This window comes from Dermacentor variabilis, chromosome 3 (genome assembly GCF_050947875.1).
Source record: "Dermacentor variabilis isolate Ectoservices chromosome 3, ASM5094787v1, whole genome shotgun sequence".
Lineage (NCBI taxonomy): Eukaryota > Metazoa > Arthropoda > Arachnida > Ixodida > Ixodidae > Dermacentor > Dermacentor variabilis.
Genome location: NC_134570.1, coordinates 222,276,559 through 222,348,647, shown reverse-complemented (window position 1 = coordinate 222,348,647; position 72,089 = coordinate 222,276,559). Strand labels below are relative to the sequence as shown.

The window sequence follows — 72,089 nt, the reverse complement described above, 5'->3', positions numbered from 1 at the left end:
CCGTGCCATAAACTTAGGCACTTAGTCCAGCTGACAACACTTCCAGTTGAGGCGCAAAAAGAAACAACCTCTTTCATAGTGTTATTCACGCTTTCTATATCACGGCAGAAAATTGCCACGTCATCTGCATAAGCCACAACTCTAGTCTCATTTCCTGCGTAGATAAACCCACGAATAGATTGGCTTTTAATTATTTTCAAACAAGAAGACTCTAAATACAAGGCGCATAAAGGAGGCGACAAACAGCATCATTCCACTTTTATATTGGCGCCAAATTTCCTATTAATTACTATCTTTGCAGTGCAATCTTTGTACACCATTCTTACTCCATCTGTTATCACTGCGCCAGCTTTAACATGTTCTAAGAGCAAAAATATGACATCATGGACGACTCTGTCAAATGCCTCTTCAAGATCAATTTGTGTCACAGCGACTCCGTCCTCTCTTTCATCGCAACATTCCAGTATGGCCCTTGCAGCATGTATATTCGAAAAGATCGATCTGCCTTTGATACCGCATGTCTGATGGGGGCTCACGAGTTCTTTTATAACTGTCTGTTATTGTCGCACCAGTAGTTTAGTGTACACTTTACAGTCCGTATTCGTCAAGCTTATTGGTCTGTAGGATTCAACCGTCAAATGTCGCGCACGATCTTTCATTTTAGGAATTAAAATACCGTGCGATGGGGGTCCGAAAAGAAGGAGGTGCTTCCTTATTCTCGTACATCTCCCTGATCACGCAGTGTAATGCTACAGCTATTCCACTTTTAAAGCTCTTATAGAAAGCCCCTCCGAGACCACCAGGCCCCGCGACTTGCCGGGACTAAGTTCGTCAATCGCATCCTCAACTTCTGAAAGGCTCATTGGTCTGTCCAGCTCCTCACAGACCTCGTCTGATGATGTTGCCATTAATGGCAAGAAGTCATTTCTAAACCTTTCAATATCACATGTCCTTTTCCCCATCAAACTTTCATAATAAGATTCAAATGCGTGCTCAACCATTTCAACATTACAAGTGACTTCCCCTTGATAACTTATTTCTGTTATTTCTATGGAAACCGTGTGTTTCTTCTCGTCACTTATTGCTGGCTTGGTAGGTGTCTCTCCCATCCATAAACTCTCCACCCTTGCCCTTAATACCGCACCCCTGTACTTTTCTTCATCCATGACTTCAAGCTCAGACTTAACTTCTTTGATTTCTTTCGAAGATACGCCAGGCGAAGAGCATTCTGCGCTGAGCATATATTTTAACCTAAGGTGTCATTCCTACTCCCGCTCTTTTTCTTTGTGATTGACTACGCATGCTCTTTCAATCGCGGTGAGTTTAACGTTTCTTTTGAATAGTTTGCATTCTGCAATGAAGAACGTCGACGCAGTTTTGCTGAGCAAATTTTGGAGCTTTTCTTGAACTGCCTTTTGAAAAACGTCGTCCTGCAAAAGCTGATCATTTAGCTTCCGTAAGTCCCAGCTGAATTTCGATGGTTTTTGTTTCTTTCCTATGGTTGACGTAACGAGGCAACGATCTCTAAAACTAACATGTAACACATGATAACTTGAAAATAAAGAAACAGAGTTGAATGGAGCATAAACTTTGTCTAGCCTGCTATGACACTGACCTTGGTAGTGCGTATATATGGTATGGCTTTCGCTTGACAGCGCATAACCAATGTCTTCAAGCTCTTGTTGCCTTACAATCGAACTTAAAAGCAACGCACTTTTATCACAAACACTAGTCAACTTAGATTTATCTTCTGGAAAGCAAACACAATAAAAATCACCGAGTATATATGACATACCTTTCACAATTCAAGTACTGCTGAACATCACCAAAAAGGACTTTGCGCTCCCGTGCTACGTTCGGAGCATAAACACATATGACCCTCCAAGGCATCTCTGAAAAAGTAAAACCGCAGAAGATAATTCTACCGTCCTCGGGTGATGTGACGGCTTCAACTGCAGCAATCCTGCTACGCAAAAGAATAAGACAGTCCCCAGACCTACCCGCCGCGTGACGTACACTTACGATATATATGGGACGGAAAACGTTACCCACTTGTCCAGTGCATTCATCAATGTCAATTTTTGTTTCTTGAATGACCAGTAAGTCGATATTATTTTCTATAAGAATACGATTAACTTGGCATTGCCTTCTACGCCCGCTAAGTCCACGTACGTTCAACGTCGCGACACAAAGACCAGTCGAAAAATTAGCTGCCTTTTAACGATAGGAGAATCTAAACCAATTACCGCACATCGTCTGTCTCACATCTGCTACGATGAATCGACGGTCTAGGGAGGCCGACCATGGTTTTCTGGACTTCAAAGCACAATGACGACGGCCGACACACATCCTGCCCACAAACCCCAGTCACCAGACGCCAACAACAATTTTGCTATCCCAGGAACGCCTCCGGTAATGCGGAGGCGTCTGGGTTGTAGAACGGCGTATAGCTGCAACGCCGGGCTTGGGCTTGAACGCTGGTCGGCGTCCCGGGGTAGGTTTCAGTGGGGGCTCGTCACTCCCAGTCTCTTGATACTATTCTTCTTGCTCATGCACCTCTTCGTGAAGCCTCTTAGCAGGTGCACTACTTGACGTTGGCATCACGGTGTCGTCAGTGTCGTGCTGTTCCACGGTCTTCCCGTCTGCTGATATGCAAGTTTCTTTGGACTCTTTTACCTCGACGTCTATCGAGTTAGTTCGTTCTACCGTGGCATCGCATGGGTCATTCCAGTCATCCGATGACTTTTCTTCATTAACAGTCGTTGCCTTCTTCAGGGGCGTTAACACCGAGGGCTGGTTTTCTTTCCCTTCGCCTGCGGCTTCCACAGCGTCGACCACGTCCATCAAGTTATCTGTGACAACTTCCTTCAATGCCGGGCCTGTCACTGTGACATAGGTTCGGACGCACTGGGTCTCATCGTGGCCGAAACGACGACAAAGCCCACAGTGGTGGTACACGGCATTCGCGTCGTATGTGCCCGATGCCGCGGCATCGGAGGCAGAGGGGAGCTCTGCCAGGGACGTGAACGAGCGCAACATCTTCCGCCACTCACAGCTGGTGGGGCAAGTCTTCAGCGGTGACATCCACTTTCAGTTTAACAGTGACAGAACGGGTGGTTGACCCTTTGTCAACGCATCCTTGTACCCGCCACCTGTCCCTGGTGATCTCAGTCACCTTTCCAAAAGGCGACAAAGCAGTGCGAACGTCGTCGTCAGGTACACCGTGAAGAAGCAAGTAGAGCTTAATACGGACGCCTCGGTCACACGGGTCGACGACCACACAGCGGTGGTCCTTGGCATCAAAAGCTTCTGCAGCGATAATCCTCTTTTTCCCTTCTTCGTCCTTGAAAGTCACCGCCCACAGATGGTTCATATGATATGCATCCAGCGCAACCACTTCCGGCATGAGAGACAGCCATGTAAGAGCGTCTCGAAAATGTTCCCCTCTGTAAGGCCTCGCCGTAAGAGAAAGCTTTAGCTCGGGCACAACTGCGACGCGCCGTATTCAAATAGATGTAAAACGCAAAAGCGTTTTTCTGAGATAACTCATTGACCGATTTTAATCAAATTTGTTGCACTTGAGAGAGAAAGTTAAGTTCTAGTGACTGTCGGGAGCAGAATTTCGATTTAGGTCTTGGATTTTGTCAAAATAATTTTCAAATATTCTGATGTTCGAAAAAAATAGAACGAAGTTTAGAAATTCACAACACTGCAGCAAAAACAGATATCGCAGTTCTGTAAACGGCATCCATTAGACCATTGAAAGCGGACAAATTTGAATTGTCATTATATATCTTACGTGAATTTATTACGTTGTTTACAAAGGTTCTGCAAAAGCTTTATTTACATATTACTAAATTTTTTTGAGATTCATGTATAGCATATCAATTTTGTCCGCTTTAGATGTACTATTATATGCAATTCACAGAATTGTATTATCGTTTTTTGTTTCTGAGTTACAGAGTTGTAAACTTGATAATTCCTTTTTTGAAAATTTGCGATTTTTGCTAATTTTTAATAAAAAATTAAAGACCTAAGTCAAAAATTGGAAACCAACAGTCACTAGATTTTACGTTTTTCTTTTAAAGGCAACAAACCTCGTCAAATTTCGTGCAGTGATTCCCGAGAAAAACGAATTCTCCTTTTACATGTATTTAGGAGCACCCGAGCTAAAGCTTCCTCTTATCATCACAATATAAAAAAACCGTATGCAGAGCGGACGCACCTGTTCGCAGCGTTGGTAAAATCATTTGGTAGTCCTGGCCGGGTCTTTCGGTTGACCTGATTCCGCGGCCCAAAATGGTCGCTGAACCCTCTCGTGAAGAGCCCGACATTCCGCGTCCGCTCACCACGGTGGCTAAAGAGGAAGTTCTGGCCACGCGGACAAGTGTACCTCGGTGGTGCAGAAATGTTTAATACGTGTTCTTCAAGGTGTAAAAAATTTATTCAGAGAACGTCCGCGACAGGACTCGAACCTGCATTCTTCTGATCCGAAGTCAGACGCCTTATTCATTAAGCCCCGTGGACAAGTGCGCGTCGGTGATGCACAAATGTTTAATACGTATTCTTCAAGGTGTAAATAAAAACTATCCTGAGAACGTCCGCGACAGGACTCGAAGCTCCAATCTTCGGATCCGAAGTCAGACGCCTTACTCATTAGGTCACGTGAACAAGTGTGCCTCGGTGGTGCACAAATGTTTAATACGTATTCTTCAAGGTGTAAATAAACGATATTCAGAGAACTTCCGCGACAGTACTCGAACCTGCAATCTTCTGATCCGAAATCAGACGCCTTATCCATTGGGCCACGCGGACTTTTTTTTCTTTATTGCCATTCTTTGACAACAGAAACGGACATACAGATGGCGTAAGGATGGTATGCACAGTGGTCTGGTGATAGAACCACCTACCGTAAATTAGCAGGTGTACATTGTTAAAAACGCTTTAGACTGACGCGTTCATCTAACAAGGTTGCACATTCAGGGTTATCTAGTCGTGCATTGCAAGCCTCGCACCAAGAAAAAAAATACTTTCAGTGAAATGCTGTCCAGCTGGGCGAATAACCAGTCTTTCATGCCTGACATCCATGCGGGTTTTCCACAGACTGTGTAGAATCAGCGCCAGAAACATGTCATAAACAACACCATCTTCACTGGAAATTGTAAGGAAACAGATTAAAAGTTAAATTACGGGGTTTTACTTGCCAAAACGCCTTTCTGATTATGAGGCACACCGTAGGGGGGGACTCTGGAAATTTTGACCACCTGGGGTTCTTTAACGTGCACCTAAATCTATGTACACGGGTGTTTTCGAATTTCGCCCGGATCGAAATGGGGCCGCCATGGCCGAAGGAAACGGATGCCGTACGGTGTGATAGGTAACTCCTTTTTCAGTGTACGTTCCAGAATGTCCCAGAAGAAAAGTGCGTCCGAACAATCCAAAAATATGTGTTCAATCGTCTCAGGTTTTCTACACCTGCTGCAGTTGATCGACCATAGACAAAGAGGCCTTTTTCTTGTAACCAAGGTTTGACGGGAAGAGTTCCAGTATGCAATTGCAAGAAAAAAGTTTTAACCCCAGATCGTACTGGCATCCGTTTCACTCGCTTCAATACATCTGCTCCTGTGTTCGGCGAGTACATAGATCGGTACAAAGGAACAGGCATACAAACGCCGACTAGGTCCTTATACAGTTTTTTCCTGCCAACAATAGCAAGATAAACAAACGAAAAGCGAGCATGCAAGAATTCTACGGACCAAGCTGCCTCCCGTAGAAAGCCGCGCAGACCATTTGCCGTTCATGAGGATGCGATAAATTGAGGTAACCCATTTCGTAAACAAAGCTGGCACACTGTTCGCAAAAAGGGATTCTTTTGATCTCGCAAGAAAGGAAATCATGAGACAACTTGCCTCAAAAACAAATGCGCCGAACCAAGGCCTCCTGACTTCACCGACCGGAAAAAATTATTGCGGCTCGTTCTCACGCATGTGGATCCCCATATAAAAACAGCGCATGCTCTGTGTATATTTCGAATGGTCATTCTTGACCATTGCAGTGCCATTCTTGACCATTCTTGACCATTGCAATCTGGTACGTGCTTGCAGCAGTAGAAGACTTTCGCAACAGAAGAAAAGATTGCATACGGTTGATCGCGTGAAAATCCATAAATTTCTACCTCCGAACTTTGTTGTTTTAACTTTAACTTGCTCTAATTCCTCTTCTCAATAGTTTTTTATATCATGATAATATAGCAGGGGTACCCCAAGTTACAGCGCTGGGGTCCTGGTCCACTGCATATTTTCAAAAATTTCTGTTTTATCATTCGAATTACCATGCCAGATACCCAATGACTTGCTCCAGCTTATCGCACTTCCGGTTAACTTGCAGAATCTGTTCGCCACTTCTACTGCATTAGAGATCCTTTGCTTGTCTCGACAGAATATGGCGATATCGTCCGCGTACGCCAAAATTTTAACTTCTCTGGAGTCCATTGCAAATCCCCTTATGTTATTACTACTAAAAAACCTTTAAGTAAAATGGTTCAGTGTACAATGCGAAAAGTGGAGACGATAAGGCACATCCTTGGCGGACTGCTGACTTAATTTCTATCATAGCTGTAGGCTGTTTGTTAACTATTAGTTCCGTAGATACGCCAGCGTAGCACATTTTAACACCTTGCAAAAGAACAGAACCTATCTTGGCATGTTTTAAATCAAGAAAGTGGATTTCATGTGAAACTCTGTCAAACGCTTTTTCAAGGTCAAGTTGCAGCAGTGCTACCTTTTCCGAAAAGGCGTCACAACTTTCCAATATTGTTCTCGCTACATTTATATCGGCGACAATAGATCTTCCTCTTATGCCACATGTCTGGTGTCACCCTACTAACTGTTGTATCACATTTTGGAGTCTCGGTGCAAGAACCTTCGTGTATATTTTATAATCTGTGTTTGTGAGTCTTATCGGGCGGTACGCCCCTATCGACAGTAGTACATGAGGGTCTTCGAACTACGGTATCAGCACTGTGTGACTCTGACCAAAGGAAGGGGGCAGCACATAGTTCTCTTACGCTTCCGCAATTACTTGATGAAAGGCAGTGGCTATGTCTTGCTTAAGAGCGTGGTAGAAAGCGGCGCTGACACCGTCGGGCCCTGGCGTTTTCCCGGAACTTAGTGCGTCGATCGCCCATTTTATTTCTTCTAAAGTGATCGCTTCTTCGAGCCTTTCTGTTACTTCACTTTCAAGGCATGGAAATGGCGACAGGAATTCAGTATCGAATCCTTCATCGCGAATGCGTTCTTGCCCTAGTAGTTCGCAGTAATGCTCATAAAAAGCCTGCCTTATTGTTTCTTTATCTCGTACAACCACACTGCCGTATGTTACGGCTCTTATCTCGTTCCGTGAGGCATAAGCTCGCTCGTCCTCGAGTGAGCGCTTCGTCGGCTGTTCGCCGCACCATAACTGTCCTGCGCGTGCGCGTACGACCGCCCCTTTGTATCTTTCAGCTTCGACTTGTTCTAACTGGGATTTAATTTCTTTTTTTCCTTCGTATACTTTCCGGGGCTGACATTCTCAACACTTAAATAAACATTTAAATTATTCTGCATTTCTTATTCTTTTTTTTTCCTCTCGGCGTAAGGTACCAGACCTCTCTATGGCTAACATTTTAACATCTTGTTTGAAGTGCTCCCACGCTTCTGCATAACTATTGAATTCTGTCTCGAACCATCCGTGAAGGCTATCGTTAACACCCATAAAACATAATTCATCTTCTCAGTGCTTAACATTAAATATCCACGACTCCCAGTTAAAACCGGTCGGCTTTTTCGGACCAACTACAATGTAGACTAAGCTGTGATCGGTAAAGGAAACATGATTCACTTCATATAGAAAACACAATGCTATTAGATCCGCTGAAACGTAGGCGCGATCCAACCTGGCACGACTATTTCGCTGATAGTGGGTGAATGGTGGCGTCTCTGCATTCGACATCACATCCCCAACATCCGCTAAATTGTATTTTTCTATCGCTACGTTCAAAGACTGGACACTTGCATCATGAATAGGTCGGCTTCCAATTCTGCCTGTCTTTTACATTACAGACGCAATTGAAATCACCCATCATCACAACAATTCGATCACACTGCAAATGGTTTTCAACACTTTCAAAGAAAATCTTTCTGTCGTTCACTTTGTTAGGCGCATACAAGCAAAGGACGCGCCACTTAAAATCACAGAAACATAAATCTCAAGCAATAAGCCCACCACTATCGTCTGTGTACGCAGTTTCTACTGAGAGGCCTAAAGCGCTTCACAGTAAAAGCGCACAACCACCTGAAGTTCCGCGTGCGTGCGAAACACATACGTAAGAAGGTGACCTAAATGAATGCAACATTTGATCCGTCCCTTCTTCACTATCGACTTTTGTTTCTTGTACACCGATTACGCCAAGGTTATTTTTCCTGAACAGGCGACAAAGTTGATATTGCTTGCGCCTTCCTGGAAGGCTTCGAACATTAATTGTACGAAATCGTAAGGCTGTGTCTAGATGTATTTTCATGGTAATGTGAGCAGGCGCGTCATACTAAAGTCTTTCTTAAACAGACTACCAGGCCAGAACTGACACTCACTTCGTCCGCATGCGACGTCAGACTTTACGTCCTCCTTCCTCGTATCCAACACTTCTTTGTCCGCATCGGTCAAAAATAATTTTACAGTCCCCTCCCCCCTCCCCCATCGCAGTACTCACACATACTGCTCGGGGCTCACGTCGGTCCCGACGCTGGCCCTTTCCTGCCCGTGGGGATATTAGGCGTCGGCTTGAAGCTCGACCGGCGGCCACTCAGTGTTTTCGCAAGAGGTTCCTCGTGGATCGCTCCACTTGGTCCTTCGTCCCTTTTCTCGGTAGCTTCGAGTGGACGTTTTACCGGACCCGCTCCTTTAAGCGGCTCCGTCGTGTCCATGGGACTTGCAGAGTGTCCGAGCGATTCCGCAGGCTCGTTGCTTGTCTTGTTTTGGTCATTCTTTTCCGCTTGGTGCTCTTTTTCTTCAGCTCGAGCGGGCTTCTTCTCTAATTCTTTGGTGTCCACTCTCTTCGCTCGTTCACGGGTGCCTTTCTTTGGATCAGGACGTTGCACCACGCCACATTTTCCATCCCTCTCTTCAGCATCGAATGCGTCCATTGTGTGCTCCTGGATGACTTCATCACTTTTGGATGGTCCCGCCACACTCACGTACGTTCGTAGGCACGAGCTTTCGTCGTGCCCGAAGCGTCGACACAAAGCACAGCGCGGTAAGCGACACTCTCACCTGATGTGACCTGTGCGGTTACATCTCAGGGAAAGCGGGGCACGCTCAGGCGCAACCAGCAGTGTCATGATTCCGGCGAACCGAAGTTGATGCGGCAGGTCGTCTATGTTAATTCCAGGTTTCAGCTTCATCAACACGATGCGGGTTGACGAACCTTTATCGGTGATGCCTCGCACCCGCCAGCGTTCCTTGAACACCTCCGTAACCTTCCCGAAGGGCGTGAGCGCTGCGCGGACGTCGTCATCTTGCACGTTGTGAAGGAGTTAGTAGAGCTTGAGCCGCACATCCTGGCTGGCTGGGTTAACCACCAGGCAGCGACGCTCCTTAACCGTAATGTATCCGAGGGCCAGCATTTTCTTCGTGGCATCTGGGCTTCCGAAAGTAACTGCCCACACGTGGTTCATAGGGAAAGCCCCCAAGACGTCAACCTCGGGAAGCAGACCCAGACGAACCAGCGTGTCTCGAAAATCTTCAACTCGGTAGGGCCTTGCCTTCACGCCTCCGTGAAGAAAGAGCGTGTTGGCCACGCATGGTCCTGTAGGCAGAGGCGGCAAAATAACTTGGTAGTCCTGGCAATCCATAGTAGCATTCCTGTTACCGCGGCTCGTCTTAGCCGGGAACACCGCTCCAACGGAGCAAGTCATTCTGCGACCGCAGCGAACGGTGGCCGGAAGTTGAATGATTAGGCCACGCGGACAAGTACGCCTCGGTGGTGCAGAAATGTTTAATACGTATTCTTCAATATATAAATAAAAAGTATTCAGAGAACGTCCGCGACAGGACTCGAACCTGCAATCTTCTGATCCGAAGTCAGACGCCTTATCCATTAGGCCACGCGGACAAGTGCTCCTGGGTGGTGCACAAATGTTTAATACGTATTATTAAATATGTAAATAATAAAAATATAAAAAAACAAAAAAGGCCACGTGGACTTTTTTAATATTTATTGCCGGTCTTCGACATTGTACAGAGCACATAATACAGAACAAAATTACAATACACAATTAACAACTACAAAACATTCTGAAAGGACATACATAATTAATATTTGGGGTTTTACGTGCCAAAACCACTTTCTGATTATGAGGCACGCCGTAGTGGAGGACTCCGGAAATTTTGACCACCTGGGGTTCTTTAACGTGCACCTAAATCTAAGCACACGGGTGTTTTCGCATTTCGCCCCCATCGGAATGCGGCCGCCGTGGCCGGGATTCGATCCCGCGACCTCGTGCTCAGCAGCCCAACACCATAGCCACTGAGCAACCACGGCGGGTGAAAGGACATACATGCCATCAGTCCTATAAGGATTGGCGTTGTCTAATTATTATTTTTTTTTTTCAAACCTGTCAGAGGTTCTATCCTCGACATCCATTCGGGTACGCATTCTTGTATTTTCTTTATTTCAATGAAACTAGACATGCTTTCACGGAAATAAGTACGCGCAGGCCTAGTGTCTGGGTCGCAGTAGTACCCTGACATCCTTGCACGCCATAAACTATGAAGGCCTTTGAGCATTATTAGGTCGAAGGGAACCCCGTCGTCATTCCCTACCGCTAAGTACCTGATGCCATGCGGATTTTACGGTAACTCCTTCTTCATTGTTCTCTGTAGAACATCCCAGGAGAACACCCCGGCCCAGCAATGCAAAAAGACATGGTCTATTGTTTCAGGTTGCTTGAAAATCAAGCAGTGCGAGCCCCAGGGTACAAGGAAGCCACGTTCTTCCATGAATGTCTTCACTGAGAGTGTTCTTGTGTGCACTTTAAAGAGTGCCTTTACCCCAGTAGGCAGCTCCATATTTTTCACTCTCTTAAGGACATCCTGTCCTGATCTTCAGCTGTATAGCGGTCTGTACAATGGCTATGGAAATACAATGTCGCGAACATCTTTATACAAGGTTTTCCTTTTAACGTCGCATAAATACTCAAAAGAAAAACGCACAGGAAGAAAGCGCACACTATGTCCAACTTCCTTAATATAGCCACGAGGCGTTCCGAGCATACTATCGGTAATAACAATAAGTGCCGGCAAAGCGCCTATCAACCTGAGCTGGCATACAGTACGCAGAAATGGATTACGCACATCCCGAAATAACAAGAAATCTGTTGACAAGCTGTCGTACAAAAAGATGCGCCAAGCCGAGCCCCCTTTCCTACACGTGCCTGAACAGATTGGTTTGGCTACACCTTTCCCAGGTAGAGCCCCAGATAAACACCACGAACACTCTGTGAAACCTTTGCACGTTTACCCTTGAACAGTACAACGTTTGCATGACGTACCACAACTTCCTAATAAAAAACATGTTACACACAGTTGGTTTTCGCAAAAATGGACAGGTTGAATCCTTTCTACCTGTCTGCTTTTTCTCTTGTTTCTTTTGCTTGGTTCGTCCAGTATTCGTCGCTATTTTTGTAACTGTCCATGGGGACATCTAGATAGTTGGTCGGGGTTTTCGTCCAGCTCATATTTGCAAAATTGTCCGGGGCCGAAGACCACTGTCCATGCAACAAACCGAGGGACTCTCCCCAGTTCACTCTACTGTCCGTCACATCACAAAAATTTTTCACTACCCGTATTGTTTCGCTCACACTTTCAATGCTTGTACAACACACCACGATGTCATCTGCATATGCCAAGAGCTTGATTTGTGTGGCTGCCAAGCTGTACCCGCGTATTTGCTCATTCACAGTTATTGCCAAAAACATAGTTTCTATGTAAATGCCAAACAAAAGAGGACTGAGAGAGCAGCCCTGACGCACAGAACGCATGACATTAATGGGGGCCCCCAATGATTTATTCACAATTAAGCGTGTTGTGCAATTCTGGTACGCCAACGCCACTCCCTTAGTGATGATGGAACCAACATTAACGTAATCCAAAAGGGCAAACAAAATATCATGAGAGACAATCAAACGCTTTCTCGAGGTCGAGCTGGAGCACCGCGACTCCGCCCGAGGTGACGTCACAGCACTTCAGCACGCACCGCATCGTGTGAATGTTAAAAAAACATGGACCTTCCTTTGATACCACACGTTTGGTGATCTGCGACTATGTCCTTTATGACGCTTTGAAGTCTGGCAGCCAAAACTTTCATAAAAATCTTATAATCAACATTGGTTAAAGATATTGGCCTGTAAGATGTTACTAGTATAAGTTTCTGCGCTTGGTCACTCTTAGGGATGAGCATGGTATGAGCTCTTCCAAAAGAAGGCGGCAAAGTTTTGTTAGCATACGCATCATTAAGCAACTCTGTTAGCAACGGCGAAAGTTCTTTCCTGAAAACTTTATATAAACACGCGCCCAGACCGTCAGGTCCAGGTGATTTGCCTTGGTTCAAATCATCAATCGCTGTTTCAACTTCGCGTTCTGTTATTTTCCCTTCCAATCGTTCTTTCGTATCGTCACTCAGTCGCGGCATGCGACATAGAAAGGCTTTTCTGAACTCGTCTATATTCACTTCTTGAAATGCAAAGATCGACTGGTAATACTCTAGAAATGCTCGGACTATGCTCTTACTATCGCCGGAAACTGTGCCGTTCCATAAAATCATGTCGAAATGATTCCGTCGTCCTTGAGCTTTTTCAAGTCCCAGCGCCCGTTTACTAGGCGTCTCCCCCGCACTAATGCATTTGCTCTTGCTCGCACAATCGCGCCATGATACCGTTCCTTCTCAAGCTGCTTGATTTTTCTTTAGTGGCTCCTACACCTTGCTTATACGCCCAGGCTCTTCGCACTCAATCGCTATCAGCTGCTTAAGTGTCTTTCGTAAGCCCCTCTCTTTCATTTCATTCTCAAATCGTAAGCAGCTCGATCTTTCTAAAGCTTTCATTTTTACGTTTCGTTTGAAGCATTCCCATTTCTCTGCTATTGTTTCACTATTTTCCTCACTTTCCTGACGGCCTCATGTACTGCCTCTACAAATGGCTCGTCCTTTAGTAGTAAGGCGTTCATTTTCCATAGGTCCCAATTAAAATCTTCTTTCTTCCTCTCCGTGCCTATATGACATTTCAACAAGCAGTGATCAGAAAACGGTACTGGTGTCACAGAATAACTATGGTACTTTGGAATCCTGTCATGCGATACGTATATGCGATCTAAACGCGCATGACTACTTCCTTGAAACCACGTGTACATGACTTCCCACTCCCCCTCCAGGCACTCAGAGACATCGTCCAGTTCATTACCATTAATTAGCTTAGTCAACACACTACTGCTTTTATCGCGAGTGCCAGCATTATTGACTCTATCCCGAGCCCTCAAAACACAATTGAAATTCCCCAACAAAACTATGCACTTATCAGTGCTAACATACTGAAAAATGTTCGCAAAAAATGAGGCACGCTCTTCCACAGCATTCGGCGCATATTGCTCATGACTCTGAATTCGAGTTCAAGAAAAACAAAATCACAAAAGAACGATCCTTCCGGATTGACATGAAAATATATTTTTAACAAGGCCAGGCAACTTCTGAACAAACAGAACACAACCGGCGGACGTCCCTACCGCGTGGTTCACAGTCGCATAATATCTAGTCATGAAACGCCGCACCATGCTCCCGGTCTCCTCCTCTCCGTCAACCTTTGTCTCCTGGACAGCTAGAACGTCTAGGTCGTGGTCAGTGGCCAATCGTAGGACTTGACTTTGCCTACGCCTAGCCGCCAACCCTCTTACGTTTAGTGTGGCAATAGTGAGTGACGGATTAGGCGCCATGGTGAACTAAAGTATAAGGTTGGCCCTGAGCATGGTGCTTACCCTTTACGACCAGCCCTCGGCTAGCCGCCTCCGGGACCACCTGTCTTCCCGGTGGTGTTCGTCTGCTGCACTTTGTCACCAGGCCTTCCCTCGAGCGGAACATTTGGCTTAGGCTTGAAGACCGACCACCTCCTTAGAAGCGTCTTCGCCGGCAGCCCGTCACTAGTGCAGGATGTCGCGTTGTTCATGCCTCCGGCCTCGTCACGGGGGCGCTTGAATGTGGCACCGAGACATCGGTAGCGGCCACGCCCAGTTGCATCACGGACTCGTCGTCATCCCGTTCAGCTTCACGAGCGCCTACCTTCGCAGGATCTTTGCCCCTTCCGTCTCTTGCAGGCCCAGTAATCTGCTCAGCGACTTAGACGACCTTGGCGTAAGCGACCTCCGGAACCCTCATGGTACTTGTCATCGGTGAGGGAACTTATTCTCCGGCTCCCTTAGCAGCTTCTTCGGTCTCGACTGCATTTATTACGTGTACTGCTGCCTCTTCACTCGCCATTTGGGCCAGGCGCAGTAGCGTAAGTCTTGACGCACTGGGCGTCGACTTGCCCGAAGCGTCTGCAACGCGAGGAGCGCGGCGCCTTAAAGTGCCGCCTGACGTGCCCCGTGCCTTCGCAGCGTAGGCATTGCATCGGACGACCGGGCACTACCACCAAGGCCAACTTCCCTGCAACGCGTATCTGGTAAGGAATATCTACCACCTTCAATCCGCCCTTCAGCTTAAGAAGGCCGCTGGCTTAAAGCCGCCAACGCAGTCCGCACGTCTTCTTCTTCCACGCCGTGCAGCAACCAGTGAAGCCGGAGCTTCACCTGCTTTTCCTGAGGGTCGACGATAACACATCGCCGCCCCTTAACCTGAAGCTCTTTCAAGGCCAGCAGCCGCTTTGTTGCAGCCGCATCACCGAGGGTCACTGCCCAGACATGATTCACTTGGTACGCCTCAAGGCACACAACTTCTGGCAGCAGGCCCGTGGCCTTAAGAGTATCCCTAAAGTCCTCGACCTTATACGGCCTCGCTCGTACATCCCTGTGTAGAAACACGGTGCTATTAACAATTCGACATTTTGGCAGCTGAGGCAAAATCAACTGGTAGTCCGTTTCTTCGTCGTTGCTGAACCTGTTTCCGCGGCCAAAAGTAGCCGCTGTCACTGCTCCACTGGAGCCCATGATTCTGTGACCGCTGAGCTCGGCTGCCGGAAGCAGAATGTGGCCACGCGGACAGGTGTGCGTCGGTGGTGGAGAAATGCTCAATGCGTATTCTTCAAGGTGTAAACAAAAGATATTCAGAGAACGCCTGCGATAGGACTCAAACCTGCAATCTTCTGATCCGAAGTCAGACGCCTTATCTGAAAAGGTATGAAAAGGTAGAAGCCTATTAGAAAAGGCTGTGATGTGTGGTGCGCGACGTGGTGCGGGGCTCGGGACGGTCGAGAGCAGACGACGCGGAGTGCACGCGCGCCGAGCTGGAAGGAGGAAAAACGACGACGCCGAAGAGCGCCCGGCACATGAACGCGCGGCGCAGGAAAAACAACAAAAGAAAAAGCTACCAATGAGAAAAAACCACGGGGCGTCGGGCAGCCAATTAGTAAATGCCAAATCGGCCAGACCACGACAAAAAGCGTGGTGCGCTGGCAGAACGGGGGCGACACGCAAGAGGACACGCAGGGAGACGCCGGGGAGACGCCAGGATCGTCCCAGGAAACGACGGCAGGAGGAGGTCAACCACCGGAGCGGGCGTTGAAGACGGGCCGTCGGGTTCCGGTCCCGAGCCCACCAGGACTTCACCCGCCCGGGGCCTCCTGCCAACCTGTTCCTGTGCGTCGCCCGTCTAACTGAGCGTGCCGCCAGCTCCTCAAGGCCGGTGAGCTTCTGCGCCAGTGGGCAAGACGAGAACAGTCGGGCTTCGGGCCCGAGTTCTACGCCAGCTGCCCGGCCAGAACGCCACCCCCGTCTGCCGTGCCGCCTGCTGCTCGAGGCCGGCGTTCGAGCTTCCGTGCCCGTGGGCGAGAGGGGAGCAGTCGGGCTACGGGCCCGAGCTCTCTGCCCGGCCAGAACGCCGCCGCCGTCCAATCCTGCCACAAAGCCGCCAGCGTTACCTCGCCTCGCCAGAGCTGGCGCGCTCCCGGTACCCGGTCGGTCAACCTACGCCGCAACCTTTGGTGAGACCGGCGCCACCCCTTCTGCCAGCTTGTCGCCGCGTTGCCGTGTCGAGACTGCGACGCGTCCCCGCCCTCGTGGCAAGCCCGAACTCGCACCCTCGTTAACCTCGTGCAAGCCCTATAAGAGCGTTCCTTACCGCAATGTTTTTTGAGTGTGTATTTCAAGCATGTTTTCTGTTTCTTTTTATTTGCTTTATGCTTCTTTTGTGTGTTATTAAAAGTCTTTGTGTGTGTGTCCAAACCAACGGCTTCGTCCTCAATTGGGTTCTCGGAGGCTCCGCCTAAGAGAACCGCTAAAACATTGAGAACACGAACCTTTGCCCATAAGTGGGTCATCACAAATTGGCGTCCGCGACAGGACAAAGCCGTTCGTTTGGATCCTTCTTCTAGCGGCTAGGAACTATGGCTAGCGCACGAGACTTGTTAGCCTTAGCCGAGCGCATGGGGCTAGAAGGTGCGGAGTTGAGGGAATGGATAAACGAGCAGGAAGCGCGTGCGCGAGAAGAGCAGGCAGAGGAGCGCAAGGCTAAACAGCAGCAACTTGCGCTTGAGGAAAAAAATTTACAATTACGGCTTAAAGTCGCAGAGGCAGAGAGATCAATGTCTGGAGCGTTATGGTCACGGACCGGCCAGTGCACTCTGACCAAAAAGATATACGTCTAGTCCGCCTCATGTGGGAAAGGGTCACCTGAAGGAGCCGATGCTTCGCTTATGGCTCTTCACGGACTTTTGACCTCGGACTTGGTGACTTCAGCTTGAGGGTTTATAGAGTGTTTTGTGATAGCCTTTGATGCTACACTTTTTATTCTATAGAGTTTGTTGTGGTGTTTTTCAATTACTGTCTGTCTTTGATCTGTATGCTCAGTGAACTGTACTGTGAGTTCTTGTGAACGGACCATGACTGTGACTGTAGTGTTGTGAACTATGTCGCGCACTGAGCGGCAGTTTTTCTTCTGAAAAACTTGTTAAAAAAGGGGCTTATGTGATGTGTGGTGCGCGACGTGGTGCGGGGCTCGGGACGGTCGAGAGCAGACGACGCGGAGTGCACGCGCGCCGAGCTGGAAGGAGGAAAAACGACGACGCCGAAGAGCGCCCGGCACATGAACGCGCGGCGCAGGAAAAACAACAAAAGAAAAAGCTACCAATGAGAAAAAACCACGGGGCGTCGGGCAGCCAATTAGTAAATGCCAAATCGGCCAGACCACGACAAAAAGCGTGGTGCGCTGGCAGAACGGGGGCGACACGCAAGAGGACACGCAGGGAGACGCCGGGGAGACGCCAGGATCGTCCCAGGAAACGACGGCAGGAGGAGGTCAACCACCGGAGCGGGCGTTGAAGACGGGCCGTCGGGTTCCGGACCCGAGCCCACCAGGACTTCACCCGCCCGGGGCCTCCTGCCAACCTGTTCCTGTGCGTCGCCCGTCTACCTGAGCGTGCCGTCGGCTCCTCAAGGCCGGTGAGCTTTTGCGCCAGTGGGCAGGACGGGAACAGTCGGGCTTCGGGCCCGAGTTCTACGCCAGCTGCCCGGCCAGAACGCCACCCCCGTCTGCCGTGCCGCCTGCTGCCCGAGGCCGGCGTTCGAGCTTCCGTGCCCGTGGGCGAGAGGGGAGCAGTCGGGCTACGGGCCCGAGCTCTCTGCCCGGCCAGAACGCCGCCGCCGTCCACTCCTGCCACCCAGCCGCCAGCGTTACCTCGCCTCGCCAGAGCTGGCGCGCTCCCGGCGCCCGGTCGGTCAACATACGCCACGACCTTTGGTGAGGCCGGCGCCACTCCTTCTGCCAGCTTGTCGCCGCGTTGCCGTGTCGAGACTGCGACGCGTCCCCGCCCTCGTGGCAAGCCCGAACTAGCACCCTCGTTAACCTCGTGCAAGCCCTATAAGAGCGTTCCTTACCGCAGTGTTTTTTTTTTAGTGTGTATTTCAAGCATGTTTTCTGTTTCTTTTTATTTGCTTTATGCTTCTTTTGTGTGTGATTAAAAGTCTTTGTGTGTGTGTCCAAACCAACGGCTTCGTCCTCAATTGGGTTCTCGGAGGCTCCGCCTAAGAGAACCGCTAAAACATTAAGAACACGAACCTTTGCCCATAAGTGGGTCATCACAAAGGCATGTACATGCAAAAAACCCACCTTGGTCTGCTTGACCAAGGTGGTTGATTAAAAATTCTTCACTTTTACCGATTCATCAAGCGCCAAAATTCAATCTGGTGGCTTGGTTACACTACGATATACCTAGCGCATGTAGCTTATGCTCTCTATAAAGATTTCTCTGGCTGACTTTGCTTTGGGGTCCGCATGCCTCATTGCCATTCTTGTGATCGAAAGGCTATGTAGCCCCCGTATCATGATCATGCCATAGGGGAAGTTGTTTCGATTGTGTACTGAGAGATATGGAATTCCGGTGGTGTTATCGGTCACTCTTTCTTCAAGGTTCGTTGGAAAACATCCAAAAAAGAACACTGGATCCAAACAATCAAAAAACGTGTGTTCGATTGTCTCTGGTTTCTTGCACAATAGGCAGTTTGTTAGGCCACGCGGACAAGTGCGCCTCGGCGGTGCACAAATGTTCATACGTATTCTTGAAGGTGTAAATAAATATATTCAAAGAACGTCCGCGACAGGACTCGAACCAGCAATCTTCTGATCCTAAGTCAGATGCCTTATCTATTAGGCCACATGGACTTTTTTTTTTGCCAGACCTCGACATATCACAACAACACACATTCGTTAGATATATACAACAAAAAATATACAAGGAGACCAAACAAAAAGGGAATCAATACAAAAACCGAACAATAAACAGCACTATACACATGCGTTGCCGTCCGCTACCGTAGCATGACATGGTCTCATTAAAATTCCTTGAGAGCTGTCAGAGGTTCAACCCTGTGCAGCCATTCAGGAACAGGCTGTTGCAACTTCTGTACTTCCACATACCGCTGCATGCATTCCCGGAAGTAAACACGTGCCGGTCGGGCATCCGGATCACAATGGTAGCCCGCCATTCTTGCGCGCCACAAACAGTGGAGGCCCGTAAGCATGATGACGTCGTACGGTAAACCTTCCTCGTCATTTACTGGTAGAAACCTGATTCCGTGGGGATCTATCGTTAACTCCTTTTTAAGAGTTCTTTGCAACACATCCAAGAAAAAAAAGACCTTCCCAACAATGGATGAAGACATGATCTAAAGTTTCCAGTTTTTTACAAATAAGGCAATGCGTTCCATGGCATGTAGAACCGACGTTGTTCCAGGAAGATTGTAACAGGTAAAGTGCCGATATGTAATCAAAAAAATAATTTCGTGGCTGGTTCAACTGACATCATCTTCACTCTTTTCAGCACGTCTAGGCCTGGGCATCCACAGTACACGGCTCTGTACATGGGTACAAGCAAGGCATTGTTACACAAATCCCGATAGAGCGTTTTCCGTTTTGCACTCCACAAATATGCATTCGAAAAGAGAACGCGGAAAAAGGAAACACTCTAAACTATTTCCCGAAAGAAACCACGGACTGCTCCTGGCATTATTTCGGTACCTACAATGAATTCGGGAAGTGATCTTGACAGCCTCATTTGGATCACGGTGCGCAGAAATGGGTCGTTTGTGTCTCGAAAAAAGAACAACCTGTTCACCAGTTGACACACGAAGAGGTGCGCCAAACCCAGACCGTCATCCTTCACACGCCGGAAGAGATTATCTCTGCTGCATCGCTCCCAGCTCGATTCCCACACGAATACAGCGAACACGCGGTGCAGTTTCTGCACATTATTCCGTGAGCACTGTAGGACCTGCATAACGTACCAGATCTTTGTCACGAGAAACATGTTGCACGCTGTAGCTCTTGCGAACATTGACAAGTGACCGGCGTTCTATCGGTCGGCTTTTTCTTTTACTTCTTTTGTTTGCTCCTTCCAGTATTCGCTACTGTCCTTGTAGGCATCAAGGGGTGCGCCAAGGTACTTAACTGGCGTGGTGACCCAGTTTACGTTCGAAAATTTGTCTGGTGTAGACGGGCATCTTCCATGCCAGAACCCCAAACATTTCTGCCAGTTAACGTAGCTGTTAGTGATGTTACCAAATTTTCTGACGATACTAACAGTATTCAATACACTTTCCTTATCTTTACAGCACACAGCATCATCGTCAGCATATGCCAATAGCTTCACCTCTGCTGACTGAAGACAAAACCCCTTAATACATTCATTTTAGATGATGGCCTGACAGCGTTTCTTTGTAGACACAAAACACGGGTGGACTGAGTGGACAACCCTGGCGAACGGAGCGCTTCACGTTAATGGGGGCCCCCAACCTCTGATTAGTTATAAGTCTGGTATAGCAGCTCCGGTACGCCATTGTCACCCCCTCAGTGATTATGTGGCCAAAATTAACGCGTTCGAGAATGGTGAGCAATATCTTGTGAGAAACGCAATCAAACGCTTTCTCCAAGTCAAGCTGGAGGATCGCTACTGCATCACACATGGCGTCACAACACTCCAGCACACACTTCATCTTATGAATGTTAGTAAAAATGGTTCTGCCGCGAATGCTACACATCTGGTGTAGGCCGACTACTTCCGTAATAACTGATTGCACATGCCGTGCCAGCACCTTCAACAATAATGTGTAGTCGCACTTAGTAAGCGCTATGGGTCTGTAGGAGGAAAGTTGTTTGAGCTTTTCGGTCTCTTAGTACTTAGTCTTAGTAGTCTTAGTACTCCGATTAGTACTGTATGCGACTGGCCAAAGGATGGCGGAAATATTTTCAGTTCGCAGGCTTCATTGAAAACTGCGGCGGTTAAGATAGGCGCATGGTGGCCTTTAAACGATTTGTACCAAGCGGCACAAAGACCGTCTGGACCTGGTTACTTGCCAGGGTTCAGGTCTTCGATGGCCTTCATGACTTCATGTTCTGTTATTGGTCGTTCTAACGTTTCTTTATCTTCGCTCGACAGCTGTGGCATTCGCTGCAAAAATAGATGCTTAAAACATGCATGTTGACGTGCCTGAATGCAAAAAGCTTTTGGTAATGTTCAAAGATCGCACGCCCTATGTGATTGCTATCGGTTAATACAAGCCCTTCATATTCTATGGTCTCATTCTGCTTACGTCTGGAATGTTCTTTTTTCTAGTCCCAGTGCTCTTTTCTTTGACGTTTCCCCGCATGTTAGTCTTACCGCTCTCGCGCGAACGAGCGCGCCTCGATAGCGCTCTTCGTCGAACACTTCAAATTTTTTCCAGCAATGTTTTTGAATCCTTTGCTCTGGCCTTTTCTTCATAAGGCAGTTCGCTAGTTCTTTCAGTTGCTTACATTTTAATGGTTTGCTTCAACAACTCCCATTCCACGCCAAACTTTATAGAAATGTCTTCTGCAAATGAATTCAGAGCAGCCACTACTTTTTCGTTAAAAAATTTATACCGTAGCAGCTCAGCATTCATTTTCCACAGGTCCCTGACGAATTTATTTCGTTCTTTCTTGCTGCCTACCCTGCAGTTTACCAGGCAGTGGTCCAAAGATGATATGGCAGTAACTGCATAGCACTGGCATTTTTCAACTAAATCATATGAAAGATAGATACGGTCTAAGCGTGCGTGACTTGTGCCCTGAAAGCGAGTGTACATCACGTCTCCTTGAGCCCGAAAACAATTTCTTTTTTAAACACTTTCTTTTAAATCTTTTAATTCGAATTCATGTGTAATCTGCGCCAGGATATCACTACTTTTGTCGCAAACCACGCGACGCGTAGACTTATCCTCAGCGTTCAATACGCAGTTGAAGTCGCCTAAACAGGCTATCATTTTGTGCACATGGAAATGAAGCTTTACACTCAAAAAGAAATTACCCCTCTCCTGCACACTATTAGGCGCATAAATGCGATACACGCGCTATTGACCATTAGAATAGCTCTAGTCACAAAAGACAAGTCGACCAGAAGTGCACGAGAAGTAACCCTCTATGACAAGACCAGGGAGCTTCCTCACGAACAGCACACACCCTGCCGAGGTCCCTAAGGCGTGGCTCACTAGCGTATTGCAGTTATACGTGAACACTTGCACCATGCTTCCGGTCTCCTCCTCGCCGTCTACCTTTGTTTCTTGCACGGCTAAAACGTCGAGGTCGTGGTGCACTAGTAGTCTGTAAACCTGACTCTGTCTCCTATTGGCGGCCAAACCTCGAACGTTATTGTGCCGAGGCTAAGCGACGGGTAGCCATTACTGATGTAAACCGGAGGGCAGAAGGCTCGGAGCATGGTGCTCTCCTTAACGGCTAGCTGTCCCCTAGACGCCTCCGTGGCCAGCCGGTGGCCATCATCCGAGTTCACCTTTGGTCGACTTCGCGGTGACCCTACGGTCAGCCTCTAGGTTCGGCTTAGGCTTGAGGGTGGAACGCCTTCCGGGAAACTTCTTAGCGGGCGGTGCCTCGGAGCTACCACAGGCCTTTCCGTCGATTTTCTCCTCCGGCTGCAGGGACCTCTTGACCGGTGCCGATACGCCTTGGACGCGGGCGCCAACTGGGGTCTCATTCCCTTCCTCTGCCTGCGTAGCATCTGTAGCAGGCTGGCGGCTCTCATTTTCTGGCTGGGCCGTCCTCACACTCTCCAATGTAACTGCTGGCTCGTTTGGGGGAGGGCCGTCGTTGCGTCCTCCTTCAGTCGCCACCGTCACCCCGCTCGTTTCTCGCGCCACGTTGCTGTTTCCAGCTCCCTTGGCCGCTTCCTTGGCCTCGGTCACGTCCATATTGTGGTCTGATGTCAATGGTTCGCTCTCCGCCGACCCCGCGGCTACTGCGTATGAACGTACACAGTCCGCGTCATTGTGTCCGAAAAGCCTGCACCTAGAGCAACGGGGAACCTTATATTCTCGACGAACATGAGCAGAGCCCCGGCAGCGCAGGCACTGCATGGGGTGACCTGGGGCTACCACAAGCGCAAGCTCGCCGGCTACGCGGATCTGGTGGGGCAGATCGTCAACTTTCAGCCCAGTCTTCAGCTGCAACAGCGCTGCTCGAGTTGTCGAGCCCTTGTCGGAAACGCCATTCGCTCGCCAGCGCTCGCGGCTCACCTCCGTCACTTTGCCAAAGGAGGCCAGCGCGGCCTTCACGTCTTCGTCATCCACCCCATGCAGAAGACAGTGGATACGAAGCTTCACTTGTTCCTTGGAGTCGGTGACCAAGCAGCGACGCCCCTTCACCTGCAGCTCCTTTAGTGCCGCCAGCTTTTGAGCAGCCTCGGGTGCCTTCATCGTTACGGCCCATACATGGTTGAAATGTTATGCTCCAAGGGCGACGATGCCAGAAAGCATACCAAGAGCTTGAAGCGCATCCCGAAAATCCTCGACGCGAAAAGGACGAACACGAGCGTCGCTGTGCTCGCCCTATCGCATAAGAGCGCGCATATCTTCTTGATAGAGGCCCGGTTGCATGCATTCGAGCTTCGCAAATTTTTCCAATGATGTTCTTAAACCCTTTTCTGTGGCCTTTTCTTCATATCTGAGTACGCTACTTCTTTCTATTGCCTTCATTTTGATGGTCTGTTTCACCAACTCCCATTCCTCACCAAGCTTCATAGAACTGTCTGTTCCAAAAGAACTCAGAGCAGCCACTGCTTTTTCGTTAAAGGTTTCATCCCGTAGCAGTTCTGCATTCAATTTGCAGAGTTCCCAGACGCACTTGTTTCGTTCTTTATTGCAGCCCACCCTGCATTTTACTAGGCAGTGGTCAGAATATGATTTGGCGGTAACAGTATAGCACTGGCGTTTTTCTACTAAATCATATGAAAGACAAATACGGTCTAATCGTGCGTGACTTGTGCCCTGAAAGTGAGTATACATCACATCACGGTCAGCCCTAAAACAGTCAGCCATATCTTCTAATTCGAATTCGTGCATTATCTTCGCCAGGATGTCACTGCTTTTGTCATAAACTACGCGTCACGTAGACCTATCCTTGGCGTTCAATACGCAATAGAAATCGCCAACACATGCTATCGTTTTTTGTACAGAGAAGTGATGTTTAGGTTCAAAAAGAAAGTTGCCCTCTCTTGCACCGTATTAGCTGCATAAATGTACAACACGCGCCATTGGCCATGACAATAGCTGAAGTCACAAAAGACAATTCGACCGGAAGTGCAGGAATAATAATAATATTTGGGGTTTTACGTGCCAAAACCACTTTCTGATTATGAGGCACGCCGTAGTGGAGGACTCCGGAAATTTTGACCACCTGGGGTTCTTTAACGTGCACCTAAATCTAAGCACACGGGTGTTTTCGCATCTCGCCCCCATCGAAATGCGGCCGCCGTGGCCGGGATTCGATCCCGCGACCTCGTGCTCAGCAGCCCAACACTATAGCCACTGAGCAACCACGGCGGGTCGAAGTGCAGGAAAAGTAACCCTCTTTGACAAGACCAGGGAGCTTCCTCACGAACAGCACACACCCCGCTGAAGTCGCTAAGGAGTGGCTCACAACAACATAGTAGTGAGCCACGCTACAGACCAGGAGCATAGTCTGCACCATGCTCCTGGTCTCCTCCTCGCCGTCTACCTTGGTTTCTTGCACTGCTAAAACGTCGAGGTCCTGGTCCACTAGTAGTCTATACACCTGAATCTATTTCCTTTTGGCAGCCAGACCTCGAACGCTTAGCGTGCTTAGGCTAAGCGACGGGCTGGTAGCCATTACTGATTTAAAGAGGAGGGGAGAAGGCCCGGAGCATGGTGCTCACCTTAACGCCTAGCTGACTGCTAGACGCCTCGATGGCCATCCGGTGGCCGTGACCCGAGTTCGTCTCTGTTCGGCTTCGCTGCAAGCCTACAGTCGGCCTCCAGGTTCGGCTTAGGCTTGAGGGTGGAGCGCCTTCCTGGAAGCGTCTTAGCGGGCGGCCTTAGCGGCCTTTCCGTCGACTTTCTCCTCCTGCTGCAGGAACCTCTTCACCGGTGCCGAGACGCTTTCGACGCGGGCGCTAGCAGGGGTCGCGTTGTCCTTTTCTGCTGCCTCCGTAGTATCAGTAGCCGGCTGGTGGCTCTCATTTTCTTTCTGGGCAGCCTTCACAGTGTATAGTTTGGTTTCTGGCTCGTCGGGAAGAGGGAAATGATTCGGTCCGGCTTTAGTCGGCGTCGTCGTGACGCTCGGTTCTGCCGCCGCATTGTCGTTTCCAGCTCCTTTGGCCGCTTCCTCGGCCTCAGTCACGTCCGTCATGTGGTCTGATGTCAACGGCTCGCTCTCCGCCGACCGCGCGGCTACTGCGTGTGAACGTACACAGTCTGCGTCGTTGTGTCCAAAAAGCCTGCACCGGGAGCAACGGGGAACCTTACTTTCTCGACGAACGTGACCAGAGCCCCGGCAGTTCAGGCACTGCACCGGGTGACCTGGGGCTACCACCAGCGCTTGCTCGCCGGCGACGCGGATCTGGTGGGGCTGGTCGTCAACTGCATTCCAGCCTTCAGCTGCAGCAGCACTACTCGGGTCGTAGAGCCCTTGTCGTAAACGCCATCCACTCGCCAGCGCTCCCGGGTTACTTCCGTCACTTCGCAAAAGGAAGCCAGCGCAGTCTTTACGTCTTCGTCATCCACCTCATGAAGAAGCCAGTGCAGACGAACCTTCACGTGCTGTTCTTTAGGGTCGATGACCAGGCAGCGACGCCCCTTGACCTGAAGCTCCTTCAGTGCAGCCAGCTATTGGGCCGCCTCGGCTGTCTTCATCGTTACCACCCATACGTGGATGGTACGCTCCTAGGGCGACGACACCAGAGAGCATACCAAGAGCTTGAAGCGCGTCCCGAAAATCCTCTACGCGAAACGGGCGAAAACGAGTGTCGCCGTACACAAAAACTGTGCTTAACACGATGCGTCCTGTTGGTAGCCGAGGCAAAATAATCTGGAAATCCTTATCTTCCTCCGTCGAAAGCCTGTTGCCGTGGCTAACAGCTGCATATGCCGCTCCATTGGAGCCCATGATCCTACCATCCGTTTAGCTCGGGAGCCGGAAGTAGAAAGAGGCCAAGCGGACAAGTGCGCCTCGGTGCTGAACAACAGTTTAATACGTATTCTACAAGATTTAAATAAAGAAATATTCAGAGAACGTCCGCGACAGGACTCAAACCTCCAATCTTCTGATCCAAAGTCATACGGCTTATCCAATAGGCCACGAGGATTTTTCTTTTTATTGCCGGTTTCATAACAAGTACACGATTGACAGCGATTCTCCGCTGCGATTGCAGAACAAAAAAGACAATTCAATGTGCGGGTGTACCTTGTCGGTTAATTTTAGTTTAAAACTGCTTAATGTTTGCAAGTTGTTCAAATGTTGGTAGCCACTGTGGTGGTTCGCTGAGCGCTTTATACACTTGGCGAATGTACAATACATTTTCTCTGGCCGGTTTTGCGTCAACATCCTCATTACGCACCGCCATTCGTGTTTTCCACACGCTGTGCAAGCACAGTAACATCATCATATCGCATGGCACGCTTTATGTCTCCATCAATAGCTAAAAACCGGATTCTAAAAGGTGTCAATGCAAATTCTTTCTTTATAGTGGTTTGTAGGATGTACCAAAGGAAGACTGAGTCCCTGCACTCCAGAAATATGTGCTCCATTGACTCGGGTTTCTTCCAGATGTGGCAATTAACACTCCAGGGTACAAAGATCCCCTTTTCCTGCAGCCATGGCTTGACAGGAAGAGTGCCAGTGTGCAGCATGAAAGAAAACAATTTTGTTGTTGCTCTTACGGGCATTTTTTAACTCGCTTTAACACATTCTGTTCACGCCCCAGTGCATATATTACACGGTATATTGGTGCTGGACACATGATATCGACTCAATCTCGGTATAATCGCTTTCTTGCGACAGTATTCAGGTATTCCAAAGAAAGGTGTGCGTTTACGAAACGGAAAGAACGTATTACTTCAAACAAAAAACCTCGGACAACTACTTGAGGTATGCCATATGAGGTCACTACATATTCTGGCAGTGCGTCACCTAATGGCGTCTCTACTACGCGCCGCAAAAAAAAAAACAATCGCTTACGTCCCGCAAGAACATGAAACGCGACACTACCTGTTTCAAAAATAAATGCGACAAGCCCAACCCTCCTTTCTGCACAGCATGAAACAGATTTAGACGACTCGTGCGCTCCCATCCTGATCGCCACACGAACATAGCAAAAACCCTGTGCAACTTCTGTACACACACTCGGGATATACATAAAACTTGCAGCGTATAAAACACTTTGGCGAGAAGAAACAAATTGCAGGCGTTGGCGCTCGCGAGTATTGAGTGATTCTTGCCTCCCCACTTCGTTGTTTGTGCTTTAGCCCGCTCAGTTCGTTCGGTCCATTGCATCGTGGCATCACGATAGTATTCCAAAGGAACAGCACGATAACTATTTGGAGTATCTGTGAACGGTACTGTTTCGAACACTGCAGGCCGGCTGTCCCGTTCACTGTGCCAGAAGCCTAAGCTTTCTTGTCAGCTTACGGCACTCGCAGTGAGACTGCAAAACATTCTTGCATCCTTGACTGCCTCCCGAATGCTCTCTTGGTCAATGCAAATAAGTGCGATGTCATCTGCGTAAGCTAGTATTTTTACTTCCTGAGGTAAAAGACGGTAACCGCGAATGTTTTCGTTTTCTCGTACCATCAAAGAGAAAGGTTCAACAAAAATCGCGAAAACTAAGGGCGACAAAGGGCACGCCTGGCGCACACTGCGTAATACTAGTATATATTCACTGAGTTTTTTGTTGATTATAAGGGGAGCAGAACAGTTCTCATAAGCCATGGTAACTCCCTCCTAATCACTTTACCTACTATTATGTGTTTTAACAAGACAAGAAGTATGCTGTGAGCAACCTTTTCAAAAGCTTTTTCTAGGTCTAACTGAACCACTGCTACACATTCGAGGTTCACGTCACAGCAATCCAATATGCTTCTAGCGACGCGAATATTCGAAAATATTGGTCTCTTTCTTATACCGCATGTTTGGTGGGGGCATAGTATGGACTTAATAACTGACTGCAGCCTTTTTCCGAGCACCTTCATGTAGATTTTATAATCCACATTCGTGAGACTTATGGGCCTGTATGCAGTGACAGGTTACAGCTTTACCGTATCGGTAGATTTCGGTATAAGCACGACATGACTTTTCCTGAATGATGGCGGCAAGAGCTTAGTTTCATGAGCTTCTGATATTACACAGTGCAATACCTCGCTTATTTCTGCCTTGAAAGTTTTGTATAAAGGTGCTCCTAGGACGTCTGGTCTAGGCGCCTTTCCTTTACCCAAGTCTTCGATGGCTTCTTTAATTTCGTTGGCAGAGATTGATCTCTCGAGTCCCTCTTTTATTTCATCTTGTAATTTCGGCAGAAGCAACAGAAAGGTGTTTACAAACTCGTCTGTTACAGACACCTGGCTATCCAGCAACGCTCGGTAGCGTTCAACGAAAGCTTCTTCAATTACTTCTTGGTCTTTGGACATTGTGTTGTTAAAACAACTTGGTTTATTTATTTTCTTGCAGGCATAAACCTTTTCGTTACTGAGCGCCTGTTTAGTTGACGCCTCTCCCAGCCACATTCACTGGGCTCGTGCTCTTATCGCAGCTCATTCATAACTTTCAGCATCCACCCTTTCAAGTTCGCGTTTAGTTTTTCTAATTTGTTTCGAAAACAATCCCGGTATTGTGCACTCCACGTTTAGAAAATAATCGAGCTCTCTTTGTTAAGCTTGATGACGTGTCACACAAACCCTCTCGGTCGCATTTATTTTCACTTCAATTTTAAACTGCTCCCATAGCTCAGCCCAATTTGATGTCGCATCTATTTGCATTCCGTCAATTTTTTTCCTTTTAAAGTTTTTACAAACCACTCATCGTTTAAGATCATTTCATTTATTTTTCACAGCTCCCAGTTCCCACTCAGATCCTCTATGCTTCATGCCCAATGTACACGTTACCAGGCTGTGGTCACTGCAGCTCACGTGCTTTACTGCGTAGCTAGTGACCGTTCGCGCTAGGTTTTCTGATACGTACAAACGATCAAGTCGAGCGTGACTCTACCCTTGAAATTGAGTAAAGAGAACACTGTTGACGCTTAAAATGCTTCCAACGTCTTCTAAATCATAGTCTGGCCCGATTACACAGAGTTGATGCGCACTTGTATCACGTATTATTGTACTGGGCACCCTATCTTCGGACGTGCAAGCAGAATTGAAGTCTCCAAGGAGAACAACGTTTCTTTCACGCGCCAGGTGTGACTCAACATAGTTAAAAAAAATCTTTCCTATCAACAATTTTGTTTTGAGCGTACACACAGACAATTCGCCAATCAACATCATTCAAAGAGAAATCACATAGGACCAATCGCCCATCTTGGGCCAACATTGCACTTTGCGCAACAATACCAACTGAATTAAGTAAAAATAAAAAATAGCGACCAGCCTTACCTACTCCATGACAAACACAAATGATGTAACGCGATTTAAAAACCTCTACCATTTTGTCCGTTTGCTCTTCGCTTTCAATTTTAGTTTCTTGAACAGCAAGAATGTCTATGTCATTTTCCAGCATCAGGCGACTTAATTGTGCTTGTCGCCCTCTAGCCGTTAACCCGCGTACGTACGTTAAGCGTACCAATACATATTGCTATTCAATGATTATTTGTCATTGAAAGAAAAGAGCAAGCGCAACCTGCAATACATTTCTGAAATCAAAGTCCGTGACGCTTTACCGAAAAATTCTGCACTATCATAAGCTCCATCTCATGCGGCGAAGCCATGACGTTTCCCACTGCGCTACTCATCATTTGCTTGAAAGGTTCCGCAGCACCTAGTCGCTGCTAAGCCTTCGACCGAACAGCACCCCGCTACCGCGGGGGAACTGTCGGCGTCGTCAGCTCACTGGTGGAACTGTCCGCGTCGTCCGCTTATCTGGCGGATCAGTCGGCGTCTGCCGATCACCTGGCGGAATGGTCGTCGTCGGCTGCCCTCAGGTGGAACTTGTGGCGTCTGCTTCCTCTCAAGCGGGACGTTCGGCTTGGGCTTGAGCATACACCGCCGGAAAGAGGAAGCCTTCGTGGGTGGCCCTTCGCTGCTGACGCCGTCGTTTTCCTCAAGCCTCCCATGTTCGTCGGGGATTTCGCGAGGTCTCTTTGAAACGGCGCCCGCCTGGTCCATTTTCTCGCAGGATTCTTTGATGAAGGCAACGCCAGAGTTACCCTGTCACAGAACGCCCTCGGCATCCACCGCGTTGCCCCCACTTTCACACACTGTAGAATTTGCTGCAGGCTGTTCACCTTGCACTTCATTCTTCACCCCGGCCTCGCTACAGCCCTTGCTGGGTTGGTACTTGACGCTTGCCATTGTAGCGAAGTGACGCAGCCGTTAGATATCCGACGCACCAGCTCACCAGGGAGACGGAAGATGAAGGGGGATGAGCTCTGGCAGGGGCAAGTCCAAATCCACAGGTACGACGAAGAGAGGTAGTATTCTAACAACTAGGTTTATTCATTTGGTATTTTACCTTAAGTTTTCACTGTACAAAAATATCTACACACAGAACGATGTCATACCCGTTGTCAGCCGCCGTGGTTGCTCAGTGGCTATGGTGTTAGGCTGCTGAGCACGAGGTCGCGGGATCGAATCCCGGCCATGGCGGCCGCATTTCGATGGAGGCGAAATGCGAAAACACCCGTGTACTTAGATTAGGTGCACGTTAAAGATCCCCGGGTGGTCGAAATTTCCGGAGTCCTCCACTACGGCGTGCCTCATTATCAGAAAGTGGTTTTGGCACGTTAAACCCCATAATTTTATTCTTTTTATCCGTTGTCGTTGGCCTGCCTGACGGGCCTGGTCTCCCCTGGTGAAGTTGCGCCGTCACTTGCTGACTGCTCAAGACTACCCCAAACTATTCCTTAAATAAGTTTCTCCAGCATCCAAGGGACCCGCGGACTGGTGGGAGGCGCAGGCTTCTGCACCAATGAGTTATTGCATTACGCCGACCGATCAGGCAGGCCGACATCATCCAGTAAGCGTCAGAGTTCAGAGTCAGAGAAATAGTCGCGTCAACACTCCGTCTACAAAAGCACTCTCACCATAACTAATCAGCTTTTGACAGCAGAGTGTGGGAAGAGGACGCGTCATGTGCACGTGTGATGTCGGGCGCGGCGACGGCAGCAGCACGTGCCCGCGGCGCCGTCGCGTTTATTTGTGCACAAAAGTTTCCCTCCGTGTCGTGGAGCCCACAAAATTCACGGAAAAAAACCAAAGAGGCCCGCGGTATACTCTTTTCGCGACACTATGACCACTGGCTTTTCTTGCGCGCTTCGTGGGTCTCCGCCCACTCCAGCAGTCTCTTCCGCACCCGCTTGATCCATCAAGTGCTCGTCTAATGCGTTCCTTCGGCCAGACGCGGTCACGTCAGAGTAGCTTCTCACGCATTGGGTCTCCTCGTGTCCGAAACGACGACAGAGGCCACAGCGTGGCACACGGCACTCGCGCCGTATATGGCCGGTGCCGCGGCATTGGAGGCAGAGTTCTGCCTTGCACGATCACGAGCGCATGGTCCTCTGATACTCGTAGCTGATGCGGGATGTCTTCCATGGTCCTACCAGCCTTCAAGCGTAGCGAGACCAGCCGCGTGTGAGAACCTTTGTCGCCGCTCCCTGGTACTTGCCACCGCTCCCTGGAAATTTCGGATACCATACCGAATGTCGCCAAGGCTTCTCTGACGTCCTCGTCGGGGGTCGTGTGAAGCAGCCAGAACAGCTTCATTCTGATTCCTGGTTGCAGGGGTCAATGGCGACGCAGCAGAGTTCCTTCACGCTGAAGGCCTTCGCCGACAGCAGCTTCCTTTTGCCTACTTCGTCCTTGAAGTTTATAACCCAGACATGGTTCATCTGATAGGCCCGAGGGCCACCACCTCCGGCAACAGCTTACGACGCCTTAACCATTAGACCACGTGGACAAGGGCTCCTCGGTGGTGCACAAATGTTTATTACGTATTCTTCAAGGAGTAAATAAAAACTATTCAGAGAACGTCCGCGACAGGACTCGAACCTGCAATCTTCTGATCCGAAGTCAGACGCCTTATCCATTAGGCCATGCGGACTTTTTTTATTTATTGTCGGTCTTTGGCCCAGATAAAAAACGTACAAATTCACAGATAATCACAACACACGCTCTGAATATGTTAAAAACGACCGCTGAACTTGGGTGGCCGCGCATGTGCTAAAATTCTCTTATCTCCAATACTAATTCCACACATGGCAACTACTCTGGGATGCACTCCAGCAACTTTTTTTCCTCTACAAAGTTCCTTATGCTCACTTTAAAATACTGGCGAGCATCTCTTTCATAGAGATCGGTGTGCCTTACTGCCATTCTGCGTTTCCAAATGCTATGCAGGGCTGTAAGCATGATCATATCGAATGGGGTACCGTCGTCACTTTCTATTGGCAAATAGCGAACCCCATACGCATCTGGGGTGAAATATTTTTTGATTGTGCGCGGGAGCACATCCACGAGGAAAACAGCATCCCAGAATTGCAGAAAATCATGCTCAATTATCTCCTTCTGCCTGCAAATTGTACAATGAGTGTCCCAGGGAACAAAATGACCTCTTTCAGCCAGCCACGGTTTGACAGTCAGCGTTCCGGTGTGCAATTTAAAAAAGAACGTCTTAGCGCCTGACGGTAATAGCATCGCCTTAACGCGCTTTAGAATATTGTGCCCATGGCCAGCACTGTAAAGAAACCGATATTAGAACCCGGGGACAACCACATCACCCAGGTCCTTGCACAGTTTTTTTCCGGTTAACTTCACTCAAATACTCAAGCGAAAAACGCGCTGACAAAAACCTGCATGAAACCACAACTCAACGTAGAAAACCATAAACACCGCCTGGCAAACTGCCAGCTGAGGCAACCATATTCGGCAGGTGTTTGCCCAGGCGAATTTGGCAGACAGTGTATAAAAACGGGGTTTTTTTGCGTCCCTGAAGAAAAAGAAAGTGATTGACTACCTGTCTGAAATACAAATGTGACAATCCAAGTCCTCTATTTCGAACTCAAAAAACAAATTGGTGCGACTTGATCTCTCCCAAGACGATGCCCACACGAACACTGCAAACACACGGCGAATTTTTCTGGATGTGTACCCTTGAGCAATGCAAGACATGGAGGATATACCAAAGTTTGCTCACTAAAAATATGTTCAAAATTGTGGCTCTGGAAAACATGGACCAATTCCAGCCATTCCATTTGTTTACTCTGTCCCGAAGCCTATCTACTTCACTCCTCCAGTAAGATTCACTGTCTTTGTAGCACTGAAGGGGAACACCCAAGTATTTCACCGGAGTCGTAACGAAACTCATGTTGGCAAAGGTGTCTGGGGCCCCCCGCCAATCCCCGTGCCAGAATCCCAGGCACTTACCCCAGTTTACCGCGCTTCCGCTCACAGCACAAAAACTTTTAACACATTTGACAGCCTGTGTTACATTCCAAATCAGTGCAAAACACAACAATATCGTCTGCATAAGCCAAAAGGCGGACTTCCACCTCGTGCAGTTTAAACCCTGGGACACAGTCATTCTCCATGACACTCAAACAAAACGACTCTGCATACAAGCAAAACAACAGCGGCGAGAGAGGGCAACCCTGACGCACCGAACGCTTAACTTGGATTCGCGCTCCGACCACCTTGTTGACAACGAGCCGCGTCCAGCAGTCCCGGTGGGCCATGGGAACCCCCTCCCTAATTATTTTACCCAAATTCACATGATCTAGAATGCACAAAAGAATGTCATGAGGCACCCGGTCGAACGCTTTTCTGAGATCAATTTGGAGCATTGCCACTCGTGCACCCGTTGCATTAGAACACTCGAGGATACTGCGTGCTACGTGTATATTTGAGAAGATAGTTCGGCCTCTAATGCCATACGTTTGATGCGGTCCCAAGAGCTTCGAAATGACACTCTGCAACCTCTTGGCTAAGATTTTCATCATTATCCCCCAATTATCTCCATTAGTGAAACAAAGTGGGCGGTAAGAAGTTACTCTTCGCAGTACAACAGGATTTTTCTGACTTAGGTATAAGAACAGTGTGGGAGGATGAGAAGGACGGGGGTAATACTTTGAGCTCGAATGCTTCGTTGTATACATCCGCTAAGGCTGGTGAGGTCGCCCCTTTGAAACCTTTATAAAAGGCAGAAGTTAGACCTTAGGGGCCCGGTGACTTCCCCGGATGCATACTTTCAATAGCACTTTTCGCTTCCTCTTCTGAAATCGGTTCTTCCAATATTTCTTTCGTACTGTCATCTAGCCTTGGCATCAACGACAAAAAGTCCGTATTTAAACGATCAATGTCACCTGAGCAGTCGGAGAATCAACCACTGTAGTGCTCGAAGAAAGCGCGCTTGATATCTTCTGCGTCGCTGACTTTGCCGCGAATTTCCGCTATCTGATTGCGGGGCGCATGTCACTTTTCTGAGCCCAACGGTCTCTTTGACGGTGCTTCTCCCATTATCAGCCTTTCAGCCCTTGCTCGCACCAGAGCACCGCGGTATCTTTCGCTATCGAACTGTTCTATGTTATTCTTCAGTGCGCAAATATCGTCCATGAACATGCCGGGCATCCTACATTCCTCACTGATAAATTTTTCTAAATTCCTGCACACCTGTTTTTCTTCTGCTCCATTTTCTCTGCACATAGCACTCGTGCGCTCTAAAGCCCTGATTTTAACCACCTGCTTGAAGTTCTCCCATTTTTCCCCAGATGTCGTGTTACCAACAGCATGCATTTCTTCGAATTGCTTGATTACTACCGCCATAAACATTTCGTCGCTTAGTAATTTTGAATTTAACTTCCATAGTTGCCGCTCGAAACCCTTTTTCTTCCCTGCTGACCAAACAGTGATCAGAGAATGTAATCGCGCTCACATGGTGCTCCTTACAAAGGGGTATCAAATCAAAGCCTCACATACACTCTGTCAAGACGGGCGTGGCTGGCTGCCTGAAACTGGGTGTACTGTGTAGTCCTCCCACCACCGAGACAATCAGCCACGTCTTCCAAGCCATCGTCCCTTATTATAGCGCTTAGGGCAATGGGGCTTGCATCCTTATACGGTCGAGCGCTAGTTTTGTCACGGGCTGAAGGAACACAGAATCATCGGCAATAATGAGGAGCCTATTGCATTGCGTATACAGATTTAGATTATCGAAAAATATTCGTCTTTGCTCAGTGATGGTCGGCGCGTACAAACAAATTATGCACCATTCCAATGACGATAATAAAAAATCACAGACAATAAGCCGACCTGACGGGCATGACGTCAAAGCTTCTATTTTTCCTCCAAGACTATGTCGGATAAACAAAGCGCCACCGGAAGAAGTTCCCACAGCATGGCTGACTATAGCACAGTATCACGCTAAGAATTGAAGCACCATGCCCCCGGTTTCGTCGACACCCTCGACTTTTGTCTCCTGCGCTGCTAGAATGTCTAGGTCATATTCGCTAACTAGTCGGTATAATTGACTTTGCTTCCTCCTTGAGGCAAGCCCATGTATACGTTTAAAGTGGCCCCAAGAATTGACCTATCCATGGACATCATTGCGAGGCGGTGAAAACCCGGGGGCATGACGCTAACCTCACTACTGCGCTTTTTTTCTGGGTGCCTTGTCACGATGGCAGTCCTCAGGGCGGCAAAGGCGGCGTTTCCGCCGTCTTGCGCTCCGTCGAAGTGTTCGGCCGTAGCCGAAGGGGAAGACGCCGTGCGGGAGTCGTTTTCGCAGGCGGCTTGTCCGTTGCGACGGCGCTGGGCCCCTTCTCCTTTTCGCCTGCTTCGTGGGGACGCTTTCCGGTCACAATGGCACTGTCGCTATCGATGCCTGTCATCGGCCCTTCCTCGGTGGAGTCTCTACAGCTCCGCCGGAAAAAGTGTGGCCGGTACTACTTGACGCCGCCTTTTTGCTCCGGTCTTCCACGACTTCATGCAGAAGCCCAGTTTCGGACTTACCTGCTGCTTCAACGAGGGCGTCCGGTGGAGTGTTCGGCATACCATCTTGGGTAGTCGGGTTTCGGCCCACTCCTGCTGTTCCCTCTGAGTCTGCCTCATCCATCAGGTGGTCCAATGCGTCGTTTGCCTGGACTGGTCCGGTCACGCTGGCGTACGTCTTTGGGCAATTCGCGTCCTCATGGCCGAAGCGGCGACAACGACTGAAGCGTGGCACTTTGCAGTCCCGACGTATGTGACCGGCGCTCTTACAGCGTAAACACAGCGGAGCGCGGCCTGGAACAACAACGAGAGTCACCTCTCCGGCTATCTTGAGCTCATGTGGAATGTCATCGACTTGTACGTCGCCGTACAATTGCAGTCCCACTGAGCGAGTCGTCGAGCCCTTTTCAGTGACGCCTTGCACCCGCCGCTTCTCGCGCGTCACCTCCACCATTTTCCCGTAGGGTGTCAGGGCCGCGTGTTTCTATTTACGCCCAAGCTCAGCGCTAGACCGCTGCGCCACCATGCGCCGCTCGCGTGTTCGACGTTTCTAGGTACTTTTTCCCCAAAGCTCCATGGCGAGCGCCCTAGTTCCTTGTAGGTACTTGGTAAGACAAGGGTGATATGCCTGGGCGCATAATCTGCTCACCCATCTGTCGCTAAGAGAAAGTAGGTTTTTGAAAACAAGCCGCCTAGGCTGCTTCGAAACAAGAGTTGCGTGCGGAAGCTGACGCAACACTGGACGAAATTTTTCAGTTTGGATAAGGGGGTAAAGGGATGTGATAAGAGGTTGGTCATGGTGTGCGAGGCGCTTCGATCTACAAAAGCTGGGATAATCGTGGGGCATGGAGGGTTTCTCGCACCACGAGCCACATCATCGCTGCGCTCAAGCTTCCTTTCCTTATTGAGATCACTATCTCTCTTCCAGAAGTAACAATAGCAATGCGCTGGCGCCATACACGACGCATATTAAACGTCCAGGTACAAAAAAAAATCTCGCAGAACCTCCTCTGGGAGTTAGACTATGCGTAAGCAGCGTAAGCATTGTGCCACTGGCTCATCTGCGCCCAGCCCGCTATCATCACCAATGTTATGTAACTTGATTAGGCCATTACTAACGACAGCTCAGTGGCGACACGAACTGGTGCCGACGGCGGCGCAAGGAGCATTGATTACGCAAGCAAAGTACTGCAGGTGGAGGCCTGAGGTGCGCTGATGACCGTTCCGACCATTTTATAAGCCGTTATGGCTCTTCAGCGCCTTATTCATCCGCGTGAAACCATTGGAGACCTTTAGTGTGTCCGGTATTCCGGCAAATGGGGGTGGTTTGGGTGGGTTGCCGGATGGGCGGGAGCAACGTGAGCGGCCGGCACGGTGCCGCCGCCTTGGTTGCGTAGAGCTCAACCAGACAAAAACAGAGCTAAAATTGCAGTAAGCTACTATATCCTATTTTAGGCTTTGTAGCGCTTTTCACCTACTATATTCTGCTTCGCTGCTGGTGAAAATTTTTGGCAGTGACATAATTGTCCACACGATTACGCCGCTGTCCAAAATTTACACCAGCAGCTAATCAGAACATAGCAATTGGCTCCGTTTTGTATGGTTGAGCTTTGCACCAACAGCTGGCGCCACGAATCTTGCCGCTGACGTTTACGCCCCCGTTCACCCGGCAAACCACGCGCGCTCCCAGGGATACTGGACGCCCTAAAATTATCTATTATTGAGCGATGAACTTACTCAGGCGGCGGCTTCTTATGTCAATACCGCATGGGGCGCAGCTTGAAAGCGATCTGCGATGCCCACAAAACAGTGCCAACAGCTCATAGCTTCGCGCGCTGTGTTCTTGCCGCTTACATATTCTTGAAGAGACGTGGGTCCGCTTGACTTCAAAGTGATCTGCGATATTTGCAGAATGAGGTGTTAACTGAGAGCAACGCCTGCCCTGTGTTTTCGCCGCTTCGTTGCCGTTGAAGCGGAAGGCAGCGCAAAGGCAAATTCGTTCGCTACTGCGGGCGCTATCTCGAAAGCGGTCGTCTTATTACGGGATGGACGAAGGGACGGTTTTCTCTTTCGGTAAGCATACAATTGCTTAATCATTCAGAATTAAAATTTACCTACGCCGCCTAAACTCTGCGAATGCGGGCTGGCCCGAACGCAACGCTCGCCCTGGCACAGCCAGGGACGCAAAACCCAATACATCTAGGGCGCGTACCATGGCGCTTCGGCGAAAAAGTACCTAGAGATGTAGTACGTGCGGGCGGCGCATGGCGGCGCAGCGATCGAGTGCTGGGCTTGGGAGGAAATAGAAACACGCGTCAGGGCCACACGAATGTCTTCGTCGGTCACACGACGTGCAGCAACCAGTGTAGCTTTAAGCGAACCTCCCGGTTGCTCGGATCGATGAGCAAACATGGGCGATCCTTTACCTTCACGTTGACGGCGGAGAGCAATCTCTGAACAGCGTCAGCACTCGTCATTGTTACAGCCCACACGTGGTTCATCTCATACGCCCCCAACGCCAAAACGTCGGAGAGCGCACCTATAGATGGCCCAAAGTGTTCCGGTAGTCTTCGACACGGTAGGGCCGGGCTCTTGGGTCGCCGTGCATGAAAACGGTGTTCGCGAAGATGCGTCCGGATGGCAGATTGGGCAGAATAACCTGATAATCTTCGCCAGCAGTACAAAAAAATACCTGTTACCGCGGCCCGAACGGGCCGCCGAAACCGCTTTGTGGGAGCAAGCCATCCCGCGACCGCTTCGCTTGAAAGCCGGAACTGGAATGGCTACGCGGACAAGTGTGCCTGGGTCCTGCACAAATGTTTAATGCCTATTCTTCAAGGTGAAATAAGAATATTCAGAGAACGTCTGCGACACGACTCGAACCTGCAATCTTCTGATCCGAAGGTAGACGCCTTATCCATTAGGCCACGCGGACAACTGAGCCTGGGTGGTGCACAACAGTTAAAACGTATTCTTCAAGGTGTAAATAAAAAATATGTGGAAACGTCCGCGACAATATTCGAACCCGCACACTGTTCTGATGCGAAGTCGGACGTGTTATCCATTAGGCCACGCGGACAAGTACGCCGCAGTGATGCACAAGTGTTTAATACGTTTTCTTCAAGGTGTAAATAAAAAATATTCAGAGAACGTCGGTGACAGGACTCGAACCAGCAATCTTCTGATCCGAAGTCAGACGCCATATCCATTAAAATACGTGGTCCTTTTTTGTTTATTACCTGTTAGCGATACAATACGAAAAACCTGGAATGGCTCAATTCACAATTCTAAATTCAAAGAAAACCACATTCACAATGAAAAAAAAGGCGTAAAAACACCGGCTATATTACACATTATACAGCTTGTTTAAAGGTATTTTGTTGTCGTGAGGCGGTCAAAGATCCATAGCCATTCTGCGGGCTCACACAAAGACCTATATGCGTCACGTACATGTACAATATTTTCAACAAAGCACTCTTTTGCTGGTCGTGCAACCTGGTCTGTATTTCTGACCACCATTCGCGTGCTCCAGAGACTGTTCATGCACAACATTATTACGTCATACGGCACCATCTCTGTTTGCTCATCAGGTAGAAACCTTATCCCGAAAGGCGGGAATGGGAGATCTTTTTTGAGAGTTTTCTGTAGGATGTCCCATAAGAATATGGAATCCCATCAATTCAAGAAAATGTGCTCTATTGTCTCTGCCTTTTTACAAATTATGCAGTATACGCTCCCAGGCAAAAAGATACCTTTTTCCTGGAGCCATGGTTTGTCTGGGAGTGTGCCGCAATGTAACATAAAGAAAGTTTTGGTAGAAGCTTTCACAGGGAAACCTTTTACACGTTTCAGCACATTCCGCTCTTTTCCTAAATGACATGCTGAAGGATAAATAGGTGTAGGGCACATGACATAAATAAGGTCCTTGTAAAGCTTCTTTCTGGAAACATCTGAAAGATAATCTACTGAAAAATGCGCTCTGAGAAAATGGACACTATCCACAACTTCACGCATAAATCCTTTCACAGCTACATTACGAAGCGTGTCTGACGTAACATTAAAATCAGGCAATGCATCACACAATCGCACTTGAATAACAGTGCGCAAAAACGCGTCACTTTGGTCGCGGAAAAACACAAATCTCGACATGACCTGTTTCAAGAACAAATGAGATAAACCTACACCTCCATTCCACACCGCATGAAACAAGATTACACGACTCATCCCTTCCCGACCAGATGCCCACAACAAAACAGCAAATATTCTGTGCAATTCCTGCACACAAATCCTTGACATACACAAAACTTGTAACATATAAAACACTTTTGCTACCAAAAACAAGTTACACACCGCCGCACGGGTGAAAATAGACATACTTCGTCTGCCTCACTTTGATGTCTGTGCTTTCATTTTTTCAGTTGGCGCTGCCCACTGGCTCGTTGCATCTTTATAATATTGAAGCGGAACACGAAGGTGGCTGGATGGCACAGATGTGAACTTTATGCTTTCATAGTATTCTGGCTTAACTTCCTATTCTCCGTGCCAGAAACCTAAACACTTCTGCCAGCTTATGGCACTGCCAGTAAAGCGACAAAGTTCTTTCGCATCTTTTACGGCTTCTTTAATGCTTGTTTTGTCTCCACAAAAAATTGCAATGTCATCTGCGTAAGAAGAGATTTTAACTTCATGTGTGAAGAAACGGAAACCTCGTATATTCTGGTGGTTTTGCACTTTAAGACAAAAAGGTTCCAAGAACATTGCAAATAATACTGCTGAAATCGGATCTCCCTGTTTCACACCAGTTACAACTGATAGTCGATCACTTAATGTGTTATTAATGATTAAATTGGTAGTACAATCAGTGGGAGCAATTTTTACCCCATCTAAGACCACTTTGCCCCCCCCCCCCACCCAACGTTAGTATATTCCAGTAATCTAAAGATCGCCTTGTGTTCTACCATATCAAAGGCTTTCTCAAGATCCAGTTGTACCACCGCCACGCGCCGGCGTACCATATCACAGCACTTTAGTACACTTCGAGCAGTATGAACATTCGTAAAAATTGTCCTCGTTTTTATGCCATATGTTTAGTGTTTACCAACTACCAATGTTATTACACTTTACAGTCTTTTAGCTAACACTTTCATGAATATCCTGTAATCAACATTTGCAAGACTTATCGGTCGGTATGCTTCCTCTAAAGGTAATTTCAAGGGGTCATCTGTTTTAGGTATTAGAACAATATGGCTTGTTTTAAAAGATGGAAGCATTCCATGGCTGTCATACGCTTCATTATTAACATGGTAGAGTATTTCAGCCAATTCCTGTTTAAAAGCTTTGTAGAATGACGCGCCAACGCCATCAGGCCCAGGCAACTTTCCTACACTTAACTCCTTTATTGCTGTTTCGATTTCATTAACACTAATGGGAGCTTCAAGTCTCTTTTTCGCATCACCGTCCATCCTCGGCATTAGTGACATAAATTCTGTAAAGAAGCCTTCGTGTACAGGTGTCTTACACCCCAGCGAACCCGTGTCTCTTTCAGCAAATGCTTTCCGGAGCTCATTTTTATCAGTAGGGACTTCATCCCGATAGCAAATTCTTTTGATTTCGTTCTTTGCGCCGTAGCATCTTTCGTCTCCCAGCGCACGCTTGGTTTGGGTTTCTCCAGCCAAAGCCGTTCAGCCCGCGCTGTTATCACGGCCCCTCTATATTTTTCAGCTTCCATGGCTTCCATCTTTCTTTTAACTTCTTTAATCTCTATTCAGAACAGTCCAGATATTGTGGTTTGAGCATTTAAAAATTAGTCCGAAGTAATTCGCGGTTATTTTTCTTCTTGTTTAGACTTGTGCCGCAGTGCGCATGCTCTATCAATTGCGGTAATTTTAACGTAGATTTTAAGTTGCTCCCACAACGCACCAAAACTCTCAGACTTATCTGAGTTAACAGCTTCAAACTTTCTGTCACTGCCCGCATAAAAGTTTCATGTAGCAACGTTTCGTTAAGCTTCCAAAGATTCCAACTAAACTGTGAAATTTTTCGTTTTGTGCCTATTTCAAACATCACCAGGCTATGGTCACTGAAGCTTACATGCTTTACCATGTATTTGAAGCATAATTGCACAAGGCTTGCTGAAATGTATGCGCGATCTAACCTGGCATGACTCGCGCTTTGGAAACGCGTATACTGCACACAATTACGACGGAGTACAGCCCCCACATCAAAGGTATATTTTTCTCTTCTAATTGTGCTCAGTAGATCGGCGCTCACATCTTGTATAGGCACATTTTTCACTGTCTCCTCAGGGAAGCATACAGAATCAAAATCACCAAGAAGCACAACTTTCCTTTCACAAGACATATACGGTTCAACATACTCGAAGAAACCCTTGCGCTCCCTCTCTCTATTGGGGGCGTAGATGCACAAAAGGCGCCACTCAGCTTCGTTAAAAGAAAAATCACACAGGGCTAGCCGACCATTTTGACTGGTGAGGACTGCTTCCTCTAATATTCCGATACTACTGCGCAAAAAAGGGCAGACTCTCCAGACTTACCAGCAGCATGACACACACAAGCGTTATATCTTGCTTTAAAGGTTTCGACCATCCGGTCTATTGCTTCCTGACTCTCAATTTTTGTCTCCTGAATAGCCAAAATATCTGTCATTATCGAGCATTAGGCGACTAACTTACACTTGCCGTCGTCTAGCTGTCAATCCCCGTACATTCAACGTTGTAATACGAAGTGCAGAAAGATTTGGGTCCATTGACTTATTTCTTTTTTCACAATACCTAATACGCTACGCAAAGACAGGAGAGGGAGATTTACATCACTGGTCAGTGTGCACAGCAGGTGGATTCGTCCATACTGGTAATTAGCCCGGCTTCTACCTTGAAGACACTCAACTCAATCAAAGTATACATGATTGTCCCCGTACATACAGTTCAACAAGAAGACAAAAAAGTACCCCCGCTAGTGCGGAGGCATTCGCGGCGCTCGCAACCGGTCTGGTGGGACCGTCGGCTTGGGCTTGAAGCTGCTCCTACGAGTGGTCGTTGACTTCAGCGGCGGTGGTCCCACAGCGCTCGTTGGGTCGGAGCAATCCTCGTCGCTAGCCAACTTCTCATGAGGTCTCTTAGTAACAACTCTTGCAGGTTGACTTTCTTTCTCACTTCTCGGGAGTGCCTCGTTCTCCGAGTCATTCTGCGAAGTCGATGCGCCACCTCCAAGATTTGTTTCTATCTCGGGAGTGCTTTCGTGTGTTCTTGGGTGAGCCGGTTGTTGTTTTTCGTCCTCCGCTTGTAATTTTTTGTCCTTTACAGAAGACGCTACAGGCGGGTTCTCTTGCCTGCTCGCCCGATGCCCACTTCTCACAGAAGCTTCTTCGGCGTCGGCCTGGTCCATAGGTTGCTCTTGCACACTGTCGCTTCCGACTGTTCCGGTTACATTCGCATAGCTGCGTACACACTGGGTCTCCTCGTGGACATAGCGGCGACAGGCACCGCAGCACGGTACCCGGCACTCGCGCCGTATGTGACCAGTGCCGTGGCACCGGAGGCAGAGCGGCGCTCTACCAGATACGAATACAAGTGCGTTGTCTTCGCCTATGTTCAACTGGTGCGGCAGGTCTTCGACCGACAAACCGGACTTCAGACGCAAGGACACCAAACGTGTGTGAGAGCCCTTCTCGTACCAGCCTGAGACACGCCACTTCTCTTTGGAAATTTCAGTAACTTTGCCAAAAGGTGCCAAAGCCGTTCCAACTTCGTCATCGGGCGTGGTGTGCAGGCGCCAGTGAAGCTTCATCCGCACATCCTGTTTGCACGGGTCAATAACTACACACCGGAGCTCCTTGACGCTGAACGCCTCGAGTGAAAGTATCTTTTCCTTTGCGTCGTCATCCTTGAAGGTTATCGCCCACACATGATTCATTTGATAGGCCCCAAGGACCAGCACTTCCGCCATAAGCTGTACTCTGGCAAGCGCATCGCAAAAATGTTATAAGCGATACACGGTCTTGCTTTTAAGTCTCCGTGCAAAAACACTGTCTGAGAAACCGTCATACCTGATGTCAGATGAGGCAAAACAAGCTGATATTCCTGTGTAGTCGACTCCGCAAACCTGATTCCAGGGCCCTGCTGGGCCGCTTCAACCGCCCCAATGGAGCAAGACATTCTGCGACCGTACCGTACGGTAGCCGGAAGTAGAATCCAAGGCCACGCGGTCAAGTCCGCCTCGGTGGTGCACAACAGTTTAATACGTATTCTTCAAGGTGTAAATAAAGATATTCAGAGAACGCCCGCGACAGCACTCCCAACCTGCAATTTTCCGATCCGAAGTCAGACGCCTTATTCATTAGGCCACGCGGACAAGTGCGCCGCGGAGGTGCACAACAGTTTAATACGTATTCTTCAATGTGTAAATAAAAAATACTCAGAGAAAGTCCGCGACAGGACTCGCACCTGCAGTCTTCTGATCCGAAGTCAGACACCTTATCCATTAGGCCACGCGGACAGGTGCGCCTCTGTCGTGCAGAAATGTTTAATACGTATTCTTCAAGGTGTAACTAAAAAGTCTTCAGAGGACGTCCGCGACAGGACTCGCACCTGCAATCTCCTGATCCAAAGTCAGGCGCCTTATCCATTAGGCCACGCTTTTTTTTTCTTTTTACCCTGTGACGAACATTGTACAAACATAATAGCAAACAAAAATACATCAAATCCCCAGACATTCGGCTAGTTCGTATGCTTTAAAATGGGTTATTTTGCCTGATTCATCAATAACAGTAATCCACTCCGGAGGATCATTTATGGACCTATAAACATCCCTAATATAAATGACAGCTTCTACGATATAATGTCTTGCCGATTGGGGATACAAATGTGCATGTCTGACGTCAATTCTTGATCGCCAGATACTGCGTATGCACATGACCATGAACATATCACTGGGTACTCCTTCTGGTTCAGCACACGGTAAGTACCGAATTCGAAAAGGGCTTAAAGTCAGGTCTTTTTTTAAGGTCCTTCGAAGTACATCCCATAGGAACATCGCGTCATGGCAGTCAGGAAAAATATGTTCAATTGTTTCCGGTTTTCTACAAATCGAGCAATTGTCAGACTATGGAACAAAAAGGCCTTTGCTGTGTAACCATGGCTTCACGGATAGTGTGCCGGCATGCAGTTGCAAAAAGAAAGATTTCATTGAAGCTTTCACCGGCATTCGCTTAATACGCTTGAGGACGTCTCGCTCAGGGCACAACTGGTACAAGCCACGGTACACAGGGATCGGCAAAAAAACATCAAGCAGCTCTTTGTATAGACGTTTACGTGTCATACTCGTTAGGTACTCATAGGAGAATCTTGACCTAAGAATCTGCACCGAAGATATAACTTCTCGTAGGTAGCCAGATAAGACTGCGGGCCTCAAACAATACGTTGATATTACGTAGTCTGACAAGGAATCCTGTTACCGCACTTGGATTACAGTTCGAAGAAAAACGTCAGCCTGTTCACGCAAGAAAAGAAATCTCGTCACAATCTGCTTGAAAAATACATGTGATAGTCCCAAGCCCCCGTTTCTAACTTGATGAAAAAGGTTGCAACGGCTCATGCGCTCCCAAGTGGAGCCCCAGATAAAAACTGCAAAGACCCTATGAAGTTTTTGTGCCGAAACTCTAGTAATTCCTATCGCCTGCAGTACATAATACAACTTAGCAAGTAGAAACACATTACAAACAGCGGCTCTTGAAAACATAGAAAAATTATGTCCCCCCGATTTTCCCGTTTGTAACTTAACTAGTGTATTCCGCATGAGAACAAAATACACCCTGAAAAAAATTTTGCGGTACGTCTCTGCGTTGCTTCCTACCCCGTAATTATTTAATCGAGTGTTACTATCTTAATTCCATATTGTTCTCATCCCTTTTGATGTTGTAATAGTTATGTCTCCATATCTGTCTCTCTGAGTTGTTAAATTTTCTTTTTTTTGTTTGCTTGTCGAGTTTGTTGCAATATCTCTATTCTTTGTTTTGCTAATATTCGCTGTCTGCCAGGCGCTGCCACTCAAGCCCTTGGTGAGGCTTTGGTAGGCCTGATTTTTGTGTATGAGAATTGATACGAATAAAAGTACTATCTATCTATCTATCTATCTATCTATCTATCTATCTATCTATCTATCTATCTATCTATCTATCTATCTATCTATCTATCTATCTATCTATCTATCTATCTATCTATCTATCTATCTATCTATCTATCTATCTATCTATCTATCTATCTATCTAACTCTTCCTGCTTCATCTGCCCAATAGTCCTTGCTGTCCTCATAGTGTTTCAGTGGAACTCCCAAATAGCTATCCGGAGTGGTGTTCCATTGTATGTTGCACAACGTGTCTGGAGCGTGTTCCCAGTTGCCATGCCAGAAGCCAAAACATTTTGACCAACTAATAACGCTTCCTGTTGCTGTACAAAAATCCTTAGCCTCTCGTACAACTTCACGCACGCTTCTTTCATCTTCGCAAAAGGCTGCTATATCGTCAGCGTAAGCAAGGACCTTAACTTCAGTATTGAAAAAAGTGTAGCCCCAAATAATCTGATTTGCAAGTACTCTTAAACAAAAGGGTTCGAGGTAAAGATCAAAAAGGAGGGATGATAAACAACAGCCTTGTTTTACAGAAGTTTCAACGCAAATGCTTTCACTTAGTTTCCTATTAATCACAAAGTCTCAGCCTCAGTCTTTCCTTCCTCGCCATGTTCTTTAGTAGCTTCTTCAGCATCAACTGCGTCCATCATGTGCTCGGAAACCAAATCCCTCCGGGCTGGGCCTGCTACGCTGGCGTAGGACCGCACGCACTGGGTCTCGTCGTGGCCATAGCGACGACAGAGCCCGCAACGTAAAACACGGCACTCCCGACGTATGTGGCCGATGCCGCGGCACCGGAGGCAGAGCGGAGCGCTGCCTGGAACGTGGACGTGTGCGACATCTTCAGCAACACGAAGTTGATGAGGCAAATCTTCGATGGTGACGCCCACTTTCAGTTTTAGTGTTACGGAGCGCGTTGTTGATCCTTTATCAATGCAGCCTTTCACCATAAATTTCTCTCTTGTGATTTCAGTCACCTTTCCGTAGACCGCCAGAGCCGTTCGCACATCGTCGTCCGGCACACCGCGGAGTAGCCAGTAGAGCTTCAGGCGTACTCCTCTGTCGCAGGGGTCTATAACCATGCAGCGCTCATTCTTGACATTGAAGGTGTCTGCAGCCAGTATCTTTTTCTTTCCTTCCTCGTCCTTGAACGGGACTGCCCGCACGTGATTCAGTTGGCATGCCCCGAGGGCAACCACCTCCGGCAGCAGTGAAAGACGGCTGAGTGCGTCGCGGAAATGCTCACAACGATACGGCCTGTCCTTTAGGCAACCATGCAAAAAAACCGTATTCAAAACGGAATCACCTGTGGGCAGATGCGGCAAAACAACCTGGTTATCTTCAGCCTGCTTGTCAGAGCACCTAGTTCCGCGGCCATTGGCCGCTGTAACCGCTCCGAGGGAGCACATGCTTGCACGACCGTTCACTGTTGTGGCCGGAAGTGGAATCCATTAGGCCACGCAGACAATTTTTTTTCTTTATTGCCGGTAATCAGCCTTACATAGGAAGTTCAACATAAGGAGGTATATACACAGACAGATGAACTTCTCATCCGCTAAGAAAAATTTATAAGTAAAAGCCGCCTGTTATATGTGAGCTGGCGTTGTTTAACATTCTTTAATATTAGCCAGGGGTTCTATCCTGGCCATCCAAGGCGGAGGACACTCATGTGCAGCAAGCACATCAAGAAAACGTGTTATTTGTTCTCGAAAGAAAACATGGGCTGGTCTTGCATCGGGATCGCAATAGAAGCCTGCCATGTGGGCTCGCCATATACAGTAGAGGCCAGTTAACATTATCTGATCAAAAGGTGTTCCGTCCTCGCCATCTATCGGTAGGCACCTTATACCATATGGATCAAGAGGAAATTTTTCTTTATTGTTCGCTTTAGAACATCCCAAAAGAAAACTCCCGCCCAACACTGTAAGAAAATATGGTCTATAGTTTCTGGTTGTTTGCATACGAAACAATGTGAGCCCAATGGCATGTAAAAGCCCCTTTTTTCTAAGAACGTTGCAACTGAGAGTGTACCTGTGTGTAGGTTGAAAAAGAAAGTTTTCATAACAGGCGGTACTTGCATTTTTTAACACGTTTCAAAACATTCTGGCCTAGGCCTCGACTGTATATAGTTTGGTACCGAGGTGGGAGAAGAAGGCTGTCCAATGGATCATTGCGCAGCCTTTTTCTTCTGACCGTAAATATTCTTTAGAAAACCGTATAGCAAGGAAAAGAACCCTGAGCACAATTTCCTTATAGGAACCGAATACTACACCCGGTACACTTTGAGAGCATATAATAAACTCTGGTAACAAATGCGCGAGTGTAACCTTGCGTAGTGATTGAAGAAATGGATCATCATTGTTCCTGAAGAGAAAGAACAGTCCAACTAATTGCCTCACAAACAGGTGGGCCAGCCTTAACTTTACATTTGTCACTCGTCTGAACAGATTGTTGCGGCTGCATCTCACCCATCCAGAACACCACACAAACACGGCAAAAACTCTGTGCAATTTCTGCACATTGGCCCTGCTACAGAAAATGAATTGGCTAACGTACCATAGCTTAGCTACGGAAAACAAGTTGCAGACGGTAGCCCTGGCAAATACTCAAAGGTGTTTGGCTTTCCACGCCTCAGCCTTCTCTTTAACCCTTTTAAGCTCGCACTGCCGGTATTCATCGCTCTGTTTATAAGCTTCAAGTGGTACACCCAAGTATTTTGCTGGCATTGTCGTCCACGTGACATTCGCAAAGATGGCGGGTATCTTAGGCCAGTCCCCATGCCAAATACCATGGCACTTGCTCCAGTTTACTCTACTTCCAGTGATTTCACCAAATTTTTTAACAACATTTAACGTTTGCAAAACGCTCCCCTCGTCTTTGAAACACACGGCTACGTCATCAGCATAGGCCAAGAGTTTAACTTCTGACGCTTGTATCGTAAACCTATGAATACATTAGTTCTTAATCACTTCCGAACACAAAGTCTCTAGATAAATGCAGAACAGGAGTGGACTGGCTGGGCAGCCCTGACGCACGGAAAGTTGAAGGCTGATGGGGGCCCCCAGTGACTTGTTTATTATAAGCTTTGTACTGCAGTTCCGGTACGCCATGGCCACTCCGTCAGTAATTATGGACTCGACATTTATATGCTTTACAATGGCAATTAAAATAACATGAGCAACACAGTCAAAAGCTTTCTCCAAATCAAGTTGGAGAATAGCAACTCCCGACCTTAAGGCGTCACAACAATCTAGAATTGATCTCATTATGTGTATGTTTGTGCTAATCGTACGTCCCTTGATGCCGCATGTTTGGTGCCTAGCTACTATGGTTTCCATTACTGATTGTAACCTGCTAGCGATTATCTTCATGAATACTTTGTAATCATTGTTGGTAAGTGATATTGGTCTGTACGACGCTACATGTTTTAGGTTCGTAGGCTCGTCGGTCTTAGGGATGAGCACAGTGTGTGTTTCCGCGAAATAATACGGCAATGCGTTTACTTCATACGCTTCGTTAAAGACGTCAGAGAGAAGAGGCGACAAGTCTGATTTAAACTGTTTATAAAAAGCTGCGCAAGGGCCACCCGGAGCAGGCTATATTCCAGTTTTTAAATTATCAATTGCCTTTTCCACTTCATGTGGTGATATCGGTGCCTCTAGCCTGTTCGTGTCGTCGCTGAGTTTCGGCATGCGTCCCAAAAACATGGCTCTAAAGGCTTCTACGTCAACAGTACTCGATGCAAACAGCTGTTAAAAGTGCTGGAAAAACACTTGCGCTATGTCCTCACAGTCGGTTATTTCATGATTATCTACTTCAAGTACATCTGTGTGGTTACGCTGTGCATGGTTCTTTTCAAGACCGAGTGCGCATTTAGTTGGAGCCTCATCTGCTGTTAATGCCTTAGCTCTTGCGCGTAAATCCCTCCCCGATATCGCTCTTCATCGCATAGCTCCAATTTTGATTTGATGCTACGCAGATCGTCTTTGTAGGCTCACGGTTGGCTGCACTCTAAGGTGGTTAATTTTTCCAACACCGCCCTAAGTTATTTCTCTTTAACACTTTCTCCATACTTTATTTTGCATGAGTGATCGATGGCAGCTAATTTAATTCGTTGTTTAAAATTTTCCCACCTTTAGTTGACTCATACCATGTTGTTATTTTTCACTTCTTTCAAATATTCCTGTACATTGCTTACAAAAAACTCGTCATTTAACAATTTGGAATTAATTTTCCACATCTCCCACGTGAAAGTGTGGTGTTTTTCTTTGCGTCCAGCATACGTCTTGACCAAACAGTGATCAGTGAATGAAAGAGGCGTGAAACAGTAGCTGTTACACAACGGTATTACGTCTAGTGACACGTACATTCTGTCTAGACGAGCGTGACTATTGCCCTCGAAGTGTGTGTAATAAACCTCGCGTGTTCCAACCAGACAGTCAGTCACGTCGTTTAGGTCGAACTCGGCTACTAATTCAGTAAGGACATGGCAGCTTTTGTCATTTGTTCTTCGCCCTGTTCTGTCCCGATCTCGGAGTACACAATTAATATCGCCCAGAATTATCACTTTTCTGTTCATGCAAATGTGCGTCCTTAAGGATGAAAAAAACAGAGTGCGCTCTTCACAAACATTGGGTACATATACACACAGAACACGCAACGAATCATTACCAACAGTAAGGGCAACGTACACTAATCTGCCTGAAGGGCATGAAAAATAATTTTCGACAGATAAACCGGGCAGTTACCTAATAAATAAAATAACACCCGCCGACGCACCTTTAGCATGGCTCACTACCGCGTAATACAAAGACGTAAACTTTAGCACCATGCCACGGGTCTCCTCCTCCCCTTCAACCTTTGTCTCTTGCACGGCCAGAACGTCGAGGTCATGGTCCACCATCATCCGGTACACTTGGCTTTGTTTACGCTTGGCGGCCAGACCTCTCATGTTTAACGTGCCTAAACTAAGCGTTGGGTTTGTTGCGATTACTAATACGGGAAAGTGAGAGAGGCCCGGAGCACGGTGCTCACCACAACGTCTACCCAGCGTCTAGACGCCTCCGGGACCGTCCTGTGGTCTGGTGTGGTCCGCGGACGGCTGTGGCTTGTCGCCGGCCTTCCTATGCCGATGAATGTTTGGAGAGGGCTTGAAGCGGCTCCTTCTCGTCAAAGTTGTCTTTGCATGTGGCCAGACGGAATGGTTCTTTGCAGCTGTTTTCCCGTCGGTAGCATCTAGCGGCCTCTCAAAGGTAGCGTTGCCGCTCGTATTCATAGGCTCGCTGCTTGGGGGCGGATACCCACCTTCTGTCCCGCATACGGCTTCATCAACTACTAGGCAGTTTTCATTGTTTTTGTCCCACTCGGCTGCAGGAGCCATTGTTGTCGCATCTTTCTTTTCGGGGGTAACAAATACACCTTCCGTATCTTTCGCTGCCTCCGATGTCACATCCACATTGTTGGCGCTCTCCTTGTCACCAGCCCCCTTGGCAGCGTCCTCGGATTCAGCAGCATCCATCCTCATCTGCGCGACGACCACGTTCGCTGGTGGCCCCATGGCTGCAGCGTACATGCGTATGCAGTGATCTTCTGAGTGCCCAAAGTTTCGATATCGAGCGCACCGCGGCACCTTGCACTCGCGACGGGCGTGTCCGACGCCTTTCCATCGTAGGCACTGCATCGGCCGTCCAGGCGCTACGACAAGGGCCAGTTCACCGGCGACTTGGATTTGGTGCGGGAGGTGATCGACTTTCATCCTCCTCTTCAACTTCAACAGAACTGTCCGAGACGTTGAGTCCTTGTCTCCTACTCCTCTGACTCGCCATCGTTCTCTCGTCACTTCCACGACACTGCAAAAGGCTGCCAGCGCTGCCTATATATCTTCGTCCCAATACCGCCTATGAAGGCGGAAGCGTACCTGTTGGTCTTGAGGGTCGACGATTACGCAGCGACACTCCTTCACGTTGAGCTTTTTCAACGCCAGCATCTTTTTCGCTACCTCTTCACTCGAGAAGGTGACTACATATACATGATTGATCGGGTAGGCTCCAAGGGCCACGACGTTTTACAGCACTGCAGTCGAAACGAGAGCCCCCCCCCCCCCCCCTCATCTTAAAAATCTTCAACCCTAATGGGCCTCGCTGGCACGTCGCCATGCAAAAACAAGGTGTTTTTCACGACAGATGGTGGGAAAATAAACCGATAGCTCGCTTCCTCGTTACCGTAGTTAAGCATGTTACCACGGCCGGTGGCCGCAAAAGCCGCTCCTTCGGAGCCCATGATTCACAAGTCCGTACAGCTCGGTTGCCGGAAGCACAATCTAGGCCACGTGGACAAGTGCGCCTCGGTGGTGCACATATGTTTAATACGTATTATTAAATGTGTAAATAAAAATATTCAGAGAACGTCCACGACAGGACTCGAAACTGCAATCTTCTGATCCGAAGTCAGAGGCCTTATCCAATAGGTTTTCTTTTTGTTTTTTTTTCTTTATTGCCTCCTTGGCATATCACACAATTCTATACAGTACAATGTCACATATAAAAGTGCTGTCACATCATTTTCAGCAGGTGAGGGGTTAAAAACGCAGTCGCTTCATCATAGATATTTCCCCTGAAAGGGGGTACCACTCAGGCTTTTCAGTTTGAACTTTGTACACTTCCCTCAAGTATTCTCAATGAAATACTCTCGTGCCGGTCGCGAATTCAAGTCCTCGTTGCGCACGGCCATCCGCGTCCTTCACACGCTGTGGAGTACTGGTGCCATGAACATGTCGTAGGGCACACCCCCTACGTTCTTGACAGGCAAAAGAAAAACGAATGCCATATGGTGTAATGGGCAAGTCTTTCTTCAAGGCCCTCTGAAGGATGTCCCAGAGAGACTGCATCACTACAATCCAGAAATATGTGTTCAACTGTCCCTGGCTTTTTGCAGATGATGCAGTCTACAGACCAGGCAACAAAAATGCCTTTTTCTCGCAGCCAAGCTTTTGTAGGGAGTGCCACTGTGTAGCTTGAAAAAGAACGTTTTGACTGATGGTCGTACAGGCATCTTTTTAACTCTAGCCAAAACATCGTCGCCTGGACCTCTTGGGAGCAGTGATCTGTATACAGGCAATGGTCACATGGTTTCTACAAGATCTTTGTATAATTTCTGACGCGTCACTTCAGTGAGATATTCCTTCGCAAAGCGTACTTTTAGAATTTCAAAAGCACCTATGATTTCACGCATATAACCCCTTGGCTTCTTTGCTCGACATTGACCATTGAAACAATAAATTCTGGCAAATAATTTGACAATCGCGCATGTCACATTGTTCTCAAGAACAATGTGACATGCAACGAGTGGGCTCGTCGGCTGGCCGCCAGTCAACATGACCAACCCGTTGCTTTTTTACATGCAGTTTTTCCTGTTCGGCACGACAGCGGTCATCGCATTGCAAGATTCAACGCCCTTGCTCATGACCACGGCAGGTTTCTACGGAGACTGCGCATACGCACCGCCACACCATGAAGATCGCTGGGCGTCAATGCGTCCAGACCCATCGACTTCATCAAGAGCGCATATAAGAAGCCAGCTGCCACCGGAACCTTCCAGTGAGCTCGTCGGCTGGCCGCCAGTCAACATGACCAACCCGTTGCTTTTTTACATGCAGTTTTTCCTGTTCGGCACGACAGCGGTCATCGCATTGCAAGATTCAACGCCCTTGCTCATGACCACGGCAGGTTTCTACGGAGACTGCGCATACGCACCGCCACACCATGAAGATCGCTGGGCGTCAATGCGTCCAGACCCATCGACATCATCAAGAGCGCATATAAGAAGCCAGCTGCCACCGGAACCTTCCAGTGAGCTCGTCGGCTGGCCGCCAGTCAACATGACCAACCCGTTGCTTTTTTACATGCAGGTCAGTAACAAAGCTTCTACTGTTAAATCCAGCGATAGATGTTTCATCCAGCTGACGTGCCCACGCAGCCGTTGTACGCTCTGTTTGGTTGTTCATGATTTTGTCTTCTCTCTTCTTATGCTTTCTGGGGACGTAGAGCCCAATCCTGGACCTGGGGCTACGACTGATGAACTGTTAGTCGAACTACTTAATGGTCAGAAAAAATAGAAAAACGGTTAGATGAACTTGAAATGAAACTAAAGGTGGTTGAGGAGTCGGCATTGGCTATTAAAGAAGTCAGCAAAAGTCTCTGGCCTCGAGAAAAGTGTGCTGAGGTTGCAGGAGAAATTCGTCGATCTAGAAGATCGTTCCAGGAGGAACAACCTTCTAGTTTTTGGGGTCAAAGAAACAGCTACTGAAACTCATGATGATCTGAAGCAAGCTGTGTTAGAGGGCGTGTTTAGGAGCGTTCTCGGTGTGCAAGTTTCCTCGGCTGAACGACTTCATAGGATAGGTCGCAGACACGGGACTAGACCACGCCCAGTCATAATCAAGCTTTTCGACCACCGCGAAAAAATGGCCGTACTACAGAATTGTTTCAAACTAAAAAACAGATACTTCGGTCTCGGACGACTTCTCAGCGCCCACAAGACTTAAAAGAAAGAAACTCTGGGATAGCGCCTCCGAAATTAGAGCTGCTGGGGGGAAAGTCCAACTAGTGTACGACAAAATTAGGATTAACGGCGAGCTATTCCGATGGGATGGCACAAGTGACAGGATTCCCACAGGCAGACAAACTGAAGAAAGACGCCAGTCACAATGAACCCAAACAGATGCCCAAAAGCCGCTCCGTTTCGTCAACCTTAATGCACGTAGCATCGTTAATAAAGCTGATGATATTGAAAGTATCATTTTTACACACAAGCCACATATTCTTATAATCACGGAAACTTGGCTTCACCCCGATATCTCCGACGAGGAAGTAACACCACCAGGTTACGGAATTCATCGTAAAGATAGAAGTTCGCGCGGCGGTGGTGTTGCAATTATTTATCAACAGTCGCTACTCGTGTCTAGGTTACCTGATATACCTGCTATTGAGTGCGTGCTCATTAAAGTATATTTCGATGTGTACACTGTAATTGTAGGAGCCTTTTACCGTCCCCCTGCTCAAGATAACTTCTTTCTCGAGCTTAACGAATTCCTTTGTTCTAGCAAAAGCTATTCTTGTAATGTCCTCCTGGGTGGTGATTTCAATATGCCTTCAATCGACTGGAGTACAGATTTTCCAGAGCCCCTTTCTAGTGCTGCTGAACCTTTTGTCGACCTCGTAGTATTCCATGATTTAGCTCAGTTAGTAAAAGAACCCACGCGCATTCAGAATGATACAGCTTCAATTTTAGATCTATTCCTTGTAAGCAATGCAGTGCTCAGTCGTGATCCCGAAGTACATATTTTTGACGGTATATCTGATCACAAACTGATATCTTTAACAATTGAACTTGGCCGTCCGACTGAAACCAGGAAAAAAAGGTGCCTCGTTCCAAACTATTGCCGCGCTAAGGACGTTGACATATTGGACGCCATGGATAGGTCGCTGGATGATTTCATACTTCTTTCTGAATCGGGCACGTGCTGCGTGAACGAGCTGTGGTGCTTCTTTAGGAACCTAGTCTTAAAATGCGTCAGGGACTTTGTTCCAATGAAACCAAGCATTCAACAGCGCACACGCCCATGGATTACAAAGGAGATAGTGCGGCTGGAACGGAAGGCTAAACGAATAAGAAAACAGCACCGTCAGTGTACCACCGAGGAGAATGCCAGTAAACTTTCCAACATACGTCTGCAACTAAAGGCAAGTATTAAAAAAGCAAAGGAATACTATCAAAGTGTATCTTTGAAGAATTTTCTTCTGTCTTCCCCGGCAAAGTTCTGGCGTCATTTTTCTTCGAAAAAGCAACCCTTGTCTAGCTTCTGCATCGACGGGGATACCGTAACTGATAAAAGTTTGATAGCAAAGTCTTTCAATCAATTTTTCTGTTCGGTATTTACTGATGACGACGGTCGTAAACCAAGCTGCATTTCAGTTGATTGCCCGCCAATTGCAGATATCTCGGTGACCGAAGAAGGCATTTTATCTCTCTTGTTAAATTTGAATACAAAGAAATCGTCTGGAATGGATGGCATACCTACTGCCTTTCTCGTGAGATATGCCGAGTGGTGCTCAAAATATCTGTGCATCATATTTAGCAAGTCTTTATCGCGTGCGGAAGTTCTGGATGACTGGAAGTACGCAAAGGTAACCCCGATACCCAAATCAGAAAACAGGTCGCTTATCACTTCATACAGACCAATTTCATCGTTACCAACATGTGCAGAAACCCTTGAGCATGTTATATTTAAACATATTTCGGTCTTTCTTAATGACAATATCATTGATCCCAGGCAGCATGGGTTTCGGAAGGGACTGTCTACAACAACACAGCTACTGGAAACTGTCCCCGAACTCGCAGCAGTTCTAGATAAACAGGGCCAAACTGATTTAATATTCATAGATTTGGAAAAAGCATTCGACCGTGTGTCTCACACTAAACTGATGTTAAAGCTACAAACAATACTTAAAAATGATTCTTTGATTTCATGGATTTCAGCGTATCTGTCGTTAAGGCGGCAAAGTGTGTTTGTTGACGGCGCGCGTTCTGGATCAGCACCGGTTCGATCGGGCATTCCACAGGGGTCCGTCCTTGGGCCTCTTTTCTTTCTAATCTTTGTCAATGACTTAATAAAAGAAGTAAACGTGAAAATACGTTTATTTGCAGACGACTGTATACTATATCAAGAAGTTAATAGCGTAAATGATCAGGTCCGCTTGAATTCTTCACTAGCCAAGGTAGAAGCGTGGTGTGCGACATGGCAAATGAATATTAATGCAAAGAAAACGGTTGCTATGTGAGTAACACGAAAACGCCACCCCTTAAAATTTTCTTAGTTTCAGTGGTAATATTATATCTACGGTTAGTAGCTACAGATACTTAGGCCTCGTAATTTCATCCGACCTTAGATGGAACGATCACATATCTTTTATTTCAAAAAAAGGCAATGTGCCAACTTGGTTACTTGAGAAGGTCGCTCCGACAGTACACACAAGAAATCCGTCTTTTAGCGTACAAAACGTATATAAGGCCAATTCTTGAGTACGCCTCGGTAATGTGGGGCCCGTACACCCTGAAGAACATTACTCAATTGGAAAATATTCAAAGAAAATCTGTTGGATTCGTGTTTAACTGTTATAGTTGGCACGTATCCCCGACAGTTCTTATTTAACGAAATTAACCTGGAAACATTAAAATTAAGGCGATATAGGGACCGTCTGAAATACATGTATTTACTTTACCATGATATGCTGGGGATAGATAAGGATATGTATATTACTTTAGTCACTAGGCGTGAAACACTATCTAATCATCAGAAGAAAATAAAGGAATTTTCTTGCAGAACAAACGTATTTAAAAACACATTTTTTCCTCGTACGATAGGTGAGTGGAACGCGCTCTCTGCGAGTACAGTGGAATGCCCGACCGTCCAGTCATTCTGCAACCAGCTGAATAGCATTTAGACGATGTTATGTGTATATGTATGAATGTAATTTCTTTTTCCTTTTTGATTTACAATATACGGAAGTGCGATTTTTCGCTTGCTTACCATTACTATTTGTAGATTTCTTGCTGCTCAACCTACCGAGCATGCGCGATGTCTTTCAGCATACCAGTATGAATGCGACTCCTTGTTATCAATATCCCGTTGTTATCAATATGCTCTGTACAGCTTTTGCGGTTCAGCGAATATCCGCATTTTAAAATATATTGAAATTTTGTAATGCTTTCTTTTGTTGGAATGCTCTGTACGGCTTGTGCGGATCAGGGAATATGTCTATTGCAATGTATTGAATTCTTGTAATGATTTTTGCTGTTTTTGTTTTGTTCATCTGTATATCGCACTGTCCACTCCTGCCTAAGAATAAGGCCGGCAGTATCCTGTAAATAAATAAAATAAAGAAGCAATCGCTTTCATCTCGCAAGAAAATAAACCTAGCCACGATCTGCCGCAAGAATAGGTGGGCTGGGCCAAGCCCCCCACTGCGCACAGATCGAAACAATTTTGTGCGACTGGTTCTTTCACACGTAGAACACCAAACAAATATTGTCATCACTCTGTAGCTTTTGAACTGCAGTACGTTTCACAGATAGCACTTGAAGAACATACCACACTCGCGAAACAAGAAATATGTTGCACAGAGTTGAACGAGTAAACATTGAAAATTCTGGACCACCCCATTTTTTTGTCTTCTAGCCTAGTTGCTCCGTTTCATTCTTCCAATATTCTGTCGTGTCCCGGTAGTGTTGGAGCGGTACGCCTAGGTACTTATCAGGCGTCACCGTCCATGTGAAATTTTCGAACAATGAGGGTGTACTTCGCCAATTTCCATGCCAGATACCGAGGCAATTATTCCAGTTAGTTCTTTTACCGGTGCACTCACAGAATGTATTGACATGATTTATTGCCACTCTGACACATTCTTGATCATTACCGCACACCGTGATATCATCTGCATAACCAGGCGCTTCCGCGGTCATCAAGCAAAACCACGAATTTGTTCATTCTGAAGCACTTTTTGACAAAGAGGTTCTCAATAGAGAGCAAAAAGTAGTGCTAACGCAGGACATCCTGGTTTTACGCTTGATAATGCCTGAATGCTTTCGCTTAGCAGTTTCTTAACTACAATCGTCGTTCGTAGTGCATCCAGTGTACGCCATTCGTACCCCCCCCCCCCCCCCCCAGAACTACAGATCCTAGTTTTACGTAGTCTAGAATGCGCAAAAGGATCTCGTGACTCGCACGGTCAAAAGCTTTCTCGAGATTGATTTGTAGCATCGCTACACTACTCTCAAAATCTTCACACCATTCTAAAATATTCCTTGTAATGTGAATATTCGTCGTTATAGATCTGCCTTTCATGCCGCAGATCTGATGGGGCCCTACGATTTCTTTAATAACAGTTTAATGTCGCCTGACCAACACAGCCATAAAAAGTTTATAATGAACATTGGCTAAGGTTATCGGCCGATATGATCCGATAAACTGCTGTTTTGAGGCATCTTCTGTTTTGGGAATCAACAGAATTTGTGATCTGCGGAAGGACGTTGGTAATTCTTTCTTTTCGTATGCCTCGTGCAAAACGTCACATAAGGCTTCTGCCACAGGGCTTTTAAATATCTTATAGAATGCTGCGCTTAGGCCTTCCGGACCAGGTGTTTTTCCAGAGGTCATTTTTTCAATCAATCTTGCAATTTCTTTGACGTTGATAGATGCCTCTAAGGTACCTTTTATATTGTCGTCGAGTTGCGCCATAAGTGATAAGCATCCATCCTTGTATGTGCTACTGCCCTGTTTTATGCTTCTTAATAATTCTCTATAATGTTCCACAAACTCTTTTTCAATTATTGCTCTATCGCCTGTGTTTCCATATTCTATCGCATTGATTTCGTTTAGACTCCTCCCGTGTCTGCCAGCGCACGTTTCGCGGGGGCGTCTCGCCACACAGAAGCCTCTCGGCGCGTGCGCGCACCACAACTCCCTTAAGTCCAGACCACACGTACACTTGCGGACGCGCGCCAGCTCGCGTTCACGCGCCCACGCATGCGCAGATGGTGCGACATGGCTCGTACGCGTCGAAACGCGGCGTGATCTTGGGGAACAGCTCCTCCCTGTTATCGCACGCTTGGGTTGACTCGCGTCGGCGCGCCTGGCTACGCAGCTACGGCGCGGAACATTCAACCCTCCGTGAAGCAGATTTATATCATGCAAGAAAGTGGTTCTTCTTTCCTTTATGCGCTGATCGAGGAGCTATAAAAATATAACAATTACGTTTATAGATATCGAAACATTTTGAAACACTGTCGATACCAAAGTACGAAGCGGCGCCTGCCAAGGCGTCTGTGAGTGGGTTTAAAGTGGGCCCAGTGAGCGCGCCATGAGCGGGCGCTGTCGCGCGTCTTTGTGGATGCAAACCGCCATTACTCGCGAGGCGCGGAAGGCGCTAGGCACGCGAACGCGAGCTTGCGTGCGTCCGCGAGCGTACGTGTGGTCTGGGCTTTATATCTCTCCCCGTCTATAGCCTCCAACTTTCCTTTCACATCCTTAATTTCCTTACTGCGCATGTCTGGTTGCACGCATTCCTGACAGAGTAAAAAATCTAACTGGCATTGCATATGCTTTTCTTCCTTCACTTGGCGGTGTTTTATACAAGATGCTCTTTCAATCGCTTTCATTTTTCTTTAACACACTCCCATGTATGAATTAAACTGCCCATATTACACTTGAATACTTCGTCTAATTCAGTTTTAACGTTCTCTACAAACGTGTCATCATCGAGTAGCTTGTCATTAAATTTGCACAGGTCCCAGCTAAACCTCTGCTTTTCTTTCTTAGTGATGGTGAACATGACTAGGCTATGGTCGCTGAAAGAAACGTGCTTCATACTATAACCTCTGCACAAGGGAAGTAACGCAGTAGACACGTAGGCTCCGTCAAGCCTCGCCTGACTGCTAAGCTAGTAATGTGTCAACTGCGTGCTCGGAGACAGCACACTTCCTACGCCATCCAACTCTCGCTCGCGAACCAGTGCATTAAAAAATAAGGCACTATATTCACGCACCGGAGCTTTGCTTGCCGTATCTTCGGGAATGCAAACGTAGTTAAAATATCCGAGAAGAATAATTGTCTTATCATAAGACAGGTGCACTTCAAAGTTTTCGAAAAATATTTCGCGTTCTTGGTCCCTATTTGGTGCATATAAACAAACAATCCGCCAATTCGCGCCCGAAAAAGAAAATCGCACACAATTAATCGTCCCAAATCGTCAATATGTAAACACTCTGTTACAATACCAATGCTGTTCTTCATAAAAAGCAAGCAGCCACCAGATGCACCATGAGAATGGCTGACACATATATTGTATCGGGGGCGGAAAGGCGAAAGCATGTGGTCTGTCTGCTCTTGAGACTCCATTTTCGTTTCCTGCACGGCGGCAATATCAACGTCGTTGTCAAGAAACAAACGACGCAACTGATGCTGCCACCTCCTAGACCCAAGACCTCTAATGTTGAGCGTTGCTACGCGTAAGGCTGTTTCTAATTTAAAGAACATGTTATCGCTATGAGCAGGTCTACCACACGGTTCCTACTAGAATGCTCACCAGAAAACAAGGAAATCACACGACTTACTGGCGTCTCGGCTTTTTTCATATATTTCCGTCACGGCTCCCCCACAACACTCACATTTGTCTCTTACAGAATACTGTCCCTCCAAAAATCCCGAAAGTCTCACCTACCCAGGTGATGTAGACGGCAGAGACCGCTTGGCCTCGGCCCGTGAGTCGACCAGAATTTTTGGCCGCGGTTTGAAAGTCGGACGCCTAATCCCCGTTGTCTTCGTCGGTTGTTCTCCACCCTCGACGCCATCGGAAGTGCTTGTCTTCTCTCTGCTTTCATCCCAAGGGCGCTTACCGGCCAGGCCGTTGGTTGCGCTCTCGCTGTCGTCCAAGTTGCCCTGTCCAGGTGTAGCCTCTCTCTCCTTGGCTGAAGTTTCACAGGACTGAGGCCTCTCTGAGGCAGTTGCATTTCCTAGTTGTAACTTCGACGACTGGTCTGCGGGCTCCTGCCTCGTGGTCGTGTTCCGCCTTTTTAGTGTGGCTGGTTCTGGCGTCGCCAGCACTCTGTCGCGGGCTCTGTCGCCCGAACATGCTGCGTCTTCAGCGTCACCTTCGTCCATGAGTAGCTCGGACGCGTCGCCACCATCCACGGGCCCGGTGACGCTGGCATAGGAAAGCGTGCAGTCGTGCTCCTCATGACCGAAACTCCGGCAGCCGCCACAACGCACCACTCGGCAGTCCCGACGAATGTGCCCTTTCCCTCGGCAGCTTAGAAAAACGGGCGCTCTTCCCGACACAATAACAAGGGCGTGCTCGCTGCTTACTTTCATTTGATGAGGCAGGTCATCAATTTTAAGGCCCACCTTAAATATGAGCGTTACCAGGAATATCTTGCCTTAACGTCTCTGACGCCAAGGATCCTTTTCACTGCATCCATATTCTTGAAAGTCACCGCGCACACATAGCTCATACGATACGCCCCCAAGGCAACAATCTCGGGGAGCAGCGTCAGACGAGCCAGTGTGTCGCAGAAGTCTTGCACTCAATATGGCTGGGAACGAACGTCAGTATGCAAAAAACAGTATTCAGAACAAATCGTCCTGTAGGAAGGTTTGGCAATAAAACTTCATATTCATTCTCAACGTCGCAAGACCTGCTACCGCGGCCGAAAAGGGCCGCTGTAGCCACCCCTGAAGGACCTGCCATACTGCGTCCGCTCAAGCTCGGCTGCCAGAAGCAGAATCCTTTAGGCCACGCGGACATGTGCGCCCCGATGGTGCACAAATGTTTAATAAATGTGTGAATAAGAAATATTCAAAGAACGTTCACGACAGGACTAGAACTTGCAATCTTCGAATCCGAAGCCAGGCGCCTTATTCATTAGGCCACACGGACAAGTGCGCCTCGGTGGTGCACAAATGTTTAATACATATTCTTCAAGGTGTAAATAAAAACTACTCTGAGAATGTCCGCGACAGGTCTCAAACCTGCAATCTTCTGATCCGAAGTCAGACGTCTAATGCATTAGGCCACGCGGAGAAGTGCGCCTCTGCGGTGCACAACAGTTTAATACGTATTCTTCAAGGTGTAAATAAAATATTCAGAGAACGTCCGCGACAGGACTCGAACCTGCAATCTTCTGATCCGAATTGAGACGCCTCATCCATAAGGCTACGCGGACAAGTGCACCCAGGCGGTGCACAAATTTTTAGTATGTATCCTTGAAGGTGTAAATAAAAATATTCAGAGAACGTCCGCGACAGGACTCGAACCTGCGATGTTCTCATCCGAAGTCAGACGCCGTACCAATTAGACCACGCGGACTTTTTTTCTTCCTTTCATTCTGTTTATAACAGTAGCAACAACCCCACAATAACCAGTTGTGCATAGTCAGAGAATGGAGAGCACTGTGAAAGTTACAGAGAAAAGTAATCGTTAATACTGTGAGTAGAAATGTTGGTTCAACTTTAGAAGGGTGGTAAGGATATGCGCGTCACCAAAATTGGGTACCAGTCAGGCTGTGTATCAAGCCCGTCATAAACCTGCTTTAGTTGTAGTGTCATTTGGATGAAATGTACCCTTGTAGGTATAACAGTTCCGGCGTTTCGGTTCATCATTCGCGTTTTCCACAAACTGCCCATTCCGATGAGGAAAAACGTGTCAAAAGGTGTACTGTTAGGAGAGGGCGGCAGCAGGTATCGCGCAGTATAAGCGTTAATCTCAGTCTTTCTTTAATGTCCGTTGGAGGACATCCCGAAATAGTATGGCGTCGGTGCAGTAATAAAACAACGTTCAATCGTCTCTGGCACGTCACAAAGCCGACATTTAATAGAAGAGACAAAGATACCCCTTTTCTGTAGCCATGTTTTTACCGGTATGGTTTGAAGTTATAAAAACTATAAACTATGAAGTTTATAAAAGAATGTTTTGCATGAAGGGGGTATATACATTTTACGAACTTGATTTAGTATATCGTGACCTGGCCATTGAATGTATAGTGATGGGTAAAATGGAGGCGGAAATAGTATGGACAGTAAATCTTTGTATAACGTTTTCGGCGACACAGAGTACAACTATTCAGTGGAAAACTGAACTATCAGGAAACGAACCGCCAAGTAAACTTCTTGCATGAACCCCCCCAAGCATAAACGCGAAGAAAAATGGGAAGAAACAACTAAATCCAGTAACGCATAAACAAGTGTGACTTCATCAGCATCATTTATTGGACCCTTAGGGACCCTTTACAGGGTATTACACAAGGGGGGGAGTCATAGATATACATAAGTCAAAGATGTTACATCAAGAATGAATTGAAATAACGCAGGTTAAGTAATGCAGTAAAACAGAATAGGAATACAGGCAACTTCAAATGCAACAACACTTGGAATGAAAAAAAGAGATCGTTCAATTATAGTTTCCAAAATGTGAAAGCAACTGCTCTTTAAATTCTTCAGGATCATGCTCCCTAACAATTGCATCTGGGAGTGCATTCCATTCCTGGATTGCTGCGGGTAAAAATGATTTATTGAAGGCAGCAATTGGATCCATACATGCGTTGTAAACTGAGTGAATTGAACAGGCGTCGTGACGAACGTGCTGGTGATAGAAGAAGTCATTCGCGCAGATGTTGAAAATGGTAGTTCAACTTGTGGAATAAGCATAGACGTGCTATCTTGCGTCGAGAGACTAATGTGGGTAAATTGAGCGATGACTTAATACTACTGATATTGGTTTTGTAGTCATATTTTAAAGATATGAATCGAGCAGCACGGTTCTGGACCGATTCTATTGCATTGATTAGATATGTTTGATGTGGACACCAAATCGCGGAAGCGTATTCAAGTTTTGTTCAAACAAAAGTTTCGTATGCCAGTTTACGGACGGAAGGGGGTGACAACGATAATGTTCTTCTGATGAAGCCTAGTGTTTTAGAGCTGTCGGCGATCAATTTCGTGATGTGCTCCGACCAGTTAAGATTGCTAGCGATTAGAATACCGAGGTAGCGATACGTTTGTACTTGCGAGATGTTGACTGTGCGTAAAGAGTACTCATGGGTGATGTTAGTGTGCTTGCGGGAAATTTGAATAAATGTGCATTTAGAAATGTTAAGCTGCATCAACCATTTGGTACACCAGTTATCTTTTAAATGCAGGTCGTTCTGAAGAAGGGCCTGGTCAGACTCGGTAGAAACTCGACGATAAAGGACACAGTCGTCCGCGAAGAGGCGTATGGATGATGAAATACCACAAGGGAGGTCATTAATGTAGATGAGAAAGAGAAGGGGACCAAGGACTGATCCTTGTGGAACTCCAGAAAATACCTTGCTTGAGGCTGAAGAACATCCACCTATAACGGTGAACTGAAGGCAGTCGGTGAGGAAGCATTTTATCCAGGCTAGAATTTGCGGGTGTATGCTGAGAAAAGAGAGTTTGCAGAGAAGTCGTAGATGGGGAACACGATCGAATGCCTTTGAGAAGTCTAAGAATATTACATCAGTTTGAAATAATGAATCTAGGTTTAACTGAAGCTCGGTGGTAAATTCAAAAAGTTCCGTTTCGCAAGAAAGACCAGACCTGAAACCGTGTTGATTGGCGAAAAAGAACCCGTTGTTATCAAGGTGTAGCGCGACTTGGGAATAAATTATATGTTCCATTAGTTTGCATGCAATGCATGTTACAGAGATTGGACGATAATTTGAAGGATCAGACCGGTTACCACTTTTGAATACTGGAACTACTTTGCTGACTTTCCAGTCATCTGGAAGCGCGCCGTCATTGAGGGATTGGGTAAAGATTATTTGTAGTAAACGACTTGATGTTATTACGGTTGCTTTGAGCACTTTAGCAGATATGTTCTCGGGGCCGGGACTGCTTGATAATTTCAACTTTTCGATCAGCTTTGCGATGGCTTCCGCCGTAACTGTAATGGGCAGCATCTGAGAAAATTTGGGATCAGAAAAGTTCGGAATGTTATGATGCGGTCCATGAGTGAATATCGAAGAAAAGTAAGAGTTCATAACATCAGGACGTTCGTCAGGCGACGCATGCGAGCCATCCGGGTTAGAAAGAGATATGTTGTTCGATTGATAGCTAGAAGGGGAAATCAGATTCCAGAATTTTTGTGGATTTTTGCTCATTATTTTCAGTAGATCCTGATGAAAGAATTTCGTTTTGGAGGTCTTCAAGAGCCTTGTATACTCTTTCAGATATGTGAAGTATTTATCCCACCTGAGGGCTGAACTAGAACGCCTAGCTATGCGAAAAACACGTTTTTTCTTCCGGGATAGCTTAGTTAGGGCTCTACTGAACCACGATTTGCCAGCTTCGCCACGAATGCATATGACTGGAACACAGGCTTCAATTAGTGCCAAGGGTTCGCGTTTGAATATTAACCAGTTTTGGTTGACAGTCCTGGAAGGAGCGAGCTGTTTAAAGGTTTTATAAATATTCGTGAGTTCAGCGTTCATAGTACTTGCATGAATGACCTAATTATAGGATGCGATGTATCGCAAAAAAAGCAGAAACGAGACACTATTTGCTGCACATAAAGATGTGCCTAACCCAGCCCACCTTCACTAACTGGCCTGAAAATATTGTGTTGCCTCATGGGCTCAAAAGTTGAAGACCATACGAAGGTTGCAAAGATTCGATGAAAGCGTTGGATGTAGGGCCTGGCACAATGAACAACTTGCAATACATAGAAAATTTTTGTTGCCAAGAACTTTTTGCAGGCCTCAGCTTTCCCAAAAATAGAAAGCTGGTGGGGAACGAATGTCTGGGCGTAACTTTGCAGGACCGAAACCCGCTCTTTCCGATAGTGTGCGCTTAATTTATATGCGTCTAGCAGCACGCCAAGATACTTTTGCGGGACAGCGGTCCACTTAACGCCTGCAAACTGTTCTGGTGTATAGGACCATGAGCCAAACCATAAGCCTAAGCCTGTTGCGGAGTTCATTCGTGCCCCTGATACGCTGCCAAATTCATCTATTGTTGATACTACCTTTAAACACTGGACTTTTCCGTGCAGAAGAATGCTAAATCATCTGCATAAACTAAGACTTTCACTTCATTACCCAGTATATTGAATCCATCGATGTAAGTCGACTGAATTACGCTTAAGAATAGTGGTTCCAGATAAAGGGCAAATAGTAATGGGGACATCGTTCCTTGTTTTACTGAAGAGCAAATGGAAACGGGTTTAGAGAATTGGCCATTAATACATAAACGAGTAGTACAACACGTACAGCAAAGCTTAACGCCTTTAAGCACGACGGAGCCAACATTGGCCTGCTCCAGAAGAGAAAATAAATAGGAGTGACTGAGAAGATCAAAAGCTTTAGCAAGGTCTACCAGGAGCATTGTAAGCTGCTCAGTGGAACCGTAACAGTATTGAAGAAGTGTACGGGTGATATGTATGTTGGTTTGAATGGACCATGCCGTAATTCCACACGTCTGATGGGAACCAATGAGAATCGACATCGCAAATTGCAACCTATTCGAAAAAACTTTTGCAAATATTTTATAGTCCACGTTTGACAATGTGATTGGTCGGTAGCTTTCAACAGAAAGCCGTTTCTCCTTATCTCAACTTTTGGGAATTAAACTGTGTGGGTTTTGCAAAAAGATTGCGGAAGGATGTCTACCTCTAAACTTGTAATAAAAATGTTCAATTACATTGTACTGATAATTGATTTCAAAGCTTTGTAAAATTCACAGGAAAGTCCATCAGGGCCGGGTGTTTTCGACAGAGGCAGCTGATCAATAGCTGGCTCAATTTCTTGTATCGTAAGGGTATCACTAATCAATGCACAGTCACCATCCTGTAAAGGTTTTACAAGAGACACAAAAATCTCTAAGACTTTTGCATCGTGATCATCGGGCCGGGCACTAAACAACACACTGTACTAAGTTTAGAACTTAGAAATTAGGTCATTCGTACTGTTAGAAGATACCTTCGTAGTAGATTTCCGGAATTACTTTGGAAACAGCGGGACGTCGCTGGTCAAGTAAAGCTCGGCGTGTTGGCTGCTCAGACTGCAGAGCACGCCTATTTCGAGATCGAACTCGCACACCTCTGTAGCGCAGTACATCATACTTTTGCAAATCACATTTACGATTTTCTACGTCAACAATGTAAGTGCCTGGCATATCGCATTCCATCTGATAAAGGTTGTGTAGGCTCTTAAGAAGTAGTGTTTCTTCATTCTTTCTATAGAATGCTTTCAGCGATCCAATTTCTATAGCGACCGTACGAACCTCTTGTTTAAAGAGTTCTCAATCTGCAAATAACGGCAGGTCAGTAGAAAGAGAATTTTTTAGGGCTATGCGCACGCGATTAATAAATTCCGGATCATATAGGAGCTCAGAGTTAAGCTTCCAGAGTGCCCACTCTGGTCGAAACTTGGTTACAGATTTCTCACCAATCTTTGCGATAACCACGCAATGATCAGAGAACGAAACTGGGATAGTAATACAGGACAGTCCTCGGGAGAGGAGTGATGAGGAAACAAATGCGATCAAGGCGGGCGTAAGAGCGACCTTGAATTCGTGTATAAGAGCGAGCTCCCTGTCCCCACACTCCTGTATCAATGAGCCCTGCATTTTTTATTACGTTAGACAAAACTTCACCACTCCTGTCCCACTGAGTATTAAGGCCACTTCGATCGCTCGGATCAGATACAGAACTGAAATCTCCCATTAACACAATGCAGCAATCACAGTCCATTAGACTTTGCACAGTATCAAATAAGAGAATTCGTTATGCAGTGTCATTAAATGCATAGACGTTGACAAATCGCCATGGCACACCCTGCAACACAAGATCACAACATATATATCGACTTTCAGTGTCTACACGGTGACTAAATGCTGAATAAAGTAGGCTCTTTTTCAGAAACAGTAAACAGCCCACGGATAAACCTAGAGCGTGTGAAACGCTGACATTATATTCAGACAGAAAAGCTCGCAAAGCCCTTTCTGTCTCGTAATCACTCTCAATCATCGTCTCCTGCAGGGCGACGAAGTCGAGGCGCTTCCTAGACAAAAGCCGGCGAAGCTGCACCTGTTTCTGGAAAGACGTAAGGCCTTGTACATTCAAAGTTGCGAAGAGAAGTTGCTGGGGCAGAGCCATGGTGACTACCCACTATTTATACTTAATTCTCTATGCGGTCTGTCCTAGAGGGTAACGGTGAGGCTCCCTCCGAACCCTCACCAGGCCTCCTGGACTGTGATCGCCGGCACTGTCCAGAGTGCGTCGATGTTTTGCGGTGACGTGCTTTTCTTTTGGCACTGGCCGTCTCGCTGACCATGCTTGATTCTGATCTGTTAGTCGCACAGCGCCTCGGAATTGACGTATCCGCGCTACTTGGTCGGTCCTCTGCCAGCATAGCGCACGTGCTGAGATTCTTCGGTGTAGCAGATGAGTCATCAGCGGCTGCCTCATTCGCTGGCTGGGCAGCAACTGGCTGCGTGGTAACGCGTGCTTCTTTCTCTTCTCTACTTTCCTTTTCTACGGGCAGTTCGGCGATGCCATTGTCTTTAACATGTAATGGGGCCTTACTGGTATAGTCGGTATCCGCGGAAGAGGGAACGTCTCCAGTCGCGTCGAGAACTCAGGAATATCCATTATGTGATCCTGCAAGCTTTCATCCGGAGGCCTTGTCCTGTGTCGTAACTTGTCGACGTATGTCACAACACATTCTTCAGCTGTGTGGCCAAAACGTCGGCAGGATTCACAACGTGGGGTTCTGCAGTTTCGACGAATGTTCCCAACCTAGTTACAGCGAAGACAAAGCGGGGGCGGGCCTGGAATCAATACAAGGCTCTGCACTCCACAAACATGTAGTAGATGTGGAATGTCCCCCACGCCGACTCCATCGGCAAGAGTCAACACCACGTCACAAATTTGGGTACGCATTTGTGCCATTTCCGATACTCTCCAGCTTTCTGCTGACATAGACCTCACTTTCCCGTAAGCCTGGAGCGCATCTCGAATGTAATCGTCTTCGAAACACTCAGGAAGCCATGAAAGCTTCATTTTACTTCCGTGGGCTCGGGGACAAAAACGACGCAGCCTCTACCCTTTAAGGATAATTCTCCGCACGTAACTAGTCCGCACGTGACTTGTCCGCATGTGACACGGACAAGTGTGCCTCCGTGATGCACAACATTTTAATACGTATTCTTCAGGGTGTAAATAAAAAATATTCAGAGAACGTCGGCGACAGGACTCGAACCTGCAATCTTCTGACCCGAAGTCAGACGTCTTATCCATTAGGCCACGTGTACTTTTTTGTCTTTATTGCCAGTCCTCGACATACCGCAACAACACACATTCCTGAAATTATATACAAGACCAAAAAAAAGGGAATGAATACAAAAACAGAGCAATAAACAGTAAAATACACTGCCATTTGTTGGGCGTGTTGGTAAATTGAAGGCATATTTAGCGCCAGCAAACAAGGACGGAAGGGCGACGACAACACAATGCGCTAACTTCAACAACGTGACGTTGTTGAAGTTAGCGTATTGTGTTGTCGTCGCCCTTCCGTCCTTGTTTGCTGGCACTAAATATGCTTTCGAGTACAATACACATGCGTTGCCGTCCGCTACTGTAACATGACGTTGTCTCATTAAAATTCCCTGAGTGCAGTCAGGGGTTCAACCCCATACAGCCACACAGGAACAGGCTGTTGCAGCTTCTGCACTTCCACGTACCGCTGCATGCATTCGCGGAAGTATACGCGTGCCGGTCGGGCATCCGGACCACAATGGTAGCCCGCCATTCTTGTGCGCCCTAAACAGTGAAGGCCCGTAAGCATGATGACGTCGTACAGGAAACCTTCCTCGTCATTTACTGGTAAAAACATGACTCCATGGGGATCTATCGGTAACTGATTTTTTGAGTTCATTGCAACACGTCCCAGAAAAAGACCCTTTCTCAACAGTGGATGAAGACATGATCTATAGTTTCCGGTGCTTTACAAATAAGGCAATGTGTTCCCCATGGCATGTAGAACCCACGTTGTTACAGGCAGATTTTAGCAGGTAATGTGCCGGTATGTAACTTAAAAAAGAATGATTTCGTGGCTGGTTGAACTGGCACCATCTTAACTCTTTTCAGTACGTCTAGGCCTCGGCCTCCGCGGTACACGGTTGTGTACATGGGTACAAGCAAGACACTGTCACACAAATCACAATATAGCCTTTTCCGTTTTGCACTTCACAAATATGCATTTGAAAAGCAAACACGGAAAAAAGAAACCCTCTGAACTATTTCCTGAAAGAAACCACGGACCAGTCCTGGCATTTTTTCGGTACCTACAACGAATTCTGGAAGTAACCTTTACAGCCTAATTTGGATCACCGTGCGCAGAAATATCTGTTCACCATTTGATGCAAGAAGAGGTACGCAAACCCCATATCGTCATCCTTCACGAGCCGGAAGAGATTATCTCGGCTGCGTCGCTCCCAGCTCGGTGCCCTCACGAATACAGCGAACACGCTGTGCAGTTTCTGCACATTATTTCGTGAGCACTGTAGGATCTGCATTACATACCAGATCTTTATCACAAGAAACATGTTGCACGCTGTAGCTCTTGCGAACATTGACAAGTGACCGGCTTTTCATCTGTCGGCATTTTCTTTTACTTCTTTTGTTGGCTCCTTCCACTATTCGCTACTGTCCTTGTAGGCATCAAAGGGTGCGCCAATGTTCTTAACTGGCGTCGTGACCCAGTTTACGTTCGAAAAGTGGTGTGGTCTAGACGCCCATCTTCCATGCCAAAACCACAAACATTTCTGCCAGTTCACGAAGCTATTAGTGACGGTGCCAAACCTCCTTACGATAGTAACAGTATTCAATACATTTTGCTTATCTTTACAGCATACAGCCACATCATCGGCGTATGCCAATAGCTTCACCTCTGTGGTTCGAAGGCAAAATGCCTTAACGGATTCATTTTCGATGATGACCTGACATAGCGTTTCTATATGAACACAAAACAGGAGTGGGCTGAGTGGACAACCCTGGCGAACGGACCGACTCACCTTATTTGGGGCCAACAACGTTTGATTAGTTATAAGTCTCGTATAGCAGCTCGGTGCGCCATGGTCACCCCCTTAGTGATTATGTGACCGAAATTAACGTGTTCAAGAATGGTGAGCAATATCTC

The 72,089-nt window shown here is 47.2% G+C and overlaps 3 non-coding genes across 3 annotated transcripts; all 3 read right to left on the bottom strand.

Moving 5' to 3' along the window:
• Positions 1-10,074: 10,074 nt before the first annotated feature.
• Positions 10,075-10,147, bottom strand: TRNAR-UCG (transfer RNA arginine (anticodon UCG)). Its single transcript has one exon. It is a non-coding gene; the product is annotated as a tRNA-Arg (tRNA).
• A 22,079-nt stretch (positions 10,148-32,226) lies between these two features.
• On the bottom strand, positions 32,227-32,299 carry TRNAR-UCG (transfer RNA arginine (anticodon UCG)). The gene has a single exon. It is a non-coding gene; the product is annotated as a tRNA-Arg (tRNA).
• Positions 32,300-44,620: 12,321 nt separating this feature from the next.
• Positions 44,621-44,693, bottom strand: TRNAR-UCG (transfer RNA arginine (anticodon UCG)). Its single transcript has one exon. It is a non-coding gene; the product is annotated as a tRNA-Arg (tRNA).
• Between the last annotated feature and the right edge of the window lie 27,396 nt (positions 44,694-72,089).